This window comes from Lontra canadensis, unplaced genomic scaffold (assembly GCF_010015895.1).
Source record: "Lontra canadensis isolate GAN:19392208 unplaced genomic scaffold, GSC_riverotter_1.0 scaffold8, whole genome shotgun sequence".
Taxonomy (NCBI): Eukaryota; Metazoa; Chordata; class Mammalia; order Carnivora; family Mustelidae; genus Lontra; species Lontra canadensis.
In genome coordinates, this window is record NW_022631002.1 from 3,751,824 (window position 1) to 3,812,771 (window position 60,948).

Consider the following 60,948-nt stretch of genomic DNA (forward strand, 5'->3'; position numbering starts at 1 on the left):
GACATTACAGGAACTGGGACCCCGAGAACCACCCCACCCTCCGGCCTCAGAGCTGCACATTGTACACCACCAACTCCTTGCTTCTGAGCACCCTTCCTCCAAATATCCGACTCCTGGCAGACGAATGTCACCAGCGCCTAACCCGTGGGAACACATCAGCCCGTCAGGTCCCCACAGAAGGGGTTCCGAAAATACAGCAGGAAGGAAGAATGGAAAGCAGGGATGTAAGCACCGCCCTTGGGGTGGGGGGTGTGAGGGGGTGGCACTCAGAGACATTAGAAGGGACAGCAGATCTGGAAGGAGACAAAGAAAAACTGGGTGTGATCGGTGCCCCTGGAGAAGGGGCTGGGAAGCTGGAGGGGGAGGGAAGGCAGAGGCGGGAACTGCTCTTCACCGGGCATCTTTTTCTTATCATCTGAATTCTGTACCATCTGCAGGTATTACCTTGTCCAAAACCTCTCTACGTTAAATAAAGAAAGGATCCTCTAACTCCCTCAATAAGGCGAGGCAGAGCCAGAAATGACAAGGTCTCAAAGGCAAAGGTGCAAGTCCTGTCGGACATTTCGCTGGCAGTCTGCCCTGTTCTCACGCCCTCCCCCGGCCTCAGCCCCCCAAATGCAAAGAGTGTCCCCGTGTATTCCTGGAGGGCTCATTCTCAGAACGCCAACAATACTTCTTCCGGGTCATAACCTGAGACACTGAAACCTGGAACTCATAAAACCTTATGGAAGAGACCTTCTGAATCACTGGGAAAGCCCAACAAGGGGAGACGCAACTTCTCTGAATGTTCTAGCGCCCAGCAGATCTGGCCTCGTGAGGTCCACAGGCTCAGCTGCACCATTTACTTCACTGCGGGACGTCAAGGAGTGAGGCCTCCACTACAAAGACAGGAGAAAGCAAACCGCCAAGGAAGGAAATCATCCCTCCAGGGCTCATACACAGCCATCAGACAAACCCTGCAGCCTACCCTGGGCTTGCACCACTAGAAAGACCCGTCTGCTAGCAGGCGGGAGGCCATGGCCCTTGCTATCCCATGCAGGAGACTCATTTTGTTCTCTTGACCTTGGGCAAGTCACTCAATTGTTTGGACACTTGGCCTCCTCACTCTGACACATGCAGATTACCACTTACCTTGCCAAGTTGTCAAGAGCACAACGCTTCATGTAAAAATACCAAAATCCACGTCATCATCCCTAAAGAGAACCCAGCACCTCCTGCCAGTCTTGCCCTTTAAAATGTTACTGGGTCTTGAAGTTAGAAGCTGTTACGCATTGAACTGTGTCCCCTAAAATGATATGTGGAAGTCCTAACCCCCAGAATCTGTGACGGTGAACTTATTTGGAAACAGGGTCTTTGCAGATGTAATTAGTTACTTTAAGATAAAGTCAGATGGAATATGACCAACTCGATGGCGTCCTTATATGAATTAAAGAAACATACACACACGCACGCACGCACGCACACACAGGGAGAGGAAGGGCCATGTGACCATAGCGGTACAGACCGGAGAGATGCAGGCTACAAGCCGAGGAATGCGAGGATTGCTGGAAAACCACCAGAGGCCGGAGAGAGGCAGGAACCAATCCTCCGTCTGGATCCCCAAGAAGGAAACAACCCTGCTGGCACCTTGACTTTGGACTCCTGGTCTCTAAAACTGTGGGAGAAAAACAGATGTTGTCTTAAGCCACCTGGTTGTGCTACTTTGTTACAGAAGCCTCAGGAAAGTAGTACAGTAAGTTATCCGGTTTTCCTCTCTATCTAGTTGCTTGAACCGTCTTGCCTAATGACTGGCTAGTCAGCCATTCTATGTCTATGTCTATGTCTATGTCTGTGTCTGACTGTCCCCAGTACAAGAAAACTAACTCAGTACCTACCGAGGCAGCAATCCCCCCTATCTTTGAAAAAGTCTGTCATTAAAATCATTCATTCAACAAATATTTGATCAGCATGTACTAAATGCCAGGTGTTCTCTGGGGCACTGCTGATACACTGGAAAAAGGGCAGCAAACAATAAAAGCTTTCTCAAAGACCATTTCTGATATTGTTATGAAGGAAATAAAACACTCTAATATAATAAAGTACATGGGGTAGGGACGAGGAGGAAACTGTTTTAGTTGTCAGTTGGGAAGGTCTAAGGATGTGATATTAGAGCAGTCTCTTGAATGACAGGGAGCCAGCCAATGGAAATTCTGGTGAAAGGACTTGACAGTGCAAAGGCCCTGAGGCACAGTGAACCGGATGTGCTCAAGGCACAAGAAGAAGATGGGATTTTTGTGAGTAAGAGAGTGGTGACTTGTGAAGCTGGAGAAACAAGAAACGTCAGCTAGCACTCACCTGGCACCTGAAGTAGAACACAATGAGAAGTGAACTCAGTCCCCAGAGTACTGGGAAACCACCGGGGAGAGGTATGCTTCCACCCATAGCTTTTACAGGATTACTCTGGCATGATACAGTTCTTAAAACTAAAACCTTCCTGGGGTGCCTGGGTGGCTCAATAGGTAAAGCATCTGCCCTTGTCTTGGGGCGTGACCCTAGGGTCCTGGGACAGAGCCCTAGTCAGGCTCCCTGCTCAGCAGGGAGCCTGCCTCTCCCTCCACCCCTCCCCCTGCTTTTGTACTCACTTGCTTTCTCTCTCTCAAAAATGAATATGTAAAATCTTAAAAAAAAAAAAAAAGAAAACTAAACTAAAAAATCTTCCTAACTATAACTTGTGTCCTTTGGTTCTGGGGCCACTATTACAACAAGTTTATTAATGACAGCCCTGAACCTGTGACCATGCCCTGCTCCCCAGATTCTCAGGCTTGCCAGCTCTAATTCACTCACCACCACAGCAATTTCCAATGACTATCCTTGATTTTTTTTTCTATGTCCTTTTTATATGTGATGTCCAGAAAAGAACACAATACTCTAAGCATGGAGTCATAGATTGGAACTGTCATCTTTCTCATTAGGGACTATACATCTATTGCTGTGCCCTAAGAGTGTCTTGGCTTTTTTTTTTTTTTTAATTTTTATTTATTTATTTGTCAGAGAGAGCACAAGCAAGCAGAGTTGTAGGCAGAGGCAGAGAGAGAAGCAGGCTCCCTGCTGAGCAAGGAGCCCGATGTGGGACTCGATCCCAGGACTCTGAGATCATGACCTGAGCTGAAGGCAGCCACTTTAACTGACTGAGCCACCCCAGACATCCCTGTCTTGTCTTTTAATTCTGTTTTCTACCACTGCACATTGAGATATATCTCAGATAACCTCCCTCTGAAGTCCTTTTCTAGATCTAGATGCCCACATCTAGAAAGTGGGATTAAAGCATGTTCTTCTCTAACCAGAACAGCTGTGCCCTGTTTAAAAAAAAAAAAAAAAAAAGTGGGCGCCTGGGTGGCTCAGTGGGTTAAGCCTCTGCCTTCGGCTCAGGTCACAATCCCAGAGTCTTGGGATCGAGAGCGCAGCATTGGGCTCTCTGCTCACTGGGGAGCCTGCTTCCTCCTCTCTCTCTGCCTGCCTCTCTGCTTACTTGTGATCTCTGTCTGTCAAATAAATAAATAAAATCTTTAAAAAAAAAAGGTGTCACCATAACCCAAACAATGCCACGTATCGAATACTGTATCCAATAAATAAAACTACTGGGTCAGCTCCCCTCATTTCACAACCACCACACTCTTCTTCCGGCTGGAGGACAAGGAAAACTCTAAGGGACATTTCCCTAGAATTGCTTTGTTCTCTTGCATCATCGTCACCGCTGAAGACACCTAGACTATTTGGAAACACGGAGCAATTGGGCAAGAGGCTCCTTGCAAGCCACTTCCTACTAGATTTCTCAAAGACGCATAAACAAATCTGAGTAGATGCAGATGCTCTGGGCCTGTGGTGGGGGAACCGATGGTGCAGGAGCACTGGGGAGCTGAGCTGACTTAGTGAAGAGGCCAGTGGTGGCAGAGAGAGATGTTCGGCCCTTGGATGCTGGGGAAGGTCCTCAGAGGCACCGTAAACTGTCCTGTCCTTCCCCCACCCATTCCACAGGCTGATGGCAGACTGCTGCATCTGGTTAACCCCAGAAGGTGAGGCTTATCATTTTGCTTTGCCGCTAGGACCTAAGTGACTCTGGGCACTCTCTCATCTGTGACATGTGACTGGTAACACCACCTATCACTCCCAAGTTTATGGTGAAGCTCAATTGAGATGTTGTGCACGAGCCCTTCGTAAAGTACTCTGTCATGTAGAAGTGAGGGGTTGTTATGAGCGACAGGATTTTACTCCTCCCTTTGTGTATTTTTCCTGCTGCTGGTCGAATTTTCATGACTTAAAAAATCTTCCCAGGTTGCTTTTGATGTTTCTTTTAACCTGATTATTTTCTTTTTTTGAGGGAGGATGCAGTGGGGGAGGGCATATAGTGTGACTCATTCCATACTAAACCTTTCTTGGGATTATCCTAAAAGATGTCATCTCTGGAGGTCACCATAAGGCAATTTACCTCTGAAGAACCAAAGTTAATTCTCATACAAAGAGAATCACCATTGTCCATTCTCTGGAATTCTGTAGCAAATTATTTAAGGTTTGTGATTCATTCACATCACCCAGTAGTAGCTTTTTACTGCCTTTTGTTGTTACATTTTCAAATAACAGAAACCATCTTCACGCTGACACATGCCATAGGAGAGACACATGCTACAAAAAAAAACCCAAAACCAAAACAACCATGGGAATGCATCCCAAAACCATACAAGAGGCTAGAGATAATCTGTAATCACTGAAAGTGCCTATGTGTGCGTCCCTAGTCGTTTCATTTCTTTTATAGAAAAAGAAAATCTCATGAGTCAACTTTTTCATTGTGAGCAGGTCTCAAAAGCCTTTCGCCCCAAGCTGCAAATGCGTAAGCAGCCCTATTTCTGAACAAATGGACATAAAAACAAGTGACAGGGGTTCCTAGGTGGCTCAGTCATTAAGGGTCTGCCGCCCTCTCGGGTCATGATCCCGGGGTTGGGGGATTGAGCCCTGGATCCAGCTCCCTGCTCCACGGGAAACCGGCTTCTCCCACTCCTCCTGCTATGTTCCCTCTCTCTCTATGTCTCTCTGTCAAATAAATAAATAAAATCTTTAAAAAAAAAAAACAAGAAACAAAAAATGAGTGACAGTGGAAGGGAGAGACTCTGAACAAAGAGAAAACAGAAACTTCCAAACGGGAGGGTGTGATAGACCAAGGAGAGCGTTCATGTGTAACCAATCAAAATCAGCCTTTTTCTCTTTCCTTAATTCCCTGTTCTGTATCTTGGCTGCCCTGGTTTGGTTCCGGGAGGGGGTCCCTCTCATGAAATGACTCTGAAACATTAGCATTAGGTGGCAACGGTCTGGAAAGCAGCCGGGTCCCTGACAGCTGTCCCCGTGCCTCCACCGACTCACCCCAGCGACAACCTCCCCACCAGGCGCCTCACCTGCCAGCTCCGGGCCAAGTTCCCGCTCAGTCTGCAGGTCGGCACCCCCGCCCACACTCAACCCCAGAGTCAGACGAGCAGGCCAAGACTAGTGCCCACCGCAAAGTCGTCCTCTGAAATCCAGTCGAGGTACAAGCCAGGGAAGGGCAAGCCGGGTGCCGGCGGGAAGAGGCTCCCAGTCCCGGGGACCACGGGTTCAGGCCGCCCCGAGCCAGCTGTTCCGCAGCTGCCAACCCGGCGCCCGCGCTGCCGTGCCCTCTGCAAACCTTGTCTGCTTACCGGCCCCTCCGGAGGGCGGGGGAGCCCCGGGCAGGCGCAGGCAGCGCTGGCGCGGCAGCACCCGGGCCGGAGCCCCCTCTCCCGCACCCCGCACCCCGCCCGCCGCCCAGGAGCAGAGAGGCGGCGAACTTGCGCCCGAACACACCGCACGACTTGGCTAACGTCCTTCCCATCGTGGCTCCAGGCACCCCCTCCCCAGCCTGCGCTCCCCGGAGTCTGGGGGTTCTTGCTCCCCGACACTGAGGAGCTGACTCCACCCCAAAGCCACTTGACGACACCATCTGCCACCGGGCGGTGGGGACCCCCTGTCCATCCCCCCCCAGGTACTGCACCGCCCCCCGCACCGCGGGCTCCCGGCTCCCCTTCCTCCTCCTCACCCCCAGCTCGCGCCGACCCTGCAAAAGCCCCCGAGGCCCCGACCCCCGCGCGCGACCCCGCGTCATCCCGCGGCCCCCTCCCTCCACCCGCGGCCCCTCACCCGCCGGCCCTCGGAGAGCCCCGCGCCGCCCGGACAAGTGACGCGTGTTCCCCCTCCCGGGCGCCGGCGGGAGCCTCTCTCACCGCGGCGGGCACCCGCCGGCGGGTCCGAGCGGGGAGCGAGCGGCTGCCTCCGGGTTCCGCGCTGCGGCCACTGCGCGGGCCTGAGAGCCGGGTCCTTCCGAGGCGCCAGCCGCGCAAGCTGTCAGTCAGGCGGCCGTGCCCGCCCCCTCCCGGCGCCCACTGCGCAGGCGCGAGGGCGGCCCCGCCCCTCCCCACGCTGCCGGCCCGAGCGGGGGTCCCGTGACGGGGCGGGGCGGCTGCTCGCGGGCGGGGCAGTTACGGTCCCGGTACCCGTCCCGGATCTCTCGGTACCGGGGCTGTCCCTGGGCGGGAAATCTGGTCCCGCGGGCCTCGGGAGCGCGCTCGGACGGCTCCGGTGGGTCGCTGTTGCGGAAAGTCGTGGAACTAGGGTTCCCCGGGGGCAGCTGGGTGGGACGGGCCGTTCTGCGAGCACAGAAAAGAGGGATTTGGGGATTTGGGTCCGGAGGGCTGGGGGAGCCCCGGACGCGAGCCGCGGAGTGAGACCGGTTCTGGCTGCGACGGGGCCCCGAGTGTCTCCACCTTTAAGACAAGATGACGTTTGCCGTTTCCTGCCCTCCAGTTCCAGGGATAGGGTGAAGTCTTGACCTTAACGAACACGCTTTCAGAGTGAGTCGGGCAAGGAAGCAGGTACCGAAGGGCACGCGGAGGCCCGATTTAGTTTTTGAAAGGGGCATCTTGAAAAGCTGATAGATCCCACCTCGCTTGCCCCGAAATTTCTAGGCCAGTCTTCATCTTTTCAGCAGATACAGCAAACAACTTTCAGGCCATTTGTTTCCTGGTCCCCCCACACCTCTAAAATTAAGAGAAAAGGTTAAAAAAAAAAGTGTCTCCTGTGGAAGCTTTTCTCAGTTCTAGAGGAAGGACGTATAGAAACATAAACTGACGCCCACTCCCAGTAATTTGGGGGGTACGTCATACTTGGGTCCAGCACCAGCAAGATAGCGACTGTGATCCTAGACTGTGGGCGGACCGCCCCCGGCTTCCAGCCTGCATTACAGAGCTCTAGGGCTCCTTCTGGTGGTTGCTTGTGTGAAATGATAAAGCCCGGTCCCAATAAGCGTAGTTCTCTCTGAAACGGGGGAATGTCAGTGCAGAATTTCTATGGAGAGAACTGCAGGTTCTCTGAAGCCCTAGGAGTTACACGGGAGGATCTGGGGTTCTGCCACTTTTAGGAAAAAAGGCCACATGGACTGATGACCAAACATGTTTGCTGCGCCCCAAGTGCACCTGCTAGTCCCAGCAGATGGTTGGCAAAGTTTAAGAAAACGACATGAAGGAAAAAGCCGGGAGCTTTACCCACAAGAATTGTGGGGCCTTTGGTGTCAGAGCTACTTCTGGTCCATTCCAGATTTGCCTGACCAGCTCGCTGTGGCCATCATGTATGAGAAGTATTTCAAGTTTAGTATGAACTCAGGAAGGGAAGGAGTGTAAGCTAGCCTTCATTCCCTTAAGTGGACACTACAAAAAGGTGGGCATTGCCGTTGATGCCTCCAGCAGAATACGAGCCCATCTAGTGGACTTTGTGGGAAAAGGATTGCATCTGTGGTTGGACAAACCCTCACCTAGTTTGGGGAGTGAACACAGCATGAGGCAAGGATCCAAGCAGCCCCGACCTGACTCTGGTGATAACTACTCTTCAGGAAAACTGGAAAATGTGAGCTCATTGAGGGTCAGATTCCATTCAGGCAAAGTATCATTTCTCAAGAGATTCGTATGAACCCTGCCTCGCCATGCCTCAAAAGGTCTTCTGACCTTGCCAGCAGGTTGGAGAGGGAGATACATGGCCATTTAAAAAAGGGTGGGGAGCAGAGTTCTGCAAACCACAGGCCAGCGAACTGGACAAAGGGCGTGGGAAATAGGACAGATTACTCACAAAATAACTGTGATCCCTCAGAAGAGGAAGCACTGATGACAAAGACCAGGTCATCGCTAGGTTGACCATATTTCTGTTGTGAAATGTACAGACTGCTAAGTCAGGAAATAGGATAGAAATAGTGTATTGGGGCCTGGGAGGTGTATTTACCAGGATTCTTTCAGTTAAGAGTGACAGAACTCAATTCACACGGGTTTTTTTTCAAAAAAAGAAAGAAAGAAAGAAAGAAAGAAAAGGCTTACATAACTCACCTAAATTCTGGGGTTGGCCCAGTGGGATCCAGGAGTACCAATGATGTCCTCAGAACTCAGTCTTTCTCCCCTACTTGACCACCTCCCTCTGACCTGGCTTCACTCTAGGATCAGTGGCTTTTTTATAAGGTAGTCTCCAGGAGCAACGGCACAGGTCCTTTCAACTTAGAGACCCTGGGGGAAAGAAGGACTCTGTCCTTCAACAGTTCCAGCAAAAGTCTTAGGATTTGATCTCAATGGACCAACACTGGTCATGCACTCATCCCCTCGAGCCCATCTCTTAGGCCAGGTTGTTGGGATGACTGGACAGGAGTGAGGCTCAGCCCCACCCGACTCCTTGGGTAAAGAGCGTGGGGATGGGGGCATCGCCACAGGGAACTGAGAAGATAGATTCTGGGCAGGTAGGGGAATGCCACAGATAACCAGGACAAAGCGTGTGCTGAGGTATCTCATGGTATTGTATAAAGGACATGAAGAAAGGGTGGGAGAAATAGGAAATTTATTGGATGGCTGAGTCCATACTCAAAAATACCTTCACTAGAGGATGGCTCCGAAAATGAATTCTATGAGATCAACCAGGCAACTCTTCCGCTTCTGGTTGCCAACCGTGCCCATTTCCCCCTCCCTCTGTAACATATTGCCACAAATGTTGCGGCTTCAAATAACATAGATTTACTCTTTTACAGCACTGGAGTTCAAGTTCTAAGTGACCTACCTCTAAATTGAGGTGTCAGCAGGGCTGTGTTCCTTCTGGAGGCCCTGGGGGAGGAGGGCCTCCTTGCCTTTCCAGTTTCTGGGGGGCTTCCAGCATCCCTTGGCTGGGGGAGGGGTCTTCTTCAATCTTCAAAGGCAGACCCCTTTAATAGTTCCTGGTTCTTCCGAGCCCTTCTAGGCACTGATGCGTATTTAGGGCACAGGCTGGTGGTTTTGTCAGATGTCTCTCAGTGTAGGGTTCTCTGTCTGCCCCTTAAAGTCAGGTGGCATAGTGTGGGCAGCAACAGCATGGATGTGTGTCCTCAGGGCATCGGATCAGGAGGCACAAATATCCCTCTGTCTCATTATTGCTGATGCTATTGGCCCACGGTTGAGATGGTGACCTATTTTTCTACTGTAACAGTATCTTTTCCTCTTTGTCAGTGACTAGTCATCTGTGGGAAAGATACTTTTAGACTATTTAAATATCCTCTTTTTCCAATGAACTTCCATCCAACGGCTTAGCATCCAGTAATGATAATGCCAGGCTGACTGCCGGATGCTGAGTGGTCTTAATCCGAGGACTCTGTCGACAGAGATGGCTTGACATTTCCTTGCATCTGTCCTTGACCTTCTCCGGTTCTTCTCCGCAAAGCAGCTGAAGTCACCTTTAGAAACCACACATGGGACCAAATCCTCCAGTGGCTTCCTACTGCCCCTCAGATGTGGCTAGAATCCTTCCAGTTGTTTGGGCCATGCACGGTCTGGCCCTTCCAAGCTCTCCAGCTTAGTTTCCTCACTCCCTCCTCGCCCTCCACACACTGGCCCCTTCAGAACTTCCCGCGATCCATGCTGCTTTCTTCTGCAAGGCCTTCCTACCTATTCTTTTGCCTGGAACCCTCCACCTCCATCCCCTGCATGCCTCTGCTTATGAAATACCCAGGTGTCCTTCACCTATCACACAAAAGGAAACTGTGTAACCCCAGGCCAGATGCCCAGGTATACCCTTCTACCACGCGATGTCCTTTTCCTTTATAGGAACACCCCTGTTTGTAATTGGGCACTTATTTACTGGTTCACTTAGTCTCTGTGCTCTGTAAGGGGCAGGGACTGGCTGGTTTGGCTTACTCATGTGTCTGCAGCACCTAGCAAGGGGCCAAGCACAGAGCAGATCATTAAATGCTTGTTGAATAAACCAACATGAGTTTAAGAAACGGGTCTGGGGAGGAGAGGACAAGATGATGAGCACACGTGGGCAGGGCCTTGCTCCCAGGAGACTTGGTGATGGGGCCTTTGGCAGCAGGAGCAAGCAAGCCATCAGGGCCTGGTGTAGAGCCGCATCGGTATACAGCCTGGCCTCTGGCTCCTTGGAGGAGGAGTCTGGCACAGTATAAGGAGTGAGCTCTCCGCAGGCCGACAGAAAGAGGTCTGCAAGCTAGCTGGGCTTTCTGCTTCCGTGGGGCAGTCACTTCACTCTGAGCCTCAGTTTCCTTAGCCCTGCAAGGGATCACACCAGCTTCCCAGGGCGGTGAGGATGAGGTGAGTTTATGGGTGTGACAGCAGCAAAGAGGACAGATCTGTGTCCGAATGCTGGCTCTCCCCCTCCTAGCTGTGTGACCTTGAGCACACTGCTTAACCGCATTGAGCCTGTCTCTTCACCTCTGAAAGGGGTCACCCATAGTGTGCTCACTCCCTCATTCAGTGCAGGTTTTTTGGTTGACAGGAGCTGGGGAAGCACCAGTGGACACGAGCAACACGGCCCGCAGTAAGTGCTCCACACAACGTCCACTAGCCATACGCCTGCCCCACCAAGTACAGGCACGGGGGTCCCAGCAGGCTCTATCCACAGCTGGAGGTAAGGTGGCCCTGTGCAGAGGAATTAGGACACATCGTACCACTCTGGGTTCCTCAGACTCCCTGGGCTTTGTCCAACACCATGGGCTGGGGAGAGTTGACCTTCTCGCTTCCCTATTCTGGCCATTGCATTCAGCACCACAGAGCCGTGGTAAAAAATGAGGAACAACCCCAACACCCTTCCGGAAGAAGCCTCTGATTGTCCACTGTACAACCATTAGAAGCATCCCTCTCTCTCCTCTCCCGCTGTGTGCTTGAAATCGAGCACACAAATCCCAAGTGTCCAGAGGCGAATGAACTGACCCCTAGTGGGCACTGATACAAGAAGCATCCAGATCAAGACGCGGAGCATTATTACCCCCTGGTCACCACTGCCCTGCTTTCTCTTCCTATGCCAAACATCAGTTTTGCCCCATTTTGAAGCTTTTAGTAATGGAATCACATAGTGTATCTTGCTTCTTTTAACCCAGCATGTATTTGAGAAGCTGATTTCGGCTGTTGTGGGACAGTTGGTTGTATGAAGGTACGTGATCTATTTCTCCTGTCGGTCCCGGATGTTTAGGGTGTTTCCAGTTTGGAGCGACTGTGGACAGCGCTTGGGGAACATTCTGGCGCGTGTCTTTTGGTTCACGTATGCTCAGTTTCAGCAGATCGTCCTAACAGCCGTCCCCCGTGGTTTAATAATGACATTGCCTCCAGCGGTGTACAGACGTTCTAGTTACTCCCAATGCTTGCTAGTGCTCGGTGCTTTGTCATTTTAGCTGTTCTGGAGGGTGTGTAAATATTTCTTTGTGGCTTAAGTTTGCGTTTCCCTGGTGACTAATGAAAATGAACGCTTTTTCATGTTCTGGAGTCTCTTCTGTGAAGGGCCTGTTTGAGTGTCTTGCCCATTGTGGCACTCTTGTTTCGTCATATTTTATGTATTTAAAAATAAATATGTGGTTAAAAAAAATTAATGAATTACAGACCCATTTCTTGTATCTCTGTCCAGGGATATTCTACATACAAAGAAACATATACATCTCAAAAGAAAAGAAAGGAAAAGAAACATATACATCTCCCCATTCTGCTTTCTTAACAAGAACGCACACAGTTGGACACAACAGACCTGATATGCCTTGAAGACCAGACATCTGAATTCATGAAAATCGGCCTCATTTTTTTTTCTACAATTGTACATCGCAGCATTCCCATTTGTATGTACCACCTGTCCAACAAATATATTCACAGGCCTCCAGAGTGTTGCCTGTGTTTTGCTTCTACAGCACGCTACCGTACGCATGCAAGCGCAGACAGCTTCGTGCATGTGGGTAAGCCTATCTGGAGGATAAACTCCTAAGGCTGCTGGGTCAAAAGGCACATACACTTACACATTCTGTGGTCCATACTGCTAACTCGCTCTGCAGAGAGATGAACACGTTTACAATTGCATCAGCTGAGTCTGTGTGCCAACACAGAGTGTTACCAAACTTTCAGCGTTGCCAGTCTACTCAGTGAAAAATGGTATCTCCTTTTTCTTCAAATTTGCATTCTTCCCTTTTACTCTGAATGAACCTGAGCGTCTTTTCACATGTTTGGGTCGAGTGTCTGCTTTGAAAGGGGTGCTTCCAGGGATGAGTGGTGAGCGGGAAACCAGCTCCTTGAAGGATAAACAGAACCAACCCTGGACATGGGATGTTTCCCATCCCTGCAAAGGGGATGGGAAATAGTAGGGTTTCTGCTCCCAGGACCTCAGTGAAATCAGGGAGAGGTAAAAAACCAAAAACCAAAACCAAAAAAACTCACAGTCTTAAAACAGGAACAAGCGTTAAAAATCAAATCTAATCTCATATTTTGGAGATTAAAAAAAAAAAAGTAACAAAAACAAAAGCTGAGGCTTGGAAAGGGGAAATGACTTGCAGAAGGTCTTCTGAAAAAACATACAATTCTGTTAAAGAGATGAAATTCCTTGATAACAGTAGCATTGTTTGTGTCAATCTTTGCTGTCCGTCTTAAATATTTTAATGGATGATTTTACTGTGCCATTTCCTATAGTAAGGGGAGCACTTTCAAAGTTACAGTGGATAAGCTACACCAGGATTAAGGGACACAGGCAACACAAACAAGTATGGTGACTCTAAGAAGAATCATGGGGGTAAGGATCCCTCCACTCTTCATTTTTTGGGAAAGACTTTGAAATGGGTCAAAATGATTATTGGGTGTCTTCAGTGAACAACCAGAGGTCTGGAACACCCTTTGGGGTTATCTGTTCCCTGGGGTCTTCTCTTTTCTTTAAGCTATTTATAACTTTACAGGTTGCAGTGCTTGTCCACAGATATCAGACATAAAGTCAGTTTTTTTCTGGTGAAAGTTCAGTTGATCCCCCCCACCCCACACACACACACTGGTGGAAGCCAGCTCTGCATCTATTAAGCAAATTCATTTTAGCATTCTTGACTGCCTAGATATACGTCTGCCTTTTGGATTTATCTCTGAACCAACCATACGTATCATCTTACATACTTCATTAATGGGTGAGTTACATTAAGACCTTGACATGTGTTTATGTTTGTCTCAGATAACGTTTTTGTTTTTGTTTTTGTTTTTTCAAAAGATTTTACTTATTTGACAGAGAGAGACACAAGTAGGCAGAGAAGCAGGCAGAGAGAGAGGGGGAAGCAGGCTCCCCGCTGAGCAGAGAGCCCGATGCGGGGCTCGATCCCAGGACCCTGAGATCATGACCTGAGCCGAAGGCAGAGGCTTAACCCACTGAGCCACCCAGGCGCCCAAATCTTTTATCTTTGAAAAAAGACCCATTCTGGGGCCCCTGGGTAGCTTAGTTAGTTAAGCGTCCCACTCTTAATTTCAGAGTCTCAGGTCATAATCTCAGGATTCTCTCTTTTCTTCTCCCCCCCATCCCATCAAGCTCTCTCTTTCTCTCTTTCAAAAAACAAAAACAAAAAACCCCTATTGTTTTCACAGTGCTCCTAAGAAGGCTATCTCAAATATAGGGCTACCCGAGGTCTTGGAGTCAGTCAAAGAAAACCGTCCTTTCTTTCGGCCAATGCAGAAGGAACCGATCACGGACGGAAGGCCTCGCTCACTCTCCAGCCTCGAAGAAGCAAATCCCCAAGCTAAGAGAGCGGGAGACAGGCGCCTGGGGAGGGACGACTAAATGCACACACAGCGCCGCTGTGAATAAAGAGGACCAAGATCCAGTAACAGAAGTTTAAACTTTTAAATGCACCCCATGACTTCGCACAGCTCAGCGGGAAGAAGAGCTTCTGGAAAAGCAAGGGCGGTAGACGGTGAGCCGGCGCCTTGCAGAACGTCGGGCTCCAACGGACGCCCTGGCTGTCGCCCCCGCTTCCGTCCATCTCGCAATTCCGCCGGCCCTTAGCAGTTTCGGGACAAACACTGACCGAGCACCCGCTTCCCAGCCCTGCGAAAACGGCCCCAAACACTGCAGGAGAGCCAAGGAGATAACGAGCGTGTGTCTACCTTCAGAGCACTCGGGACCCGGCATCTGGAGGGGTCGCGGGGACGCTCAGGGAGGGCAGCGGAGGCTCCGCGCTCCAGCCCGGGCGCTTCCCCTTTCCCCCACGTGCTTTCTGGCTCAGTCGCCTCCACTCCCGCTCCTCTATTTCCGCATTTTCGAAGTTGTCGCTCAGCGCCGCACCAGCCACCCCTAAATCTGGCTGAGACGGGCGGACGGCGCGGCTTGGACTGCGCGGCAGCCCGTAGCCCCCATCCTTCCTCTTCCGGACTTCGGTTTGGATGGATCCCTTTATTTTGGCGAGCGGTGCTTTCGACTAAGAGCTGCCCTGGACTGGGAGCTGTTAGTCTTCAAGACTCTCGGGTCCGCGAGGATCCCGGCTCCCAAGTCCCCACCGACAGTCTCAAGCTCCCTCTCCGCGGCGGCCCCGGCGGGCCCGGAACTGCGCAAGCGCGGCGCCGCCGGCCCCGAGCGGTTCACTTCCGGGGGTCGCGCCGCCCGGCTCTCCAGGCAGGGCTCGCTGCCCTCGTGTGTGCTCGGCGGCCGCCTCCCTCCGACCGGTCCGGCGGGACCCACCCGAACCGAGCCGCGGGGCCCGCCCCGGCCCGGCCATGAGCGCGGCCGCATGATGCGTCCTTGCCTCGGCCGCTGCAGTCGCCGCCGCCGCAGGCCGGGAGGAGCCGCAGCGCCGGGCGACCCCGCCCGGGCCTCGGGTGAGTGTGGCGGGCTGGGCCGGGCTGGGGCCGGGCAGGCTGCTCCCGCCCGCGACTCCCGGCCGCTCCGGGTCCCCGGCCGCCCCTCCCTCGGCCCCCTGCCCCTTCTCCCCCACCCGCCGCGCACCTGCGACCTTTCCGAGCTCCTCGGGGGCACCTCTGTGCCCGTGCGTGACTTCCCTTCTAGACGTCTCCCCGTCACTCCTTCGTTGATCTCTCGGGACCGGGCGCGAATTGCAGCCCTCGCTTTTTGCCTGACCTTGGGCAGGACACCCAGCTCTTGGAGCCGCGGCTTCCGCTCTGATAAACTAACCACGGGCTTGTTGTTAGGGCCGAGAGAGAGAGGGACTGTAAAACCCTACTGTGAGCTGTAAAGAGTGGTTTATAGGCATGTATTACGATGGGCTCCCCTGAACGTCGCCCGTGGCTCCTCGGATGCTCCTGGGCCTCCCTTCCTTTTAAAAAGTTTAACTGTTCTTGTATTCTTTGCCCTTCTTCGTGGTTATCTTCCCTTCCCCCATCAGTGATCTTTGGCGGCGGGGGGTGGGGTGGGGGTTGCGGGGCAGGGCATCTCGGACAGTCTGGCCAGCCTTCAGGGCAACGTCTGCGTGTCTTCTCGCTGCAGCCAAGGTCCATCTCTCCTGGGGAGTCATTGTTGCGGGAACTAAGTCCCTTTGCTGTGATGGACAAACTTTATTAGTTTATAAATAACCCGTTTATGATGGTAGTTAATGGGAGTGGAAGAGCTGTCGGGGCAGCTGCCTTGTAGCTTCTTCCGCTGACCATTTGCGCAGTGAGTCCGCTTGGTGTACGTACCTTCCGCACATGTATTTGTCTGTTGTACTCTTCCTGTCTGGGATGGTCGAGAAATCTGTGTCAGTAACTATTTCTTCCTAAACTCTTCACCTCACAGATGACAAGTTTAATCTTTTTGACCTTGTTTTACAACTTGTACTTACCCAAAGCCACCTTTAAAAAAGTTACCTTAGGGGCGCCTGGGTGGCTCAGTGGGTTAAGCCTCTGCCTTCTGCTTAGGTCATGATCTCAGGGTCCTGGGATCGAGCCCCGCATCGGGCTCTCTCTGCTCAGCAGGGAACCTGCTTCCCCCCCATCTCTGCCTGCCTCTCTGCCTACTTGTGCTCTATCAAATAAATAAATTTTTAAAAAATCTTTTTTAAAAAAAGTTACATTATTGAACTTGGTTAATGTGAAAGAATCTTGGGATATTTGAAAAAAGGGGGATGGGACAGAAGGGTTCAGTTGCATTTCTTGAACATTCTGGAAGATAAAAGGGTTTGAGTTACTGAAGTTGTTTGGGTTGTATATTTTGAGGGGTTAGGCTGGTGGGTTCACCTTCACTTTTGAGTTGAGAAAGGGAGGAGAACAAGGTCATCTGAAAGGTGATTTCCTGAAGAATTCATTAAACTGTGTGGGAACTTTTTATGCAACTGTCTCAGCTCAAAGCAAAGGGGGTAAAGTGTGTGCTGAAGCATTCCACTACGAATGGCTCAGAGCCTGCCTCCGATGACAGTGTGCAGATTGGACGCTTACAGCTGTGCTGACCAGTCCGCCGTAAAAGCAGGTACCTTCCAGAAAGGACAAGCATTAGTATGGACAGAATGGGTCACACCGTATCAGCGTTGTCAGTTAACGGCCCTCTCAGTGAGAGAGAAAATACTAAAACGAACTTAGTCTTGATTCAGTCAGAAGTATGGACTGACTTCCACGTACCTACTGAAACTGTCACCTGCAGGCTTGGGACTTTTTAGTGGTATAACTAATATAGTTTTTGGTTGTTTGAGAAATGGGACTAGAAATAAGTTTACATGTGAACTTAATGTTTGGGATGAAGTGGAAAGTAGTTTTCCTGATTTGGGAGCTGCCCTGCTCCACTCCATGTTGGGCAGCTCTACAAGACAATTTTCCTAAAGCAGCTTTTTGGAATTATGTTTCTTAAAAATAATGTCTCAATTATAAAAATAATACAGATTATTTTGTTTAAAAAAAAAAGTCCAACACTAGAGCAGAGCATGAAGTCTAAATACTCATTGAATTTGAATTTCCTTTTGGCCCTAAAGCGAGTGTCCAGCGTCCGTATTGACCTCTCGCTTTGTGACCCTTCGGCTTAGCATCTGAGATGTGCTCAGGCCGACTGTGAGAGGCAACTGCAGAGTTTAGAGGGAGACAGTCATGCAAGACCACCCTCACTTCTGACATCAGTGGCAAGTTTCGGGGTTCTCAAAACCACTCTCAGGCTGGACGATCATTTAGAAGGACTCACAGAACTTACTGAAAGCCGTTATGCTCATGGTTGTGGTTTATTACAGGTAAAGGATAAAGATTAAAATCAGCCAAGGGGAGAGGCTTCTCGCACAGAGTCTGAGGAGGGGGCAGGGGTGAAGCTCCTGTCTCCTCTCTCTGTGGATTCCGATGTGTTACATTCCTAGCATCGATAGGAGACAGTGTGCACGGGGTACTGCCAACCCGGGAAACTCATGTGCACCTCGGTGTTCACAGAGTCTTTATGGGGGTTCTATTTTGTAAGTGTAACAGATTCGTTAATTGACCATGCGGATACTGTGTGACCCAAAGGCCCCCGGAGTCACAGTATGGGTCTTTCTGGTATGGCCAGCTCCCACCCCGAGTCGGATTGTCAGCCAAGACCAAAGGCCAAACCTCCTTTTGGGCAAGGTTATATTTTTTGATTGCACAGCAACATCCTTCCTTCTTTCATGGTCCTTTTCTACTTAGAAACACACCCTTTTGTTTTACCACTGACAGATGACTACCTTCTAGAACACGGAGGAAACAGAGGCTACTGGAAGAGTTCTCCCAACCTTGAGTCTTTTCTACCTAAAAATCTCTCAGTGTCCATCAATCTTTTTCTTTCCTCTGCCTCTGAGGAAGAGAGAGTCCCATCTTCCAGTGAACTCTGCGTCTGTTCTTTGCCCTGCCTGTCACGGGACAGGCCATTAGGCATTTCCTCTCACTTTTGCCTCTTTGATTTCTTCCCACTCACTGACTTCATTGCCTCTCTCTGCAAACACGTTGTCTTGCTGTTTTAGCCCTGCTTACCGCTGAGTTTTACTCCATTCCGGTGGAGCCTTCTTAGAACCCTGTTGTCTCATTAAACCCAGACTCTGTGTGGGCCCAAGATGGTGCCTTCCCTTGGTACAGCATCTGTTTTGAAAACACTTAAGTCATCCTGGGATGCCTTCTTCCTCGAGGGGGCTTGGGAGGTGCTTGATTAACGACTCAGCTGGCCGGGCAGAGAGTGAGTGTCCTCTCGCTGGAGGAGAGAGCAGGAGCAGAAGCACGGAGGGGTGAAAGGGCGTGGAGAGGGGACCAGCATGAGCGCCCCGTGGAACAGAGTACGCGCACTGAGCCCGAAAAGGTAGGGGAGCCGGATTCACTGGAACCTTGAGTGCCACGGGCAGGGCTCACAGGTTTTGGACCACATTGCCTCTGTGACCCGCACTGTCTTTTTGGCCGTAACTCCTGCGGCTACCCAGAGGGTGGTGGTTGGACATGGTGACCTTGAGATAGGATTCTGCAGAGACACCCGCCAGAGTTGAGGGTGCCTGAACTTGGTTGTGGGAAAGGTCAGAGGGGAGGGGGCAGAGCCCTAAGCAGGGAGTGTCGTCACGCAGGTAGGAAGGTGAGGGTAGAGGGTAAGAGGAACTAAATGAATACTGGTTGCATGAGGGGTGTTCTTAGGACGTGGGAGGAGAGGCCTGTGTTGCTGGTGCTTTGGAAAGGGTGCGGTCCTAGGCTCTGCGTTCCGGGAGGGGTGCTCTTCCCTTGCGGCACCCTGTAAGCGAGAAACAGTCGGGATGGAGAAGCTTCCGGTGTCTCTCGAGACAGGCTTCTACAGTATCATTTCTTCGTTGAAATGTTTTGGATTCTCAGAGTCCCACAGTCCCTAATTCACTTTATTCATTACAGAAAGCATTTTCTAAAAGCAGCTACTCTGCGAGGCAGTGTATTTTAATGGAAGAAAGTGGGCTTTGGCCTCAGGACAGTCCTGCGTCCACCCTTTCCTGGCTGTGAGCTTGGGCAAGTTACTGCCATCTTAAGGCTTCACGGGCTCATGGCTCAAATGAGCCGATACTAGCGCCTTGCTTTTAGGGTAGCAGCGGGTTCTGGTGCACTGATGTGTGTGAAGCCCCGCGCCGGGAGACGGGTAGTCGGAGCTGGCCTTTCCTTTCCCTTTCCGGTCTCTGGGCTGTCACTGATTTGCCGCCGGCAGCTAGCTCAGGAGTGGTGCGGCCCATGTTCGTAGCACTTCGGGTTCGGTGGAGTCTCATGTTAAAAAACTTCATTTCATTTTAAACAAGGAAACCCTATTTAGGAACATCTGGAAAGAGGCTGGGATTTACGAGCCTGATTGAGGTTCCGCTAGTCCCTGGGACAGGACTCGTAGAGAGTTTGGAACTCTGGTGTTCTTTTTATTTCTGGATTTAGAATTCCTCGGGGCTCATTGACCTTCTTGGGATTTTGAAAAGAGCTGCTCCATTTGACTTTGAGAATCCGGCTGTGGCTGCGGTACGGGGGTAACAGTGAGACCTCTGGTGTGTGGGTGAGCGTGCCCGTGAGACCGCCTCGTCGAGCCAACACACTCGGGTGATGCCCCAGAAAGGGCGGCTCCCCCGGAAAACCCCTGCAAGTGGGTTTCTCTCTTCCTCCCTATCTCCCTCTCTCTCGTTAACCTTCCACATTTCTCCCTGGCTGCTTTTCCCCAAGGCTCCCAGACTCCTGACCTCACCCCCCAGGCCAGATCTCACTTGATCGCCTCTCTGTTTTGTTCCTGTGGGCTTCCTCTGGCGCGCTCCCCGGTTCTCTCACTCGTTCATTCCACAGATGGGTGCGGAATGTGGAGCGTCCTGGGTGTGGGCTGGGACATGGCGGGAACGTGGTGTGATGGTGATGAGAGAGGCTCGAGACGGCCAGCCAGGTGGGGAGGGTAAGAAGTGAGGTCAGCATGCCTTGGGGTGGGGGCGCTTTACATCGCAGGGAGGCCTTTGCACTTTATTCGAACTGCAGAGGCACTCACTGGGTGGTTTTAAGAAATGGAGGAACGCAATCTGATTTCTATCTGTAGGTACTTACTCGGGGCTGAATGGGGGTGGATTGTGGGGCGCCCTGTGGACTGCCCAGGGCCGGGCTCCTGGGCCTTGGTTTGGCTGGGCGGGAGGGGGAGGAGGCCCCACTGGGGTTGGTTTTGGAGATCGTGCCCTCAGGACTTGCTTAAGGGTTTAGTGTGGGGGTCAGGGAAAGCCCAGGGAAGGGTGACTCTTGTGCTTTGACCTTGACAACTAGTTGGAGGTGCCTCCGTGAGGCCACGAAGATCGTAAGGGCCGGTGGGTGGGGTGGTGGTTGAGCAGCTGCGGGATTTACCTGGGGTGCCTGCCTGGTTTGGGAGCTTCCTAGACAGATGTGTCTTCAGCAGTGACAGTGGGCCTGAGAGTCTAGAAGGTCGTTTAGAGAGAGCCTGTAGATAAAGGGAAGACCCAGGGTTGAGCCGGGCACTGCCAACACTGAGGTGTCCACAAAGACGAGGACCCAGTAAGAGACTGAATTGTGGCCGGTGGGAAAGGAAGACCGGGCGCTGCCCCGCCCCCCATTCATGGACTGACTCCGTTCCCAGTCCTGTCGGCCGCCCGGCAACGTGGGCACATCCTCCATTTGCCATCCTTCCATATTTTAGTGTGGAAGGCCTCTCTAGGAACCTTAAATAAGTTTACCGTTCACAGTAGGGGTGATGTGCCAGCATGTGATTGAGGCTTAGCGTTAGTTAGCTGAATATTCTGTTGCTTTTTTCCCTTAAAGGTTAACATTCTGTTCTTTAGATACAATAATTTGAGGAGACAGTGGTTTCGTACGGCGTACGCTGTTGGTAGGGTTGGAGAGCGCGAGCTAAATCTTTCATGATTGCAAATGGACGGAAAGAACATTTGAGAACGGAATTGCCATAAACACGCTGTAGCGGATAATCTGAATGCTCCATTGTGGCTGCGGGTTCAGCTAGGACCGTGCGCGGTCTTCCCACTCCGTCCTGGCTCACTTAGCAGCCAGGCGGCGGGGACGGCCCCGGATAGGCTGCCAGACCTTCCCCTTCACTCGCTTCCACTCCCCTTCCTGGTGGGGGCCTGCCGGCTCTTACCGTTACCCTGAGTGGTGCCTCCGCTGAGTTCTTGGCGCTGCCCTGCTGACCCAGCCTCAGTCCCACCTGGCTGCCCCATCACTTCCTCCCCAGCGGGTTCTTGGTCTCCCCAGGACCTCGAGTTCCCCGGACTTCTCGGTCACCTGGCTTGTCCTGCACTCCGGGGCCCAGTGAATCATTTCAGTTCAGGTCTTGCCTCGGATACCCTGGTTTTCTCTCCTGTATTCTTGGCCACTCTCCAGCCCGTTAAGCCTGTGGGTGCCGAGCCGGGCTTCTGGAGAGCAGCGCGAGCCCCTCCCGTCACGTTGTCAGAAACGGGGGGGTCTGCCGCGCTGCCTGGGCCCACGGCTTCCTTGGTTGTCCTCCCCCCAGCGTCCCTTCTCCAGTCTCAGTTGCCTCCCGCGCTTGGAATGCCCCCAGCCCGCTCCTGACTCTGTGCCCAGGAGACGGTGGGATGGCGTGTGCATGGCTTTAGCGTCAGTCGGTCTGCACGGTTCTCCGTAGACAAGCCCCCGCCCGCCCCACTGTGGCTTCTTCCGGCTCAGAAAGAAGGGTCATCCCCCAAGTCGGCAAACTTGGACACTCATTCTTTTCAAAAATAGAAAACCGCAGAGCGCCTAGATTGTCTTTGTAGTTGCAAGAAGAGTTCCAGTAAGTACAGGACGAGAAAGCAAACGGGAGCAGGCGTGGCGGGGCCTCTCCGCCGACGTTCTCTTAGACCCCAGCTTAACTGGCTTAACGGCACATATCTTCTTCGTTCTGTTTCCGTTAAGTCCCTTTTGGGGCTGTCCTCGGCTTTTAAAAGCTAGCCATGGTCAAGGCAGGATGCCCTGTGGTGGGATGTGTATCGAGCCCCAGGGACTCAACGGGAGTCGGGGGTTGTGGGGACTTAACCCCTCGGGTCCAAGGCGGCCCATGTGCGAATGTGGAGATGAAGCCCGGGTGACCCTTTAACAACATGGGTGTGACTGCGCAGTTACTTACATGTGAATTTTTTTTTTTTCGATAAATACAATATAGTACTGTAAATGTATTTTCTCTTAGGATTTTCTTTTTTTGTCTGTTTTTAAGATTTTATTTATTTATTTGACAGAGAGAGAGGGAACAAGCAGAGGGAACGGCAAGGGGAGAGAGAGAAGCAGGCTTCCCTTTGAGCAGGGAGCCCAGTGCGGGGTTCGATCCCAGGACCCAGCGATCATGACCTGAGCTGAGAGCAGACATGTAACCAGCTGAGCCACTCAGGAGCCCCGTAGGTTTTCTTAACACTTTGGTGTCTCTTGCTTACTTTGTCATAAGAATACATACAAAAATTGGGGCGCCTGGGGGGCTCAGTGGGTCGAGCTTCTGCCTTCAGCTCAGGTCATGATCTCCGGGTCCTGGGATCAAGCCCCGCATCGGGCTCTCTGCTCAGCAGGGAGCCTGCTTCCCCACCCCCCTTGCCTGCCTCTGTGCCTACTTGTGATCTGTCAAATAAATAAATAAATTTAAAAAAAAAAAGAATACATACAAAAATTGTGGTGTTTGTTACTGTAAGACTTCAGGTCAACAGTAGGCTATTACGAGTTAAATTTGGGGGAGTCAGAAGTTGTAAGTGGATTTTCAACTGTTTGGGGCAGGTATGAAGACACAGCCCCTGTATTATTCCAGAGTCACGATCACGGTCCTAGCGGGACATAAGATAATACACAGGAGCGAAAGCTCAAGAAGGATTCCCTCGACTTTCCCTCCTAGCTGTATATGTCCGGGACTTAACTGCATCTTTAAAAAGGTGTTTCTTTAATTTCCTCACCACCCAGTCTCCCGAGCTCATGGCACATGATGACCTGGTGGGGAGAGGTCCCTGCTGAGCCTCTCCCAGCGCCTGCTTTGAGGGCACGGACTGCTCCGGCCTTTGTGCTCTTAGGCCCCCCGACTCCCTTGCTGCCTCATTGGACCCTTGTCAGAGCTCCAGCCTCACACTGCTGGGGCCCCTTGGGTGGTCGCATCCGTTCCCACTTGGTCTCTCTAGGATGGAGTAGCAGGAGGGCAGGTGATAATCTTCTAGTTTTCCAGAAGCTCCTTAAATTCTGTGAGCCCCAGTCTCGGTGGGGCTCTTCCTGATCTGCGGCTCCAGTGTTCCAGGAGACACAGGCGGGGCAGAAACGCCTCCGAAGCCCTTAAGCTCCTTAAATTCTGTGAGCCCCAGTCTCGGTGGGGCTCTTCCTGATCTGCGGCTCCAGTGTTCCATGAGACACAGGCGGGGCAGAAACACCTCCGAAGCCCTTTCACTTCCCTGTGCTGCGCCCCAGCCACACCTCGCCGTTGGTGCCCACTGGGCTTTTGCTTCCCGTAACAGCTCTCAGTCCCCTGCAGGCCCTGCTCCCCTCTTGGCCCCCCACGGGTGCTTTCTCTGTTCTAGGTGGTGCCAGCCTCCTGGTTGGCCAGCTTCCTCCTTCCGTCCTTGGTGTCACCAATTATTTTTTAAAACACCTGTGCATTTGCCAAAGATCTGGTGCCTCCCGTACTAGAACAAGTCCAGACTTCAGACTGCTCAGCGGGGCATTCTGAGTACTCTGTGAGCAGCCCCAGTCTGCCCTTCCCCTCTGTCCTTCCCTACCTCCTTCACCTTGAGCCTGCAGCCCTCTGGCTCGCTGTGTTCCTGCTCCCACCTGGGCCCTCGCACTGTTCTCACCTCCTGTCTGTACCTCTGTTGTCAGGGCCCACCATGCTGGTGGCTTCTTTCACACCTTCTCTGGCTCCTCCGGATAGAATTAGCTGCTGTCATCTCTCTCCCTCATCACACTTTGCTCCTGATTTGGGGATAACACTTAGCACATTGTTTACCGGCCTGATTCCCACCTCTGCTGGTCTGTGAGCTCCTGTGGGCTACAGCTCCCATCGGGGGCTGCACATCCTGGGGCCTGGGGACAGAGAACACCGTGCTTGGCGCTCCCCCTCTCCACGTCTGAATTAAGCAGCTCTCTCATGGCTCGCGTTGGCCTCATGTGCTGCTGCTGTGCCTGAAGCAGAGCTGCTAATTCCTGCTTTTTATAGGTCATCAGTGGGTGTATGGATAGTAAAGCTGTAATGAGTTTAAACAGCACCTTAACATAAACATGAATATCGGACTCTAGGGTAGACATTCTTTTTATTGCAATAGTGAAAGTATCTTGATTCTTTTTTTTTTAAGGTTTTATTTTTTTTTAAAGATTTTATTTATTTATAAGGTTTTATTTTTAAGTCCTCTCTACACCTAGCCTGGGGCTTGAACTCACATCTCTGAGACCACGAGTTGCACGCTCTACCGACTGAGCCAGCCAGGCGCCCATCTTGATTTTCTTTGTAGTTACTGGCCACCAAAGAATACTGACGTCTTCTCGTTGGTTTTCAGTGTGTATTTGAGAATACGTTATCTGTTCACGGCCAAGGAAAAGGTGAGGAAAGAGGCTGAGAGCCTCGTCTGAGGATTCAGACAGAGTCGGTCAGAGACCTCCCGGGCCCTGCGTGCAGTTTCTGGAGGAAGCTTCTGGCTGGAGGTTGGCCTCCGCTTCACCTTTCCCACCCAGCTCCCGTACCTGCGCTGCCGATTTTTCTCCTGTGCATTTTTTTTTTAATCATACAGTGAAATGTACACTTGTAAGTGTACTGCTGGTTTTGTTTTGTTTTGTTTTTAATAGCTCATTGACTTTTGTTTTGAGAGACACACATGCCGGTGGCACCACTGAGGTCAGGATATAGGGCATTTCCATCACCCCAGAAAGTTACCCTGGGCTCTTCTCAGTCAACCCCCCGTGTTCAAACCCCTGTTCTGATTTCCTTCAGAATAAATGACTGCTGCCTGGTTTCAGGTGCCGTGCGGGTGACGTGACATCTTTGAAATTCATCCGTGTGGTCGCAGATCTCATTAATTTCCTTCCTCTGTGCCACTGAGCAGTGTGCCCTGGCCTGACTACGCCATAGTTTCTCGGTGCCTCTCTTGGTGGTGGATGTTTGGGTTGTCTGTGGTCTGGGGAGTATTACGGATAAAGCTGTGGGCAGTTGTGTGCGCGTTTTGTGTTCACATTCACTTTTCCTGGGTAAGTACCTCCAAGTGGAGTTGTTGATGCGCAGGGTGGGTGTTGAACTTGGAGAAGGTGCCAGGCCGCTTTTCGAAGGGGTTGCTGTGTTGGTTACTTTTTAAAATGCATAAAAGTAATTGAGGATTTGGTCTCATTGTAGAGATTCTTCTGGAAACCTGATGTCCAGGATGAGTAGTCTTGTGTCTTGCACAGCCAGTTTTATTTTAAAACATTGTCGGCATAAGCTTATTTGCAAACAGTTCAGAATACCATTAGGTATTTAAAGTTGTTGGCTGTTGCATACATAGCCCGTGAACGTAGTTACTCTGTGTAAATACCGTATTTGAAAAGTTGCCTGCATTAGTGTCAGCAGCGTGGGGTCACGGCCACATGTGTTCCTCAGACATCCAGAAGGGGCTCCGAGCTGGAAGGGGTCCGAGCTGGCAGGCGCTTGGGAACGCTGGGCGGTGGGTGGCGGTGGAAGGGCGGGCAGGCGGGCAGGGGGCTGTTGGTAAGCACTGGGGGAGAAACGGCTCCTGAGGAGCCCTGCAGTGGCGGCCGGGCAGAAGGGCAGACAGAGAGCGGCCTCCACTCTGCCCTGGGGAGTCTGGCTAGTGGCCGAGACTAGGGGGTTCCCTGCCACCTGCTGACCGCCCGGCCCCTCTTCCTACCCCCTCTTCCAGGCCAGCTAGGAAGAAAGCTGAAGGAAGAAAGTCCCAGATGTCTTAGGGGTCTTGGTTTCAAAAGATAGACCCCGATGGAGCATTGGCTTAAGTAGAAAAATCATCTCTTGGAAGGAAACGGTGTGAGCACGGAGCAGGCAGCCAGGCGGGAAGCGAGACCGCAGCAGGAAGGCCTCCTGCTGCTGGGGCGCCAGGCCAGCTAGTTGGATTTTATTCTGTCGCCTGAGGTCTCTGTCTTCATCACTTAATTCTCCTTTTGGGAGAGTTCCTCCTCTCTCATCCAGTCCTGTTTTTTGTTTGTTTCTTTGTTTTTAAATTTAATTCTCTCATTTTTATTTTTCAGTAACTAGGAAGTCAGAATGTTCCTTTTTGTTTCACAGATACAGTGTTTTAATTTTTAAGGTTTCTCTCTACATTTTACCTCTTCGGAATTCCTTTTCCCCTCTTTCTGGGCTCTGTCTCTCATGAGACCTAATTCGGCTCTCTTCAAAACCTCTGACCTGTAGGTCAGTCGAAGCATTCTGCTGTCTACCTAGAACACACACAGGGACGCTCGTCAGTTATATGACATTAAGACTGGAAATAAATGGACAGCTTAAAAAAACTCATGAAAAGGTTTGTGCTGGAAATAAAGACTAGTTTGGTTGGGGGCTCCCCCCACCCCCATCTTGGTATCTTTAGGCCTTTCCTCTCAGGCCATAGACGTGCTTCTGGAGATGCCACATCAGGTCACCAGCCTGCCAGTGATCCGGGAGCCAGGAGGGAGATGCCAGCTGGGACTTTCTTCCTTCAGTAGATGGACATGTTCGGTGCCTCACCTGCCTTCCTGTGCCTCGCTCCCTCCTGCAGTGGGTCTCACCTCTTGGTCTCACTCTCTCCCATTTTCTCTGGAAGTCTTTTGCTGTGGCTGCTGAAACACTTGTTGACTTTTAAAATACAGACTGATCTGGTTTGGTTTGGAGGATCCCTGGGGATCTTTCTCAGGAGATTTTGGCTTCTAGACTTGTATTTGATGCTGGGGCTCAGGTAGCAGGAGGGGGAAACGGGCAGATGTAAAGTACATGACTTTGTTTTCAGGACTGTCCCATCATTTCGTAGTTTACTAGTAATGAAAACACAGAGGAGTAATGATTTCGTGGTTACTTTACGTGTAAAATGTTATACTGGTTCTGCAGCTCTCCAAATTAATCCTGTCCTACGAAGCGTCACATGCTTTGGTCATTGAATCAGTCACTTTTTTAATGAGAGTTTGTTGTCTTCCAGGTCCTGTCACATGCGACACTATGCACCTTAAGATCCTGAAGAAAAGGCGCAAGATGTTCAAGTAATGTTTCGAGATCATCTGTGAGGTAAGCGAGTGACTGTGCGGTTGTCTCGTCCCGGTGTCCTTTCCGCCACAGACACCCGACTGCCTTCATTGGGAAGGCAGCACGGGCGGTACAGAAGGCCAGTCTGTCTACCCGCCGGCCGCCGGCTATGGTCTGCTCGCCACTGCGCGGGGGGATTCCGGGAAGTGACTGTGTAAGTTACCAGCAGGTGTTACAGGGCGAGGCATGTGCCGAGTGACATTAGTGGAACATGTTGCTTGCGTGGTCGTCCCGTCAAGCTGTGGCAATCTTTTTGTTTCACAGATACAGTGTTTTAATTTTTAAGGTTTCTCTCTACGTTTTACCTCTTCGGAATTCCTTTTCCCCTCTTTCTGGCTCTGTCTCTCATGAGACAGTGGTGCTTGCCGTGTTCTGGGAAACGGGGCTTTCTCTGACATGAGCATCAACTAAGCTTAGGTTTGGGAGTGTGGACAGAATCCTGTTAAATCGGCCACTAAAGTCAAAAAATGCTGACGTGCCCTCTGATGGCCCATGGTGCTTTCTGGTGTCTCTCAGAAATGGTCTTCAGGAGATCGAGGGCAGTGTGGCCCTGAGTGTGGAAGGAGATGCGCCCCGACCCCAACGATGGGCTCACTTAGTGTCACATCACGCACGGCCGAGCCGCTGCTATCCTGTTTCCAGAAGACACAGATGGTTCCGTGTGAAGGGGCTGCTGCCTCCTTTCCTCCCTGCCCTTCCTCCGGCATCCACGAAGGAGAAGCGCGGTGACGCAGCAGAATGCCCATGCCGTGGGCTATGGAGAACGGACTCTATGCGCCGTACCCCGCTGTGTTCATTGACTGCTTTCAGGTGTCGGGATTTTCCCGTTGCCTTCTGGTGGGCTGTACAGCTGCGGTTTGTAACATCTGCACGCAGACTTAATGTGTGCTGGGAAGCACGTGTCTGGGAAGCTCCCACCACGCCCGGTGCTGGCATGTTTGCGGCTTCTCTTCCTGTAGGAACAGACCTGCCATCTGCAGCCGGGCAGGGACATGCCACGACAGAGCTGTACCCTGCTCTCGGGAGGTGGGGGTTGGGGGGGGCTTCTCACCAGCATCTCCACCGGGAAGGTTCCGCCTCCACTGTGCGTGCCACCAGAGGACTTGCGGGCTCGGGCTTTCTGGATGGAACTCAGACTGTACAGACACGCCGGGACAGGAAGCGAGCCTGTCGCTTCCCATCTTACTGCGCAGCAGGTGGGCGCCCACTTGTCACAGGCGCTGTCCCGCTGGAGGAGGAGCCGTAAAGCAAAATGATTTCTGGTTGGAGGAGTTTCTCTGCTTCAGTGCTTGGTGGTGTGTAGTTAGGACTCACTCGGACCCTCTTACGGAAGTCACTGGGAGACTCCTGGAATCTGAGCAGGGGACCGGGTTCTTGCTGGTGCTTCTGCCTTACAACAAACAGGCACTTACTGGGGGCCGCACCGCGTGCGCACGTGGAAGGGAGCACGGGGAGAGAAGACCAGAGCCTCCGTGTGAGTCCGTTGGGAGGGGGACACACGAGGGCTCTGTGCACTGCAGGCAGCACTGACATGCGGGGCCTAGGAGTCCCAGGGAAGGGGGCAGCTCCCGCCCCCGTCTCAGCCCCTGATTGGGAGGGTGTGGGCAGAGCCAGGGTCGGCTGTCCTCTTCAGGTCATTCCGTCTGCAGTGCAGAACCCCCCTCAGAGCGTGCTCTTGAGAGGAAGGAGAGCCCTTTGGGGTGGCTTGCTTGGGCGGGAGGAAGGTCGGCCCCGGGGGGCACGGAGGGTCCCGGTGTGTGCCAGGGAGGTGGTGGATGGGCTGGGACGGCAGCAGGCTCAGCAGGTGCCAGCCACGAGGTCGGCCGGCCGTGACCCGTGCGCGATCGCTGTGTCTTTAGTTTCTTCGGTTTCTCCTATGAAAAACCTGAAAGCTGTTTTCGTCAGACCCAGGAGCAGGGTTAATTTACTGACAGTGGGAAACCGCTTCAAGTGAGTGTTTGCACAGCAAGAGGGAGCTCCGCCAAGGTCGTGCCGCATGACCTCCCACAGCTTCCCACGGTCCTTGTCACTACAGTGCCTGTCACGGCAGTGCCATGGTTGCAGGAGGAAAGGAGGCCGGGCCCAGGCCGGAAGGATGGTGCGCAGAGGGTGTGTAGCGGCCCGAGGGCATCCGCTGCCCGCTCCAGCTCCTGCTCCACGTCGGGCTCTGGCCGAGGAAGTACTCCGGCCGCCGGTGCTTCTCTCCCTAGTGCGAGCGCCTCCAGGCCCGGTGAACGGACCCCTGATGTTTGCCACGAGCGTCCTGCTGCTGCTCGGTCACACGCTGGTGACAGAAGGACGTGCATGAAGGCAGCTGTCAGCCAGTCCGGGAAAGGCTCGGGAGCTCCTGCACCCCCGCTGTGTGCTTGGTTCCGGCACTGCAGGAAACGGGAACGGTGCCGGAAGGAGAGTTGAAGGAATGGATTAGCAAGTGAAGAAAGCTTGTAAGAGACGAAAGCAGAAAGGAAGGACTTCCAGAAGGTGCAGAGCTGAGGGCGAGTGCACCGTCAGCTGCGGCCTGGGCCCGGCGGGGGAGGGCGGGCAGGAGCTCGGAGCTGCCCGCAGAAGGTGGCTCGGGGGCCGGGTCTCCGCACCCATGGGCCAGTGTGGGCTCGGTGGCGAGGAGGGTGGCCGCGGTGCCACTCACTCTGTCTCCCCTTGGGCCGGGAGTCTGCATCTGGCCTGTCCTCCTGTCGTCGTGGCTCCCCCATGGCTGGCTGCAGGGGACAGTGTGCGCGCGTCTCGGCATCACCCACACAGTGGGGCCGATAGTGTCACAGGCTGTCAGCTAGTCATGAAGGTGGAAGATTTTAAGGTTCAGATCTTGTTCAGTTGTCGTCTTTTTTGTCACGTGTATTTAGACGGTCCCCGTGAGACAGCCCAGAGAAGGGAACCCATCAGGTTTCAGGGGGCACATGAGCAAGCGTGCATGTGTCCCCCGATCCTCACCGGCTCTCTGTCCCCCTCTAGGGTGCGCAGGGAAATCATGCCGTCATCAGGACACCGGCTCCGGGATGTCGAGCATCACCCTCTCCTGACCGAAAATGACAGTTACGACTCCTCGTCCTCCTCGTCCTCGGAGGCCGACGTGGCAGACAGGGTCTGGTTCATCCGCGACGGCTGCGGCATGATCTGTGCCGTCATGACGTGGCTCCTGGTCGTCTACGCGGACTTTGTGGTGACATTCGTCATGCTGCTGCCTTCCAAAGACTTCTGGTACTCTGTGGTCAACGGAGTCCTGTTTAACTGCCTAGCGGTGCTGGCCCTGTCGTCCCACCTGAGAACCATGCTCACCGACCCTGTGAGTACTCCCTGTCGCCCTGCACTTCCCCTCATGTCTGGTTGTGTGGCCCCACAGACCGTGTGGCCTCAGGCTTTTATTTCCTGGGTATAGGCTTGGTGTTTTTCATGTTTTCTTTTTTTAAGTTTGTTTATTTATTTATTTAAAGTGATCCTTACACCCAACATGGGACTTGAACTCACAACCCCAAGATCAAGAGTTGCTGCTCCACTGACTCAGCCAGCCAGGCGTCCCACATTGCTCGTGTCTTACTTTATTTTAAGATTTATTTGAGAGAGAGAGAGCGCAAGCGAGAGAGGGGGCTGTGCACAAGCGGGGGGAGGGGCAGAGGAAGAGAATCTCCAGCGGACTCCCCACCGAGCACGGACCCCGACGTGGGACTCTGATCACGACCCTGAGACCCTGACCTGAACCGAAACCAGGAGTCAGACACGCAACTGACGGAGCCACGCAGGCACCCCACGTTTTTCATGTCTTAACTGGAGAATAAACATCGCTCAGACACAAATGATGTCACGGTGCGCGAATGGAAAATACCCCGTTGGGCAGTTTGTACGGATGGACAGATGGTAACTAGAAGATTCATAAGTTCCTCCCGGTTCAGATACCGTGTTCTTCTGAAGAGAAGACTCACGGCCAGAGATGTGGGTTCTGGATTTCACCACGTAACTAATCTTGAGTTCCCTGCAGCTCTACAATTCTCTGATCGATCTGTGTCACCTCGAGTCTGAGACCAGGTGGGGTCCTTTGGGAGCAGTTTCCCTGAGAGTCAAGAAGGCAGACCTAATAGCATGAGCTGCCCTTGGTCCCTGAGGTCTTGAAGGCCCCTAGATTCAGAAGCTCTGTGTCGGGTTCCAGGCTCGCCGCAGAGCCCGGAGGAGGTGCCGAGGGCCCCAGGGAGAGGTGCCCACTGTCAGCGGGGCCGTGCGACGGGCAGTACCACCCGGTGGTCCCTGTGGAGCGGCGTTAGAGAAAAGCTGCTTCCCACGGCAGTAAAACCACAGTTTCCAGCTACTGGCACAGGGGCTCCTGACGGGTGAATTAGCATCTACCCGGTTCATGTCTGTTGGTAGCTTTCTCTGCAGGAAATACTGAGAAGTTAGTATCTTGTTGGTACAGATTGTTTTATAAATCATATTAGGAATCCGTTTGAGGGTAAACGGATACCGATCGGCCCACCCTGTGTGGTTACATGCGCATTTATCTGACTTGTGCTGAGTTCGCACCCCAGGGGCTCTTCCTACACTGTTCACTTAGTCTCTTGCTGAGGGGGACTCTTGGGCAGAGGACAGTGTCACAGACCCGGCCGGTGAGCAGCAGGGAGCAGCGCCATGGGACAGACTCGGATGCAAGGTCTGCTGATGGCTCCATAGACTCACCTCACAAAGATTGTGTCATCTCTGGCCACAGCCCCATCTGATGTCCCCTCACAGACTTCTCTGGGGCCCTCTCCTCCCTTCCTTTCACGCAGCAAAGCCTCTCTCCAGGAGCGAAACCCTGCTCCTAACACCCGCTCCTGTCCCAACCTGCCTGCTCCTGTGGGAGAAGGTCTCACGCTTCGCGGAGGGCCCCAGAGCTGGGCATGCTGCGTGGTGGGAAGGCGTGTGCGCGACGCTGCCCCTCTCCCTTGTGGGCACGCTGATTCTCCTTGCCGGGTCACTACAGAGAACGCTGGGCGAAGCGGTGGGAGGGAGGGAGATCCAAGGTCAAGGAGAAGTTTGGGGTCCTGGATATCAGCGTTGGAATTCAGACTGAATTCACACAGCACAAAACTTAGGCTTTTAAAATGCACGGTTAAGTGGGTGTTACGTATTCCGACTTGTGCATCCACCACCGCAGTTTTAGGACATTTTCGTCACCCAGAGGAGAAGCCCTGCGCCCCTTAGCTGTCACCGCCCGGGCCCCTCTCCCCCCAAGCCCTTGACACCTGCCAGCTCGCTTTGCGTCTGCGGACGGGCCTGTGCCGGACACATCATCCGCACAGAACCCTGTCAGATGGGGCTATGCCTGCCTGGACCGACCGCCTCGTAGCCATGTCAGAACTGTGTTGCTTTTTACGGCAGAAGGACATCCATGGTCTGGATACGCCACGTTTCATTTCCTGGCGTAATCCGCCGAGGGACGCTGGGGCGCTTGCACTGTCCGGCCTTACGGAGGACGCTGCTGTGCACGCTCCCGCGCGGGTGTTCCGCAGGTGCGCCTCGTGTCCCTCCGGGAGGTGCCTCACCGTGGAACTGCTGGATCCCAGGCGAACTCTACGTTCAACGCTGGGAGAACTTCTGGACTGTCCCCACACTGGAGAGCACGTGCCCAGCAGCGGCGTGAGGGCTGCGGCTCGTCCACAGCCTCCGGCCCTGGTCCGTCTTGTGGACGACTGCAGCTCTGCTGGGCGTGAAGCCGAGTCGCGCTGTGGTTTCCATCTGCGTCTCCCTAGTGACTGAGGATGCTGAGCGTCGTTCATGAGCTTACTGGCCATTTGTGTGTCTTTTTTGGACAACTGTCCCTTCAAGTCCTTTGTCCCTTTGAAGTCGCTGTTTCATGTCTGGACGCTGCAGACACTGCTGGAGTCAGTGTACATCAAATCGGGGACGTCCAGGGCAGCCTGAGGAGCCCAAGGACAAGGACACGCCTGGCTCCCGACAGGCCTTGGAACTGGGTCGTGGAGGCTCTTGTCAGTGCAGACCAGCGGGAGAGCGGGACAGGCTCCTCGCGCGTCTCTGTCCTTCGGGTGTCTGTCTCTCCTTGTCTGGTGAGGAAGGGGAGCCCCGCAGACCAGAGCGGGTTGGAATCCTTAGGGGCCAAATCCCCATGGCTGACGGGAGAGGGCATGGCCCCACGGAGTCACTCATCCATCCTTTGTCCCTCAGCACGGGGAGTCTGCTGTCTTTGCGGGTCACAACTTTACCGTACCGTGGTCCAGTCTCGGCTGCATTGGAACCGAGCTGCCGCAGGACGGCAGGGCACAGACCCCACTGGGACATCACAGTTTACGAGGCAGCAGGACCAGTTAGCCTGTGCCGGCACTGGCTTCGGGTCACATCGTTCCTGAGAACAGGCACTGGCCCAGAGGAACAGGAAGGAAGTGGCGTCCTTGAGAGGGAACAGTCTTCCCATCAGAGGGTGAGACTGTCACCGATCTTAACATTCAGGAACACGCGGAGGACTGAAAACTGAGAGAGACCACCCATGACCCAGAGCCCACTGTCCCAGACCCTGCTCTGTGTTCACGAATGTCCACCTTCTCAGCAGGAGTTGGCCTAGCACCTGGCAGTGACCGAGCCCTTGTGGCACCTGCGGTCCTGTCCCAGGCACCCGATGGAGGGCATCCCTCTGGCAGCCCACCAGCTTGCAGAGGTGGTGGTCAGTCCACACCAGAAAACAAGACCCTTAAGCTGAACAGGGAACAAAGCAAGGTTTGAACAAGCTTTGCCTGTCACCAGAGTCCCTGTCTTCTGTTCACTTCCTGCAGACCGTTTGCAGCACCCAGAAGTGGAGTGGGAGCCTTGTCAGCCTGTCCCGGTCAGTCTCGCGTCAGCGATACCCTCCCTGCTCCCTCTCTTCCCCTCCCCAGAGCACCTGGAGGTAAATCGCAGACACAGTAAAGCTTGATTTGTAAATCTCGGCACGGACGTTGCGAGAGGAGGGGCTCTTCTACTGTGCGGCGGCTCCCACGGATGGCGGGGCAACCCCTCTGTGTGTGTGCCCGTGTGCCAGCGGCCTCGGGGTCTCGGTCCACCCAGTCCTCGGCAGGAGTGGGCCTCCAGTAAGGCCTGCACTCAGATGCTGGGTGACCTGTGTCTTACGCCTCTCAGTCTCTGTGTCTCTTGGGATTTTTTAGTAGAAGAAACACGGGCCTTCTGTCCCAGGGCTTTTGTCGCGCTCTGGAGTTTGCAGCTCACACCCCATGCCCGTTTCCACACGTGGCCTGTCCCCTGGGCAATCGTAAATGCGTCTGTAGGTCTCGGGGAAGCCCCATTCTCAGCTGGCCCTTGTGTAGGTCCTGGGGATCCAGAATGCATGACAGGGAGTCGGGGAGACAAGATGGAAAGATACGAGGGAAAAGAAAAAGAAGTACATTGCACAGCGTCACCTCCCTGGCCACAGGCTGCGGCTGGAAGCCGTGTCCCCGAGGGCAGGCATCTGGCTCCCCGCCGGAGTGGCAGAGAGCTGTGTGTGGGTGGTGCAGGCACTGGACGCTGGGAGAGCGGCAGTAGAGCTGAAAGCTGCTCGGGGTCGTGGGGTGCCCGAAGGCATGGCTGTGGCCCAGGGAGCCGAGGCGAAGCACGCATTTGAGTCTCAGAAGAAGCGCCCCTGACGGGTGATGGCCAAAGTAGGAACGCAAGACTGAGGACCGCGTCTCCAGCCTTCAGCTTGTCGTCTGCTCTGTGAAGGCACAGCAAGAGACCCAGAATCCGAGGGTGGGTCCCCAGCTGCTGGGCGTCAGCTGGGTGGCCCGGAAGCCCTGATCAGCTGTGCCGTCTGCCCAGGTTCTGAGCAGCGGCCCAGAAGCTCTCCAGCAGGCTCCCGAAGATGCCCAAAGCAGCGCGTGGCGCCCCCAGCAGCGGCGCCACTTGCCCTCGCCTCAGGAGACGGTCCTTGGAAAGACGGGCACGTACGGGGCCGTGCTGCTTTACGCAGGCGTGTTGCAGCGGATCACACGTTTACTGCAGAAGAAGGCATGAAAATGAAGGTGTGCGGAGTTTGAAAATCTGGTGCGTTTCCTGTCACGGAAACATAGAGCACTGAGCTGTCACCGGGAGTGTGCACGATGTCACGGGATTTACAGAATCACTGTATCTTTAAGACTCCTGGACCAGTGGAGGAAACTTGATGAAAGACCCCACATTGTGGTATGTAGGTTACGTCATAAGATATTGTGCCTGACGTTCTGGTTTAAGTTTTCAGAGCCAAAACATCTTAAACCCTTCAATTTTTAATCTTGTTTAAGAAGACAATTAGAGTGTTAGGAAACGCTAGGACCAGAATAGCTTCGCCGTGTTAGGACAGTGAGGGGACCAGCGGCTGCGCGGAGGGAAACGCACTGTGGTAGAAGGTGGGCGGGAAGCCGCCCCTCCTGTCCTCAGCTGGCGGGACGCCTCCTGGAGGCCTTGCCTCTCTCACTGGCTCAGGGGCTCTAGGTCTGGCTTGCTGGGGGCCTGGAGTCAGCAGTCCTCAGTCTCTTGGCCCAGCACAATCACTGCTGTGCCTTGTCAGGCATGGATGCTGGCCCCCATCCCACCGGGGTTCAGATCTTTGGGCCCAGCACCCGCCTGGGCATCCAGGCTGGGAGAAGTCCCTTGCCATCCCCACTGCTGCTCACACCCGCCTTGCATCTCCCCTGGCTCACGCTCCCATCACAGCCCTGGCCTGCCCTTCCCGAAGCGCATTTCTGCTCCAAGTGCAGGCTCCTCAGCACTAACCAATGGGAGATGAGACCTTGTTCCTGTCTGCCGCGCGCGCAGAACCTCCTGTACTCTCGTGGGTCCCCGTCCTCAGTGCACCCCGCATGGCTCCTGGGGTCTCGTCCCACACGTGTTGTTCACTGAGTATCTCCGCTGCCCAAAGAACAAGGCCGTCCCTGCCCGCTCCTGGCTGCCAGCGCACTGCCTTGGCCAGCGTGTGGGACACTGGCAAAAGCACCGCTGCCACCTGGGCACCGCCCCGCCCAGGGCCCTCCCCACCCACAGCGGGTCGGGTCAGGAGCTCAGGGCCACACTTCCCAGGTGTGTGTGTGAGCCCTCCTGATGAGGCCTCCGGTGCAGGTGCACCCCACGACTCTGCAAACACGAGATAAAGTCCCTCTCCTTATCACAGCTCTGTTCAGCGCTGCCCTGCGCAGCTGATAGGAAAGCTCTGTGGGGCACTCTTATCATGAAGCCCCGCCCGGAGAATGGGGTGACTCGGGAGTGGTGTCCACAGAACATTCCGCCCTTTGGGGACGATGAGCTGCCCTTGAGCTGGAATGACTCGACAAACCTCACCTCTGGTGTGTCCCGCGTGAAGCGAGAAAGAACTCAGGTGACTTACCAGCTTAAGAAGGATAAAGCATTTTGAGTTCGTTTTAACACATGTGCTACTTTTCTTGGAAAGTAAAACTCCTGATCATGCCTGAGTTACACAGTCACTTCTCATTTTTGTCTTTTGGTTTTTAAGTAGGCTCCACGCCCAGTGGGAGCCGTGGTGGGGCTTGAACTCACGACCCTGTGATCAAGACCTGAGCTGAGATCAGGAGTCGTCCCCTCACCCGTGGAGCCACCCAAGCACCCCTTGTTTTCACACTAGCGTAGCTGGAGTGGCAGCCCCAGCGCTGCGGATTTCGGCGCAGCTGTCAGATCCGAACCGCTGCACGTGTGAGTGCTGATCTTTCCTTCTCTCCCACCAAAACATCCTCCCTAAACTGCAGGGGGCAGTACCCAAAGGAAACGCGACGAAAGAGTACATGGAGAGCTTGCAGCTGAAGCCGGGGGAGGTCATCTACAAGTGCCCCAAGTGCTGCTGCATCAAGCCCGAGCGCGCCCACCACTGCAGGTACGTGGCCCTCCCTGAGCAGCCCGGGCGCCACCACCGCGGGGACCGCAGCCCCGCCCCAGAGCAGGAGGCCCTCGGCCTCTCGCCAGCGCCGGATGGTGTGTATCGCATGTGGGACCGGGGCTGTGTGTTCTCATTGTGGCATACTGAAAACCGATTTCTCCTTTTCAGTATTTGCAAAAGATGTATTCGGAAGATGGACCATCACTGCCCGTGGGTGAACAACTGTGTAGGAGAAAAGAATCAGAGGTTTTTTGTGCTCTTCACGGTGAGTAAAGCGCAGTCACGCGGGGACTCACGGAGCGCTCCCTTCTTTAATCGGAACCTGGCCCGCAGCAGGGGAATCTGTTCTCACGGCAGACCAGCTTCTCTAAGCTCCTCTCCGGGACGAGACCGCGATGCCGCGCTGTCCTTGGCCGCAGGCGCCTGCCGCCTGTGTGACTCGTAGGGGATTTAGGTCAGAGATGTGGTTTCCGTCTCTCCAGCACCGTCAGTCCCAGTTGCTCACAGGGTTTGCCGAGACGCGCTGGGATTCCCTTCCCTGCTGCGGGTTCGGGGAGGTGGCACCTTGGTGTAGAGTGACCTTGGGCGGCAGCTGCCTGCTGCCGTGATGGGGTCCCCCCCTCGTTCATTTCCTGAGGAACGAAGCAGGACGGTGGACAGTCAATGTGGCCTTTGCTCCTAGAAACCTGTGGCTGCTCCCCGGTTGCTGATGGGCTTCTCTTGTTCCAGATGTACATAGCTCTGTCCTCCGTCCACGCTCTCATCCTCTGTGGACTCCAGTTCGTCTCCTGTGTCCGAGGGCAGTGGACTGGTGAGTCACGCCCTGTGTCCCCTTCCCGCAAGCGCGTGCCGTTGGGCAAAATGGGAAGAGCCAAGAGAACCAATGTGCCATTCCGTTCCTAAATCCTTTTAGTGACGAATATGGGTTTCAAGTCTGTTTCCCTCGTGTATCGAAGCCACAGACACACAGTCCTTCCTTAGCCATGTCCTAGTTCCTGCGAGGTAGTCGTGCCGAGTCTGAGATGACCTGGAAATGAGTGTCGTTCTTCCAGAGCTCGTGTTTCTTTCCGGCCGGCTAGCTGGGAACTCAGTGTGGTCCTTGCCTTCCTGGCCTGAGCGAGCTGCGGCAGGTGCGCTAAAGCCGGCAGTGATCACGCCTCCCTGGAGGGGACGGTGGGTCGGCCAGACGCACCCCCTGGGGGCCCGTGCGAGTGGCCACGCAGGGCGGGGACGCAGGGCTGTCCTCTCTCCTCGCTTCCCCTGAAGGTCCGCGCCCAGGTTCAGCTCTCACAGAAGCCTCGGGTGCGATGGAAGCGCTGCCCCACAGCTGGTGGGGTGGGTTTGGGCCCGGAAGAGCTGACCACCTCCGCCCTGTGGTGCGCAGCAAAGGTGCCCGTCGACAGGCGAGCACGGCGGTTGCTGGGGCCGGCTCCGGGGCTGGCTGCACGAGGATCCTTCTGTGAGCCGAGTGCCACGCTCGCCTGCGCTCTGGGTGTTGGTGATGCGCCGGGGCACACTCACAGCCCGCCCTCTCTGTCCGCAGAGTGCAGTGACTTCTCACCCCCCGTGACTGTAATCCTGTTGGTCTTCCTGTGCCTTGAGAGTCTTCTGTTTTTCACTTTCACTGCAGTCATGTTCGGCACCCAGATCCACTCCATATGCAACGACGAAACGGTATGCTTCCTTCGCCGCCACGCCTGCTGCACGTTACTTGGCTTGCGTACGTGGGCAGTCCCAGGGTCAGGGTCACCGGCAGGTGTGGGCATGCTAACTCGGGAGATTGCTGGGACCGCTCCTCTGTGTCTGTCCTTCCTGCCTTTATGCGTGGCGCAAACGCAAGGATCCGTTTGGTTAGAGAGTCAGCGGACACGGGAGGTAGAGCCAGGCCGATTCCCGGGTTCTAGGAGACCCAGCCCCCCGGAGCAACTCCGTGAGGTGCGTCAACAAATTGCCTTCATGCCTTTGAACCGTATATCTAGAGCAGGCACTTGATAAATACCTGTAACAAATGAAAAAAGGCCAGTGGCCTGACCCCAAGGACTGGCTCCTTCCTGCCACCACCGTAGCTGCCGGGCTGTGTGTGGGGCAGGGCTTGGTGGGGGGCACTGGCCGGCCATGGCGCTGGCACAGCAAGGAGGGTCTGATCTGCTGACCACTGGGGCCCACACGTCGCCAGAGCTGTCACGTGGAACCGGATTTCAGACTCTGGGTCTGGCTCCTCTGCGGAGAGCACGGGGCCTGGCCTGCGCGTGGTGGGCATTCTGGGGGGCCTGCCGCCCACCTGCGATCCTCTCTGCTTCCAGGAGATCGAGAGGCTGAAGAGCGAGAAGCCGACGTGGGAGCGAAGGCTGCGATGGGAGGGGATGCGGTCTGTCTTCGGGGGGCCCCCCTCACTCCTCTGGATGAACCCCTTTGTTGGCTTCCAGTTTGGGCAGCTGCAGACCAGACCCAGGAAAGGGGGCCCAGAGTTCTCGGTCTGAGGCCTCATCGTGCCAGGACTTGTCACCAGACTTAAGTTATTTATTTGGGGTCTGAAAGGGTATGAGCAGCTCACCTGTGACCATTAGGGCAGACGGAACCTACACAGACCGGCTGCTTGCAGCAGGGTTTTCTAGCTTTATAGTCACAGACCAGATTTTTCCAGACCAGTGACGGGGTGACGCTCTGGCCAGTTTTTGCCTGTACGACTAACGAGAGGTACGTGGCCACGTGAAGAAGCCAAATGTCATTATCTTCCTCACGGTTAGGGTTTTTGTTAAGAACACTTGGCATTTTCTGAGAAGTCGCATGGGCTCTTCCATGGTGATTAAAGTCCTGTGTACCAAGCTGCTTTTTTCAATCATGAAGAAAAAACAAGTCAATCCAGTGAGTGAGATTTCTCCAGCTAACGGTTTCAGGGCGTTCCTGTCGACCCAGGGCTTCATCAGTGCCCTCGCTCGAGCAAGGAGGGGCGCTTGCACGGAGACGCATTGTGATCTCAGTGAGCTCCGACACTTTGCACTGAACACGCAGAAGATCTGGGCACCGAACCGCGGCAGTGGCTTCAGGTTTGCTCGCACTGCCCTGGAAGCGCGTGCTTGGACCCTTTCGGCAAGTCTGTGCGCGTGTGTCTGTGCGTGCGCGTGTGTCTGTGCGTGTGCGTGTGTCTGTGCGTGTGCGCACGTGCGCGCGTGTGTCTGTGTGCTTCAGCATTGGCAGTGTTGTCTAGGGGACGTGACCGGTAATAGCCGCGTGCAACCAACAAGCTGTTTTTTAGAAGCCGACGTTTCAGGGAAGGGGAGAGAGCTGCCACGGGACCCGTGTCCCGCGGGCGTTACTATGAATGTATTGCATTTTGGAGAATATCTTGATCCAAAGAACAGTCGCTCGTGTGTGGTCCTTCGTTGCCCGCCTGCTTTACCTTTATTTTGAAGATCTTGGGTGCGTGAGGGCCTTGGAGCTGCCGTGGTTTTGTCCCAGCCACGTCAGCAGAGTACGGACGGCACCTCAGTTAAGGGAACAGTGAAGGCTCGTGCCGGCCTCACCCTTTGTGCCGCCGGATGTCGGTCTGGGTGCGGAGGAGGGCGGGCCCGGCCACGGGGACTCACACAGAGAGCGAGCGGGGGGCCTCTGGGCCTCCCTGAGCACGTGAGGGGACCCCAAGGCAGAGCCCCAGACTCTGAGCCTCACTCACTGACCCAGAGTATTCCGGATGGCAACAGCTTTATTTTTTGTATCATTTATGTTTGTTTCTCTCCCCAAGTCACGAGCGATAAAACAGGCCCTTCAGTGCAGAGCTGAAAATGCTGTCAGAAAGCAAACAGCTCCCCTCCTTGGGGACTCGCCTTAAACTTGCCTGGTCTGCGGCTGTTCTGCGGGACCTGCGAGGACGCGAGCCGGGACGCGGTCCAGGGCGCTCCTACAGCCCTGCCTTCAGGCCGAGAAGAGTTGGTGTTTCGTTCCCGGCTCGGACGCCTTTCCGTTCATCTGTGAACTGTTCCGTTTCTGTTTGGAATTAACCCGTATCCTGTCCTAATCAGGGCTTCTGCCGCTGCTGACGCAGATCCACAGGGGACCTACCTGAGACACAGCTGTCGCCAGGCGAGCAAAGCGGGGGGACGTCTCGGCAATGGACCGAGTCTGCACACACATGTGAGCCATGGGGGAGGGGCCGTGTCCCCGCCAGAGGGACGGGCCCGAGGGGGCCAGACACGACACGCGTCCAGAGGTCGTGCTGCGTGTTCATTTGCACATCTGTTGTCTGGGGTGGACGTGTGTGTCCGGCTTCAGTGTGAGGCTTTTAACATGTACACCTGTTTATCAATAAAAACACAGTCGAAGCGGTTGAACCGTGAGGCTTGCAGGTGTGCAAATCCAGTGTCGACTTCCAGCTCTTCAGCGTCGCTTTTCTATGAAACAGAGTCGCTGGTGACGGCCCCACACAGCTGGGCAAGTGGCGCGAGTCCACCGACCAGCAGCGCCAGCAGCCTGGCTGCCACTGTCACTGTCCCAGAGCCCCAAATGCCCCTGTGCTGTGACGAGTGGCGTGGCCGGCGGGCACTGCCCCCCCAGACTGTGCCCGGCCCACATTTACTGTCTGCTCCAAGTTGGTGCGTGTCATCCGACCTGACTTGGTTCGAAGCATTCCTGTCATTTCTCTAGTGCACTTTGAAATAAAACCAATTTAAAAAAAAAAATCTCTTTCTTGGATCCAGAATCTCGGGCACCTACAACTTCATTCAACACATCTGTTTGTGCCCGAGGGAGCCCAAGGGCCGTGAGGAGGGCGAGCCTACCGGTGCTCCAACCGCCACGGCGGGAGGATGGGCAGCTACGTTTGTGACCGCGGTGCCCACCGGCAGGGATGCCGCCCGCACGCTGTTCCACGAGGCCCCTGCTGGCGTTCTGGATACACCGGAGCACGGAGACACAGCCCTGAGCCTGGCAGCCAGGCCAGCGGCGGCTCTCGGTGCAGAGTTTTGCTGCCAGATCCCCTGTATTTCCCACTGGGGTGTGCGGGTAGACTGCGCATAAGAAGTAGGACGTTGGCGTTAAGATGGATAACGGAAGTGGTACCCACATATGAAGGTGGCCGACTTCGGTCTGCATGTATGTGAACTTGGTTGACTGCTGAAGCAGAGAAAACATCCTATAAGGTGGCCCGGAAAAAGCCCATGAAGAGCGGCGTGCCCGCCACACCCACGGCGGTTCCGAGTGGCATTCTGCTGCTCTTGGGGAAAGGGTGAGCTCCCTACAGCCCTGACTGGGCACCAGATTTAAAACCACAGGGCTTCTTATCAGCTGATAATGGAAGCAAAGACAGCCTGAAGACATGAAGGGACGATAAGCTGATGTCCGTTTGTGGCTGGTTTTGCTTTTGATCCAAGGGAAGCACAGCTCGGCTGCCAGGCCTGTTGGGAAAGACCGGGAAATCTGCAGGCCCAGGAACACGTGGTTTCCTGGGATTCCCGCCCGCCCCCCTCCCCCTGCCCACTCGCCCAGCGTATTCGCAGCCCCACATCTTGCTTGTATAGTTCATGTTGGCTGCATGAAAAACTGCTCAGCCAAGTAGGGTCTTTGCTTTCCTTAGAGAGAGAAGTGCAGTGCATGCCCTGGTCCCCATCACTAGGCCTTCCTCTCCCACCCCGCAAGCCTCTCTGGTCTCGCGCAGGTTCTGCCAGGCCTCCCCGACCCATTCCTGCTCCCAGAGCCCAGCTTCTCCAGCTGTGTCACATAGCTGTCGTCCTGAAGCACGTGTGTTCGAGCCTCCCCTTTCCTGGGTTCCACATCTGGGTCCTGCAGCTGCTGCAGAACGTTCTCTGCTTCCTCAAGAAGGGGTGTTGTCGGTCAAGGTTTCCAACAGGGTAGCCGGTTGGAAAACACTTATATTCTACCTTCACCTTGGCTGATGGACAGTATGACCAGATCATGGGTTTTAATTGTGGTCTCTTCAGTCCTCCTGCTGGAAACGCCATATCGTCATTTCCCCCAGCACAGCCGCTGAGAGGGTGTGTGCCCCCTGGTTCCCATGTGTCCTCACGAGTCTGTGCGTGTGTTTCCGACCACAGGAAGCCTGTATGGTCCTTGGACGTACTCCGCGGTTGGCCTTGTGCACGTGCACCTGCCCGTCCCAGACATGTCCTCTTGGTCCTGGCAGATGACCTGTCTCCCACCTTCAGGAACCCATCCTCTCCATTTTGTTTCTTCTAACTCTTACAAATTGAATGTTGCCCTGCCTAGACCAGTCCTCGGATTTTCTTACTGTCTCTGCTTTGTTTCTGAAAAATACTCTTAATTTTGTCTTCTAGCAGAATTATTTTATTTAGGTTATGATAGTGTCCAAGGGCTTTTTATAGTTCCTTTGTCCTTATTTTCTTTCTTAAAGAAATGCACACACAGCGTTTTTTAAAAAGGGGTTTCAGATTCCCAGCAAAACTGAGGGGATGGTTCAGTGGGCTTCCGTATGCCCCATATTCCCCCCATCAGCATCCCCCCCGAGGGTACCGCCACCCCAGCTGATGAGCCCACAGTGACACATGACCCAAGGCCAGTTTACATTAGGGTTCGCTCTTGGTTACTTCAGTGGGTTTGGAACAATGTATAGTGACGGGTGTCCACGTACACGGTATCTCCACTACCCGGAAAAAGCCGCGGCTCCACCTCGTCCCTCCTTCCCCTCCACCCTGCCTGGCATCCGCTCGTCTTTTCAGTCTTCGTAGTTTCGTCCCTCAGAAAGGAGGTCATCTGGTCGGAATCTCACTGTACGTGGACTTCTCACGTGGGCTTTGGTCGCTCAGGGACAAGTATGTGAGTGTCCTGTCTCTCCCTGGCTTGATGGCTTCCTCTTTAGCGCTAATATCTGACTGCAGGTGCGGGTGATGCGGCTGCTCAAGAGCATCTCGCTGGCCGCCCAGCGCTGGCGGCTGTGAGCGGAGCTGCTAGAAACATCCACGTGCAGGTGTCTGTATGGACCTACGTGGACCAAAGTCTTCAAGCCCTGTGTGTTCTGGGGGGAGTTTTACAGTTTCAGGTCTCCTGTTTGAGTTGACATTTGTGTATGAGGGAAGGTCAGGGGTCCATTTTCATTCTCCTGCATGAAGATCTCCCATTTTCCCAACTCCACCATTTGTTGAAGAGACTGTCCTCTCCCCTTCGTGTTTCTGGTACCCTCTATCGAAGCTCAGTTGGCCACAGATACCCGGGCTTATTTCTGGGCTCTCTGTTCTGTTCTATTGGTCTCTGTCTCTATGCTGGTACCGTACTTTTTGGGTTCCTGTGGCTTCAAAATCTATTTTTAAATCAGGAAGTGTGATCTTCAGCTTTATTCTTTGCTTTCATGATTGGTGGGCTAGTTTTAGTCGTGTGTGGTTCTCTGTGAGTTTTAGAATTGTTTTTCTGGTTCTGCAAAGAATGGCACTGGGACTCTGATGAGGGTCACATTGGCTCTATAGATGGTTTTGGGTGGTGTGGGCATATTAGTAATACTTCTTCCGATCCATGAACATGGGATGCCTTTCCATTTGTGTCTTTGATTTCTTTTACCAGTGTTGTTGGAGTTTATACAAGTTTTCCACTCCCTTTGTTTATTCCTAAGTATTTTATCTTTTTGAAGTAAATGGGATCGTTTGCCTAATTTCATTTTGAGGTAGTTTGTCGTTAGTGTACAGACACATGACTGACTTTTGTATGTTGATTTTATATCCTGCAACTTTTATTATTACATTCATTAGTTTTAACAGTGTATTTATTTATTTTGGTTTGTTTGGGGGGGAATCTTTATAGAGTTTTTGATATATAAGATCATGTCATCTGCAGACAGGCATGGTTTTCTCTCTTCCTTTCCAGTTTGGATATTTTACTTTTTTGTGGTTAAGTGCTCTGGTTAGGACTTCCGGTACTGTGCTGAACGAAAGGAGTGAAAGTAAAAGGCATCCGTGTCTTGTTTCGTATTTTTACTGCTGAGTGTGATGTTAGCTGTGGGCTTTTCAGACGTGATCTTTTTATGTTGAGGTACTTTCTATTTGTAGTTGAGAGCTTCATTTGTTGTTTTTAAGCATGAAAGAGTGTTGAGTTTTGTCAGACATCTTTTGTCTGTTGACATGATCGTGTGAATTTTATGCTTTACTCTGCTAATGCAGGTGAATTGCAGGAGTTGACTTTTGTTTGTTGAACCATCCTTGTATTCAGGGGGAAAATACCACTTGGTCACAGTGTATGTTTCTTTTAATGTGCTGTTGGATTTGGTTTGCTATTGTTTTGTTGAAGACTTTTATATCTGTTTTCATAAGGGACATTGGGCTGTAGTTTTCCTGTAGTATCTGTGTCTGGCTTTGGAGTCAGGATAATGCTATCCTCATAGAATGAGTTTAGAAGTGTCTCCTCTTAAATTTTCTGGAAGAGTTTGAGAAGGACTGGCACCAATTCTTCCCTTAATGTTTGGTAGAGTTCACCAGTGAAGCTGTCTAGTTGTGGACTTCTATTTGTTGGGGGGGCTTGATTACTGATTCAATCTCAGTATTAGTTATAGGTCTGTGAAGACTTAATAAAATCAGAAATGAAGAAGGAAACATTACAACCAACGCCACAGGAAAAAAATGACTATAGGAGACTACTGCAAACAGTCCTGTGCCAACAAAGGGGAGAGCTTAGAGAGGATGCACTCCTAGAAATGTACAATCTACCAAGACTGAATCACGAAGAAAAAGCTCACCACTTACGAGGAACGATTCCACCTGCACGAGGGCCGTGGGAGGCCCCCCCCAACTCCACCCACTGGGCCCAGCTAACGTCCTGCAGGAGTGTCCTGGGGGTCAGGCGTGTTAGTGGCAGGTCTTTATCTTGAGGAAGGATTTTACTGGAAGGAGGGACTTGAGACCACCAACAGATTAGGAAGCAAAATTCAAACTAAATGAAATGTTTAGATTTCACTATCCTTCCTTTTATTGCATCCCCTCATTTCAATTGTCATCCTTGAGAACGTCATAACGAACGTGCTAGGAAGGAGGAAACAAAGGCTCCTACCAGCCAAGACCAAGGAGACCATTTGCTGACAATTTCTCCAAAATAGGCACGTTCACAAGCCTGTTGCAAGATGCATGAACCTCCAAGAGCTTTAAATGAATGGGGCCACAGGCGCGTTGGCAAGCACGCAGGTCTGACGTGAACGTGGTCACTGCTTGTCTTCCAAGTAACACAAACACAGCAACCATGTAAGCCCAGACAACCGCAGAGACCCGCAGGGACCTCACTTCGTCCAACTACAGAGACTGGGGATCTCCATTCTCACCTCACCTCCCGTCTCGTGTCCATCCACCCAGATCCTCAAAACACCTTGGTCACGTGCAGCCCCCTCTCCCTGGACCAGGTCTGGTGGCAGAGCTTTGCCCCATGGATGTGATTTTTTTCAGTTCTGGGACATCCTAAAGGCTCATGAGATGGGAGCAAGCAGGTCCAGTTACTTGGGGCCCCAAAGCCCCTCGGGTTCTTCTTAATAGTAGTCCCGCACATGAAAACCTGCAAAACTGACAGCCTCGCAAGGCCTTATTTTTGTAAGGGCATCGCCATGCTATGCGAAGTAATTTCAGCATTTTACAAGTTCTGAACCAGAGCTGCTCACACCGTAATGTACATATACATTTCCTGGTATCCTGGTAAAGGTTAGATCCTGACTCAGCAGGCTTGGGGTTCAGCCTGAGATTTTGGCATCTCTAACCAACTCCTGGTGACACTAACACTACTGGTCCACAGACCTACACTGAGTAGTAAAAGCTAAATGTCAGCCAACATGGGGAGAGTTAATTAACCCCCCATAGCTCCTCAATGAAAGTATTAACCATTTGACAATGCTGAAATATGCTTGCACAAGTGAAGAAGCCCATCTTCTCCCGTGTCAAGATCACGTATGCATGTACACACACACACACACACACACACACACACTTGTAAAGTCAGACCAGGAAGAACAGAGAGAAAAGTAAAGCAATTGGACTTGATGAGGTGACGAGCCTTTTGGAGAATTTCAGTTTCAAAGTGGGCAGATGTTAGCGGAATCAGCAATTAAAAGGAAGAAAGTGCTCGATCCCGAAAGCAGACCATTCCTCTGAGCTCTTTATCGTCTACTCTAAAAAGTTCTAAAACTTAATCATTTTGGGAAGAGTTCCTGGCTTACTGAGAAAAGCCTAGAAGTTGATACAGGTCAGGTAGGAAGTGTGGCTGAGGGACGAAGCAGGAAACGATTCGGTCAGTGGAGAATGGTGCCCCCCATGGTGTCATCTGGGAGGTGAGAAGCATTTTCCCGCAGAGCCCCCAGCTGGCTGCTCTCGGACTTGGGTGGTGTCACTCTGGCAAGGCGGGGTGCTCCCTGGCGTTCTGTCTCAGCACGACTTTGACCACTGGCCCCAGCCCAGCCATCCCGAGGACAGAAGTCACCCAGCTGTGACAGCACCTTCCTCATTGAAGGACTGGTTTAGCCCCAGAGGCCTCATCGAATCAGCACGGAGGTTCCCAGGGGACCACTTGAAAGGAAATGGCTCTCTGGGGGCAGAAGCTCTACAGAAGACACGGCATTATTCTGACTTAGCAGTCAGGCTTTGCCACCTCCCAGGCAAGACCTGCAGGATGGCACGCCACATCTGAAATCCCCTCTTCTGACGACCGCCCAGCTCAACACGCCATCTGGCCGCAGGTGGGCACGCCCGTGTGCACAGACAGGGACGCTGTCCACCTGCAGACCGGCCATCTTCCCCTGGCCAGAAGAGTTGGCTTGAGCTCTGAGAAAAGCTCCCAGGGCAAGGTTCAACAATGACAGTGACCACCAAGACACCATTTCAGCCCTTCCGGTTCTAAAATGCCATCTGGCCCATGATCCCATCCCATCTCACTGGAGCCCTGCGGCAGATAACAGAATGCCCATTTCACAGACCAAAAGACAGGCTCCCTACGGTGACCAAAATGCCCCAGTCCTCACAGGGAGGGAAAGAAGAGGACCCCACATGGGCATTCAGGCTAGAATAAAACACTTTTTGTAATCTAGCTCCTCCTCTGTTTTTATTTTTCTAATTACTGAGTTTAAAAAGTAATTTCAAAAAGCCCTTTTGAGTAAATAGGTCCAAAATGGTAACACAAATTGCAACCTTCACTGAGGTTATTTCAATGAAATATTTTTAGTTGCGTTTGAACTGCAAATATATCCTGAAAACTTCACTGCTGTTTCCAGGCTAAGTCATGTCCCCCTGGGCACGGGAGCGAGGCCTGTGTCCTTGTGACCCCTTCCCTCCAGGGAAGCCTTTGTGCTGGTCTTTACACCTGTGCCGGTGCAGGGTCCAACCTGGAATTTCGGCTCCACTCTGACATTCAGACCCTGATTTTTCAGTGTCTGGGATGTGTGTGTCCACAGCTTCATACTCCCTGGTTCAGACTCTAAAAGCCTCCAAATCTTTTCTCCGTGACCTTTAATGCAAATCCTGGGGGAAGGAGGGGACAGCTGGGTCAGTGGCCAGGACCTGCCTACCACAGCCTCCGTCAAAGCCTGGAGGAGCCAGCTGCTGAGAAAGGGAGGAAACTGGGGCCCTGGGGGGTCCCAGAGGATGACCAGGAGAGGCTGCTTTGCAGCCCACAAGTGGCACAAAATGACCATTTTATGTTTAATGTTAACAGCAGTTTAATAAAAACATAAGAAGCGGGCTGAGCTCCCAACTCACCTGCTCCTCCAGAAGCAGCTCACAGGACTCCAGGAGGACCAACTTCTTCTGCCCACAGGCTCACATACGTCACCTTGGTGGCCAAGGTCCTGCACAAGTGGGTGACCCAAGGGTAGGAAAGCTGAAAGGGAAAGCAGCTGGCGTTGGCCCTCAGCCTGGCATTGGTGTAATGTCCACCAGAGGGCACCACCAGACAGCAGATGTCCACAAAGGGCTGCCCCTTATAGACACTCCCCGCCAGGGCTCATCTCCCCAGGGCCGTCCACAAATACTGAGGAATGCCTATCCTGTGCCAGTGAGGCCTCTGCCCTCAGCAGACATGGATACAAGAAATTAAATTATATACTGCGATTCATGCTATAAATGAACAGCAGCAGGAGAGGGAAGACCAGGGTGAGAACGGAGAATGAGGACTCAGGGAAGGGCCCTGAGGGAGAGAACAGCCATCCAGGTGGGGGCAATAGCACATGCAAAGGCCCTGGGGCAAGGAAGGGCTGGCTGGTGTTGAGTTTTGTCTAACGTCAAACTGGAAGTGGAGCTGCTTAAAACAAGAGAACGCTGGGGTGGGAGAAGGGGGCAGAGCTCACGTGGCACAGCCTGCTGGGCTCGGAGAAGGCGCCGACCGTGCTAACACGTGCATACACCGAGGGTTACCAGCCAGGTGGGGCGGAGGCTTACCCAAGTAGGTTTCCTAAAGAACAGGCCAGCTGTCCCCCAGAGCCCAGCAGCAAAGCAGATGGGCTTCTGAAGATTGGGGGCTTCAGACGTTCCCCTCCGGTCTGGGGTGTTAGGGGTCCTCAGGTGGGTGGGGGAGAGGGGGGAGGCATTTGCTGTGGGACGTGTCCCGGAGGTGCAGGGGAGCAGGTCCGAGTAGTCGGGAGCGGCCTGTGCATGACCTTTCTCTGGCCTCGGTCGAGGTAAGACCCAGTCCTCTGGGCACAGGGGCAGTGGCTTACTGGATGGCCTTGACAACTACCTGGCAAGGGACTACATCCAATCCCCCAGAAAGCTCGGCCATCGGGCGGCCTCTGGGAGCCTCACTCCAAGGTTTGGCTCTGGGAGGCCACGAGATCAGGCTGAAAGAGCATGTGGGACGTGGCTGCGGTTCCCACCCCTGCCACCTTCCAGCGGCAGGACCTAGGGCGGGCACTTTCTCTCGGTGCCTCGGTGGCCTCAGCTGCCAAATGATGCCGTCGAGGTCCTCGCTGTGCAGACTGCGGGAGGCCTGGGGCTGTGAGCGCGGCAGAGGTGCCCGTGCGCTGTGCTGTCTGTCCCTGGGTCAGGGCTTCACGGCCACCACACGACCTCACGCCCCACCGGACGAGCAGCGGGTGCTTGGACTCCACGCCCATGTCTTTTGCCCTTTTCTTGGTTTTTCTGGACTAACATAGTGTCCTCAGTTAAGATGGTCTTGCGGGCCTTTTTTTTTTTTAAACACAAAAACTTAACCAGCTAAACAAAATCAAGTCCATTTATAACAAAGTCCCACCAGAGCAAACATTTGCAATCCCCCGCAAATTTAAACAGGCTGTGGCTCATGTCTTTAAAAGCCACCAGCGTCTTCATGTTTGTCTAGGCCTTTCTCTGCTGGGAGGTACTTTTCCATCTGCCCTCCTTTCTCCCGGAGAGCCCGAGGACATGGGGGCGGCCAGCCCAGCACTGGACCAGGGGTGGGCACTCTGCCCCTGGCTTCGGGAGCGGCTGCAAGCTGGTGGTGTGACCTGGACGTGGTCCCATGGTGCTGGTAAAACACCCCGTCAGTCACTCCCATGTACAGATGAGGACAGCTCACCTGCAAATGCAGATTCACGGGCTCCCGGAGCGCATTCCTGCCGGCCACCCTGCCTGGAGCTGGCGGCCATTCCCCTAAGTGCACACGTGCCCGTTTCAATCTCCCTCTCTCTTTTTTCCAGTGAGCTCTATGCCCATCATGGGGCTTAAACCCACAACCCCAAGATCAAGAGTCACACTCCAACTGAGCCAGCCGGGCGTGCCCTGTTTTCCTTTTTCAACAACCTATTGAAGAGAGATTCACATAACCTAAAATTCAGCACTTTCAAGCAAACAGCTGAGGGGTACTTTGGGCCTTGAGAGTGTTGAGCACCCACCCTGAGAACCCCCGTGCCCGTGAGCTGTCCCTCGCCGCATCCCCTCCCCTGGCAACCACCTGTCTACTTTGCCTCTAGAATCAGCCTCTGCGGGCCTTTCTCACAGCCCGGATCACACAAACAAGCTGCCTTCCTTGCTGAGCCTGTCTTCAGGGCTCCTCGGGGTTGCAGCCTGGATCCGAGCTCTGTTCCTTTTCCTGGCCCGTGTGCACATGTTACACGCACACAGCGCAGTTACGCACAGCAGCCCCTGGGAGCCCAGCCCGTTTGCCCCTCTGGACCCCCCTCTGAGACTTGCTGGCTCACCGCAACCCCGGGGGCCCCTTGGATCAGCAGCCAGGATCCTCTCAGGGGCACAGGCTCAGACCTCGGTCCCTCAGACTGAGGGATCCGTGAAGTGGTTTCTTGGCCAGTCCGGGCCCTGGGCGTTGCTCACACCCGCGCATACACACGCGCACACATGTGTGCACATTTGTCAGTGGCATCACGGCCACACAATGTGTGCCAGGCACTGTGCTCGCTCTCACACATCCACACAGAGCTCCATCCCATTCCCTGCTGCACACGCAACCAGTGCACGGCTGCTGTCAGGCGAGGCCCCCCGGACCCCTAGGCGCTGTGACCCTCAGGGGTGGGCCAGCCCCGCCAGCACCCGCACCCCCAGCCTGGAAAGGGAGGTCAGAGACGGCCTCTGGTTTCCTGGCCTCCGACTTCCCAGAGCCAACACCTGACAGCACTGGCAGCCCTGGGGCCCCATGGACATAGGGGAGATGCCTGGTAATCAAATGAACAAAAAAGTGAACAGCTACTTATCACTCATTGTTTAAGGCCTAGATCAGATGCCGCCTCCTCCAGGAAGCCTTCCTAGGGTCTCGGCTCTTCCTTGAGGCCCAGGGACCTGTATGCACAGCACAGCACATAAACTCATTGGTTGTAGCCGATAGCACTGTGTCGGCAGCCATCACACGGGCCTCCATTCCTCCTTGTACCTCCAGGAGTGGGCAGGACCACACAGGGAGGTGAACGGCAAGCCCACAATGCCTGACATGCGGCCAGGGATGAACAGACAGCAGGAGTCACCTCTGCCATCATCAACACCGCATCTGAGCACACCTAACAATTTGTTTCCACCCAGCTCGGCTGTCACACCCATTTTGCAGATGGGAAGCTGAGGCTCTGAATGGTCCACATCTTACCCAAGGCCACACAGCTCCGAAACATGGGAGCTGGGCGGCTCCAGGTTGACCTGCCCTGGACCTTGCTTCCACCCTCCTGTTGGGGCCAGAGGGGACACACAGGAGCAGAGTGCGCTGGGGAGCCCGGGAGTGGGGAGCTGAGGCTCGGGGAAATGGGAGACGTGGCCTGTGTCCTGCCACTCTCAGAGACGCCGGCAGGGAGGGTGGACGAGGGGGAGACATGATCCTGAGGCACTGTCCCACCTGCACACACAGGCCCTTGGTCAGTGGGAGGGAAGAGACTCCCCAAAGCAGAGGGCTCGCCCCCACCCCCAGTCCCCCTGAGGCCAGGACTGCCATGTTGGCCACAAAGCCCAGGTTAGGATCTGCCCCCTTTCACCTCTCCCTTGGGGAGAGGGTGGGAGACCCACGTTCTCTCAGGGGAGACCCTGAAGATGTCAAGGGCTTCAGTTAGAAGAGAAGCTGAGAGGAGCCCAGGGCTGGCGAGTTGGGGGCCCACATACTCGCACGGGCCCCCCACCGATTACAGGCAGTCTCCTTCCCACCCCACCCCGGCTTCCTCCTTGCCTTCCAAACAGGATTCTGTTGTTCCCAGGCTGATTCCAGGTTCTAGGCGGGACTGGGGAGAGATGGAGGGAGTCAGGACCTACCGGGGCAGGAGAACGCAGGTGAGGGCTCGCCCCCTTATTGCGGACAATCTAGATCTTAGAGGAAGGGACAAGGAAACAAGCAAAACTGGGGGCAGGAAGCTCATCTTCATCAGAAAGCAGGGCTGAGGCTGGGAGGGGGCGAGAGGCAAACATAAAAGCCAGATTTGGGGGGTGAGGTCTGGAGTGAATGAGGGAGGCAACCCGGGTCGCTGTAAGATTTGGGAAATAAAACTGTGGGTGAAGCAGATGCCTTTCATGTTTTAGGGAATTTCAAGTAAAAATCCAGAGTCTCTCCCCGGTGGGCGCCTGGATCGCCTTCCCTGCAGCTCTCTCCGGACCGTGCCGTCTGGAAACGTGGCTCATAGTAGGGTTATACCCGCAAAGCCCATCTCGCGACAAGGAAATAATTTAATCCTCATCACGACTCAGGCCGGGGCTGTCATTATCCCACATCAAAGATGACAGAATGGAGGCACGAAGAGGTCATGTGAGTTGCCCAAGGTCACGGAGCCAGAAAGGGGCCATGTCGGGACAAATCCGGGGTTCTCCTGACTCCAAATCCCGACCTCTTTTCTCTACCCAGCTCTGCCCCCAGGGAAGGGTCCAATGACACTGAATCCTGTCTTTTTCAGAGTTTAGTATTTTGGGCCAAATCTGAGTGAGGTTTGCTGTTTCCCCTGAAAAGCCTGGCCTGACCTCAGGGCACCGCGGCCGGGTCCCTGGCAAGAGTCATCTGCTGGCGGGGATGGGCTAACGGGCAGGCTGCTGTGGACTCGAGTCAACAGAAACTCAGATAACCCAATAAAAGCTCTTATTTACCTCTGTGGCCAAAACACACAGGACAGTTTAAAGGTGTCCAGCAGGCGAATGCCCACTGCGGGCACGGAGGTGGGCTCCTCCGGTCTCTGCCGGTGGAAGGTCAAATCCGTACAACTTTTTGGAGGGCAACTCGACACTACGAATCCAATGTCTTTAAAAATACAACGTCTTTGACTCAGCCGCTCCACTTCTAGGAACATAGCCCAAGGAAATAATCCCGCACAGCATAATTGTTCTCATTCCCACGGGGACGGAGCTCGGACGGAGGGTCCGGAGCTCGGACGGAGGGTCCGGAGCTCGGACGGAGGGTCCGGTGCGTCAACGGAGCACGCGTCTGATCACTTACTGGAACAGGTGCCCTTCCACAGGCTGATTTTGTTTCCCCCCAACATGGAAGAGCATTTTGGCTATTTTTAAAAACCAACACCTAACTATGCATATAGTTAGAGAGGATCCTTCCTTGCTCTTCTAATCCTTGGTGGCCCCAGGTGTCCCTTGGCTGCCTTTGCACGCTCGTCTGCCCTCCGTGTCTGTGTCCAAATTCCCTCTTCTTACGAGGACCGCAGTCATCACGCCCACCCGCTCTAGTAAGACCTCATCTAAACTTGACCTCTGCCAAGATTCTATTTCCAAACAGGCTCACACACACACACACAGGTTCCAGATGGACGTGAATCATAGGGGACACTGTTCACCCCAGCACAGATGGAAAGCCCTCGAAGGCTTCTAAGCAGGGCAGACACGGGAGCATCCCTCCGCCTGCCGCACTGGGCCAGATCACAGAGGAAGGGCGGGCGCAGGGTCAGCAGCAAGGAGCTCCCTGCAAGGTCCGGGCAAGAGGCGCGTGGCTCGGGCCGGGTGGAGGAATGCAGGTAGGGGCGGGTGCCTGGCCTTGGGCTGCTGCATTTTGAAAGTGGAGTAACAGGTAGTGACCCAGCATTTGAATGTGTGTCTCAAGGAAATCCAGGGATCTGAGCCTGAGAAACTGGAATGACAGAGGTGCCATCCATGGGGAGAGCCAGCTGTGACCAGATGGAGTTCCAGGAAGCATGGTGTGCACCAGCAAGGAAGGACAGGGCCCCCAGTGTAGCTGAGAGCTACGTACTGAGCTGACCCCATCAACCCCAGCTACGGTCTGCTTGGCTTTCCAGAGAGTTCCGACTCCCTGATGGTCCACGACACCCTTTGTACACTGGCCTCAATGCCCTGCCCCCCCACCACGAGTCATCTCCAATGTCCTGGCCCAAGAGCCCATGCTTCTCCCAACGTTCTGTGACCGATCACACGCCGTGCAGGACACACTTGCCCCCTGTCACCATGGGAAGCTAAAAATACTGGGACCTTGAGGGAGCCGCTCCTCCTCTCGGGGCCCTGGTGTCCTCTTCTAAGATAAGGGGTTCCAGGGCTCGAAGGGACCCATTTGGTGGTGGCCCCCCGCCCCTGTGGCTCTGCAGAAACAGCGCCCTGCCCGCACGCACAACGCCCATGCGCCTTCCCGGCAGCTGGTGTGTGGGCGGCGCGTTCGAGGGAGGGAAGGCTGGACCTGGTCTGACCCTCCCTGGGGTGGGCGCCTGTGGGTGCTCGAGCAGACAACAGGGCCTGCACAGTGCAGGCGAGGTCACCTGGGTGGGGAGACTCCTGTGGCTTCTGGTGGCTTTCGGTGGCCATGCGGCTTGGGCTGGGCTGCCCAGCAGGGCTCGCGGGAGTCCGGCGGCCACAACCTCAGGCCTGGAGCCTGCTTCTGTTTCAGCAGGGCTCTGGGTGGTTTGCACCCATGGAAACGGGTCGTGCTGCCCAGGCTGGAGTCCCCTCCCAAGCTCTCCACGAAGCCGGTCCCAGAGCCAGGCAACTGTCCTAATTTGAGCTCTGAAATTTCTTGTAGACCTCTCCCTTCTGCCGGGAATTTGGAGGACTTGGTCCAACATCTGGGCAGGCAGGAGGCTGACCTGGTTCCATGCACTGGACTGGCCGGGCGGCGAGAGACATGGCAGGGAGGTGCGGAGCGACTGCGTGGGCAGCACTTGGAGCCTCAGTTTTTCCATCTGCGAGATGGGCGATCTCTGGCCGCCTTCCCTGCACCAAAGGACAGCTTAACCCCCAACAGCGAAGAAAGCTCACAGGCTGTGAAGAGAGGCCAGCCCCTGAATCCCGACATGCTCCGCTGTGGGGACGCCGGCCCATTCGCTCGGGTTCCCACAGAGGGCTGAGTGTGGGAAACAGGTGACAGGGGCCGTGAATGTGTGTGCGTCCTGGGCCCAATGTGACAAAGTGCTACAGACTGGGAGCTCAGCACAGCAGACCTGTAGTTCTGGAGACTGGAAGTCTAAGGTCAAGGTGTGGGCGGGCCATGGTCTCTCCCAAGAACCCTTGCCTGCCGTCCTGGTTCTGGGGCCACCAGCAATCTTGGCGTCCCTTGGCTTACAGACCTGTCCCTCCAACCTCCGTCTCATCACCACATGGCCTTCTCCTGGGTGTCCAAGTTCCTCCCTTCTCATAAGGACCCCCGTCACTGGCTTCAGGCCCACCATCATCCAGCATGACCCCGTTTAACTTGACATTGGCAAAGACCCTATTTCCAAACAAGGTCAGTCACAGCTTTGGGGGTAATGGATCTTTTCACAGGGTGGGCGGCAAGAGCGAGAATTTGTGGCGGAGAGAAATCAACACCTTTGCCTGTTGGGTGGCAGAAGGACTTAACCTTGTCATAAGGGCCCCGTGGCGCTTCCCAGGCACATGCACAGAGCCCACAGCAGCCGCCACCCCGACCAGTCCTCTGGACAGGGACTGGGGACCGAACTGGCTCACAGGCTCCCGGGAGGCTGGCTCTGCAGGGAATGCTTCCCAAGCCTGTCAACATACTTCCCAGAGAGGTGTGGGGACCTGCCCGAGGTCACACAGCCATCAGTCAGGGCCTGTGGGGGAGGGGCAGGGGCACTGCCTCCCTTTCTGCCAGTGGGAGACTTGCAGCCTTCGCCCCCTGAGACGGCCTCCGTCGGGGAGCTCTCCGCACAGGCGAAGCCGGGGTGGGCTTGATAAGGGCGCCCCAGTGGCCGTCGGGAAGCAAGGCTCACCCGAGCATGCCCGTCCTCCCTGCGAGCCGCCGGACGCTCCAGGCCACTGGACTCAGCCAAGGGTTCTGTCCCCAGCGTGCCTCTCAGGGGTCCCATCATGTCACGGAGCCTCAGCTTCCAGAGCCAAGACAGGATCACAAGTTCAGTGTCACTGGGAGTCAGGAGCACTCAGGATTCCCTCCCAGCAGCACCGGCACGCGGCAGGTGCCCGAGACGGGCGGCATTTCCGATTTCTATCACAGCTGGACTCAATTTCCACAAACTCACCAGCTTAAAAAGCACAGATTTACTGTCTTCAGCCTAGAGGTTAGAAGGGCAACACAGGTGTCCCTGGGCTCAGTCAAGGTGTCAGCGGGGCTGAGTTCCCTCTGGGGGTTCTGGGGTCAGTCTACTCCTTGCCCATCCAGCTTCTAGAGGGGGTATTCCTGGGCTCACGGCCCCCCAGAGCTCAGAGCCAGCAACACTGTCTCTGTGAGCCTTGCCCTTCCTCTGATCACAGCTGGAAAATTTGAGCCCATCTGGGCAACCGGGGACACCCTCCATACCACAACGCCCCGAACTCAATCCCAGCTACAAAGTCCCTTTTGCCGCGCAAGGTCACATATGCACAGGTTCCGGGAATTAGGATAAGGACGTCGGGGCAGGGGTGGGGTGTTGGTTTGCTGACCACAGGTGAGTAGCGTTGAATTCCATCAAGCAAGGGAAGCCTGGCCTGGTCTCTGGCAGTTCTTTTTGGACCAAGAGGATTCCATTCCAGAACCATTTCCCATCCAGAACCATTTCCCATCCTTCTGCTGTTTTTGACTCTCTTCAAAGAGGTACTGTCTAGCCAAGGAGACTGGGGCAGGGCTGCCAAAACTTCGCTTCAAAATAAACCCTACTAGGAAATTTCCATGAGATCGGACCCTTTTCTTCCCCCAGAGCCCTGCCTGGAATCCCAGACCCAGCCGGGCTTCTTATGGAGGTCAGCTTCCATAAGGTCAGCCTTCAAGCTCTCCCAGATGAGGCTTGCGTTGTGGTTGTGGTGGTGATGGTGTTTCTTTTCTTTTGGTTGTTAGTCTCCCCCCGCCCAACCCTGAGCTAAATGGCCCCAGGTCTATGGCCATGCAGGCAAAGCGAACCTGACTCAGGACATCACCGACCTGGAAAGGGTTTGCCAGCCCTCCTCCTCAGAAGGGCCTCGGCGATCCCCACTTAAATTCTTCGGGGGTCCGTCCTCCGGTTGGGGGGGGGTGCTCCACCATCTCGCAAGCCCTGCACATTTGCAGGGAGACTATCTTATGCCAACACAGATGCAGGCAGACACATCCCCCCGGCCTAACACCCAGTAGCTTTTGACCTTGATTTACCCAGAAGCACCTGCACACGGGCTCAGGGTCGGACGCTTCCGCATGGAGGAAGGGCACATTTTTGGATTTCAAACAGCTTGTAAGGCCACACGTCATCTCGTGAATTCATCCCCACTGTCCTGATAAGGAAGCAGACTGGGACAGGGGAGGGGACTGGGTCATGGTCACTTAGCTGCTAAGTGGCAGGGCTGGGGTTTGCAGCCGAGTCTTCTGACTTTAAAAAATCTTTCTAGTTTACGATGGCAAGACGCACTCTCCACTGTGGTAGGAAATACATACGTGGTCTTTGGTCCTGAGACCCGGGTAACTTCCTCATAGGGGTGGGACGGGCGTCTTAGTTTATCCTGAGCAAGACCCCTTCCACCACACCTGAGCCGAGGCCAGTGAGGTAACCCTTGGTGGCCCCTAGGTAGCTTCAGCATGGGGTTGGTGGGCAGAGGAACCAACTGTGTGATGAGAGGCTTGGAATTTGCAGCCCCATCCCTGACCTCCAGGAAAGGGAGAGGGGCTGGGACGGAGTTAATTACCAGCAGCCCATGACTGAGCCGCTCATCCCGTCTACATAATGGAACCTCTAAGAACATTCTAAATGAGGGGGTTTGGAAAGTTTGTGGTTTGATGAAGGCACTCACGTGCCAGGAGGGTGACACACCTCAAGCCCCAAGGGGACAGACGTTCCTTCTGGATCTCCCCCGATGTACCTCTGCACCTGGCTGTTGGTTTCTCTCCTTTATTATAAACCAGTAAACGTAAGGCAGTATTTCCCCGCATGCTGTGAGCTGATATCGCAAATTATCAAACCTGATGGGGCGGGGGGGGGGGGACCAGGTTCTAATCCCGGAAACCTGTAAATGTTTCCTTCTGTGGCAAAGACTTTGTAGATAAGACAAAGCCTCCTGAGATGGGTAAGTGGGATCCTGGGTTCTCTGGTGGGCCCTAAAGCACTTGTGTCCCCACAGGGAGGCAGAGGGAGGTGCGCCACACAGAGGGGAAGATAGTGTGGCCCCAGAAGCAGAGACAGGGGGATGTAGCCACAAGCAAGGACGTGCCAGCAGCCGCCAGAAGCCAGAAGAGACGAGAGCTTTTAGGCCGTGACACTTGCATCTCACAATTCTGGCCTCCAGAACTCAGAGACCGTCGGTTCTGTTTTTCTACACCCCAAGTTTGCCCTGACAATCGCAGTCGCAGCAAACGCCCACGAGGAACAGCTCACACAAAGCTCCCATCAGCCACAGCCCGATGGACGGTTATGTGCACGTGCCCCTGCGTGACCCCCTGTAGATCACGACAGAACGTCCCCAGCACCCCAGAAGGTTCCCCAGAAATAACCGCTCTCCCAGCCGCTATCGCAAGGCTTCACTGTGCCTGCTGTAGGGCTTCACACACATGGGACCAGGCTACAATCACAGTTTGCTCATCTAGTTGCCACTGATGGGCACTGGGACCGCCCTCAGTTATCTGTTATTATGGACCAAGCGGATAGGAACAGGGGCCTGTGGTCGTCTGCGGGAGTATCTGTCCACCCCCCTCGGGCACATACCTAGGAGGGGACGTGCTGGGTCTGGACCAGTCCATTTCTGTAGCTTCACAGGGGACCCAGATGTGTAATCAGGTGCTGAGAACCACAGCTCCAGGTCAATGCTTCTCAGCTGGGGCCGCCTTTGCTCCCCAGGGGGCACTTGGCCACGTCTGGAGAGTTTCTGGTTGTTACAACTCAGACTGGGGGAGTGGATGGTCTCCAGCGGACTGAGGTCGGGAATGCTGCTCAACAAAGCTCCTACCGGACACAGCAGAGCACCCCCCGCCCCACGGCCGTGGATTATCTGGCCCCATGGCCAAAAGGCCTCAGAAAGCCTGCTGTGCACGGAGGAGTCACGACCCCGTGCTCGCGTAACCCACCTGCACGAGGCGGCCGCTCCCAGGGCCCCGCTCCTGCTCCGACAGGTGCGCCGGCGGCCGGTGGCGAGGGTCCGCGGGGCGGGGGGGACAGAGCAGGCTGCGTGCCCAGAACGCGGCGTCCTTCCTGGGGCCTCCCTCCGCTGGGGGCCGTTGGCCGCAGCTCCGGGGACAGCCTCCCGCTGCACAGGCGCGCGCAGAGGGTTTGCGCCCTCGCTCCGGTGTGCCGCAGTTCCCTCCAGGGTCTGGTGGCTCTGCGCACACGGAAAGCCCTCGGGGACGGGGCTGGGGCACCAGCGCGAGCCACGCGGCAGACGTGCGCTCAGTGCGTGGAGGACGGTCCAGGGGCACGTCCAGGCGGCGTGGCGCAGGGAGCATCCGAGTGAGAGAGGCGTGGTGCCCACGGCCTCGGCAGCGAAGGTCTAACCCGTGGGCTTCCAACCAGCTCCATCTGCCGGGATGGGAGGAGACACTTATGGCCTTGTCCGGGCACCCTCAGGGGGCCTCTGGGTGAGTGTGGGGGCCACCGGCCTGCTGTTCATGTCCTCTTCCCCCTGGGCCCGCTGGACTACATTTCCCAGCATCCCTTGCAGGCAGGCACCGTCCTGGGCCCGAAGGCAGCGGGTCTTAAACACCTCCCACACCTCCCACGCCTGCTCCTCCTTGCTCTGCGCACCCGCTAGGAGCCTGAGGCTGAGGCTGCTGGTGGGTGGCCCAAGCCAAAGACAGGAAGAGCCTGGTCCCTAAGTCCCCTGGTGGGAAGTCACCCACCTAACACCTGCTTTGATCCGCTGAGCCGAAAACAAACTCCAGGTGTGTCAAGTCACCAAAACGCGGGGACCGGCTTACTTCCGCAGCTTGCATGTCCTTGTGCCTTGTGCCCCGTGCTTCTCCGAGCGGGGACAGGGCTCCGACGTCACTCCTGGTACGAAGTGACCCCTCACGCCCAAAAGGAC

General features: G+C 54.4%; 1 protein-coding gene and 1 pseudogene across 4 annotated transcripts; one reads left to right on the forward strand and one right to left on the reverse strand.

Annotated features, from left to right (window-relative positions):
* Nucleotides 1-14,913: 14,913 nt before the first annotated feature.
* On the forward strand, nt 14,914-41,886 carry ZDHHC7 (zinc finger DHHC-type palmitoyltransferase 7). Of its 4 annotated transcripts, none has more exons than XM_032853836.1 (8): nt 14,914-15,143; nt 27,290-27,375; nt 30,364-30,694; nt 37,098-37,222; nt 37,394-37,490; nt 37,955-38,036; nt 38,769-38,899; nt 41,245-41,690. In XM_032853836.1, exons 3-8 carry the CDS (start codon nt 30,380-30,382, stop codon nt 41,260-41,262), a joined length of 768 nt encoding a protein of 255 aa, XP_032709727.1. In that variant the 5' UTR covers nt 14,914-15,143; nt 27,290-27,375; nt 30,364-30,379; the 3' UTR covers nt 41,263-41,690. The 4 variants fall into 4 exon arrangements, with proteins under 4 accessions (XP_032709727.1, XP_032709726.1, XP_032709724.1 ...); XM_032853835.1 differs by lacking the exon at nt 41,245-41,690 and adding an exon at nt 39,529-40,047 and having other exon boundaries at nt 38,856-38,899; XM_032853833.1 differs by lacking the exon at nt 41,245-41,690 and adding an exon at nt 39,529-40,047 and having other exon boundaries at nt 14,916-15,143.
* Nucleotides 26,202-60,534, reverse strand: LOC116865585 (annotated as a pseudogene).
* Between the last annotated feature and the right edge of the window lie 414 nt (nt 60,535-60,948).

Coding starts and splice junctions, on each gene's coding strand:
- ZDHHC7 (XM_032853833.1), top strand. CDS start 30,380: ATGCCGTCATCAGGACACCGGCTCCGGGATGTCGAGCATCACCCTCTC. Junction 37,223..37,393: donor GAGCGCGCCCACCACTGCAG/GTACGTGGCCCT, acceptor TCTCCTTTTCAG/TATTTGCAAAAGATGTATTC. Junction 37,491..37,954: donor GGTTTTTTGTGCTCTTCACG/GTGAGTAAAGCG, acceptor CTCTTGTTCCAG/ATGTACATAGCTCTGTCCTC.